Raw genomic sequence first — 72,089 nt, 5'->3', positions numbered from 1 at the left:
TATGTGGATGATATTTTGCTAGCTCATAAGGAAAAACCTGTCTGAGAGCAATGTTAAAATTCCTTACTAAAGCCACTGGAAATATGGGGCTTACATATTGCCATTGATAAAGTACAAATGACAGACACCAAAAACTTCCTGGGATCTATCATAAGTGCAACTATGGTTAAACCCATAAAAATTGCCGTTCGGGTGGACAAACTTAAAACTTTAAATGATTTTCGAAAACTTTTGGGTGATATTAATTGGATTAGACCTTACCTTCATTTACTCACCTCATGTTTGGGCCCCTGTTTGATATTTTTAAAGGTGATTCTGACTCCCTTTCTAAGTGACTTCTTACCCCTAAGCCTCAAACAGCTCTCAAGCTTGTTGAAACAGCTATGGAAAAGGTTCATCTTGATCGTATTGACCTAGCTAATCCTTTATCATTCATTGTCCTGGCCACAAATAAGTTACTCACAGGAGTGTTTTGGCAAAAGGGTCTTATTCTATGGGTTCACATGAATTATGCCCCTAATAAGGTCTTATTCTTATTTACTGTATCTGTGACAGAATTACTCCTTAAGGTGTTAAAAGTATCCCTTTTCACCTTTGGATCACATCTCTCAACAATAACTACTTCTTATACTACTGATCAGATACAATATCTTATTTATAATTCAAATTCATGGGCTATAGTCTTTTCTAGTACTTCTGTGTTTGACAATCATTTGCCATCTGATGTACCTCATTATTCAGAATTTGGAAAACTACAATTCACTCATGTGTCTATTGATACCTTTTCAGGATTTATTTATGGCCTCTGCTCATACTGGAGAAAAAACCAAAGATGTAATAACACACTGTTTATACTCTTTCTCCATCCTGGGGTTCCCAAACAAATTAAAACAGATAATGGTCCTGGATATACGTCCCAGGCCTTTAAACAATTTTGTTCCACCTTTGGTATTCAACATGTCACAGGAATTCCCTATAATCCTACTGGACAAAACATTGTTGAGTGTGCCCATTTAACGCTTAAAAACATGCTTTATAAACAAAAAGTGGCAATAGGGGCATTATAGAGATCCCCAAAAGACAAATTATCTGTTGCCTTGTTCATCTTAAAATTTTAAAATCTTGATTCTGAGGGCTGATCAGCTGCTGACCATCATTCAGAGCCTAAAAAAAAAAACATCTACCTCAAGTGCTCTGGAAGGACATTCTATCGGGACAATGGATCCAGTGTTAATCTGGACCCGAGGATCTGTTTTTATGTTCCCACAGGACACACAATTGCCAATTTGGGTGCCAGAGAGATTGGTCAAGGCCTCAACAGAGACCCCAAAACAGGAAGAAGATGAGGAGGCTTCTCCCGCTGATGGTGTTGGCAATTTCTCACCAAGTTAATGGAGGAGACTCGCGTGAACTATGGGGGATAGGAAAGACGTGGCCCTATTCTGTACCCCTTACCAACTCTTCTATTCTATATCCTTATTTTTACAACAATTGGTCACATTTCTCCAGTCCACTGTTCAATGGGGAAAAGAATGGTTTGGGTTTTTGTTCAGGGGAGGTCTATTGTGTGTTGTATCTGCTCTGTGCATACAGTGTTTATACAAAATGCGTATACATTGGCACAGAGAAACAGCTATTATTCGCCAAGCTCTCATCTCAATTGATGCTGGCTCATCCCCCCCAAGTCTGGTTAAATATACTGGACAGGTAATCTAAGATGGGTAAGATTCATGGGGTGCTCATACCGACCTAAGACAGGAAATGAGGGCTAGAGCCTCATTGTCCAATGATGGGTAAGGATGTTGCTCTGCTGTGGACAACCTAAGACAGGCACGGTCTCTTTTATAAACAGTAAGGGGGAAATGTGGCAGGCGAGACCTGTGGCACAGGGTTACGCCACAAACATCCAAAGATGGCGACTGTCAGACAGCCAAAGGGCATGCTGAATGCAACTTGAGAAATACAGGAAGTGTTTACCATTGACTGTATGATAATTAGTTCAGACACCTAGCATGTGGGCAGTTACATCTTACATGTATGCTTGAGCTCGTGATCGCTTGATCTTTAATAGGATTGGATGGACATAACTGGTTACAATTGCATATGCATGAGACTGCTTATATATTGAGGGTCTCATAGAAATAAAGCGGAAGCTGCTTCATGAACTTCTGAAGAGTACGTGTCATTTTTCTCCCACTGTTTGGCGGCAAGCAGCAACAGCTACTTCCTACACCTCTCTGCATCTTCTTTGTCCTCCATTAGAACCTGCAGACCATATTACAAATCTATTTGTTATACTGAAGATAATAATTGAACTCATTCTGTCTATTATGACAATATTGTTAACGTCTTCATAGGGGTTATTTTGTTTATGTTGCATATTTTCTGATCTGGGCACTGCTATTATTGGTCTCCCCCATAAAGAAAAGATTTTGGAAACCTATAGGGTCAATATAAGCCTATATGGGGGAAACTGCAATACCCCAGATCTGCACTGCTAGAGGGAAAGGTACATGAGTAACATGAAAAAAACAAGGGAAGAAAATGATCCAAAATATCTAGATTCTATATTAATAGAATCCAGTGACAGTATGGTAAAAGAAATGTCAGAAAAGGGCTTCAGATTATACATGATTAAGATGATTTATGAATCAAAGGATGAGATAAGAGAGCAAATGCAGGTAATGAATGATAATAATAATGAGCAGTTAAAAGAGCAACTGCAGGAAGCAATGGATCATTTCAACAAAGAGACAGAGATTCTCAAAAACAACAACAACAACAAAAAACAAACAAACAAAAAAAAAAACAAATGGAAATCCCTGAAATGAAGGAAACAATAAACCAAATAAAAAACTCAATGGAAAGCATTACCAAAAGACTAGACCACTTGGAAGACAGAACCTCAGACAATGAGGAAAAATATTTAATCTTGAAAATAAATTTGCCCAAACAGAGTAGATGCTAACAAATCATGAACAGAATCTCCAAGAACTATGGGACATTATGAAAAGACCAAATTTAGGAATTATTGGGATTGAGGAAGGCACAGAGAAAAAAACCAAAAGAATGAACAACCTATTCAATGAAATAATATAAGAGAATTTCCCAAGCCTTTAGAATGAAATGGAAAATCAAATATAAGAGGCTTACACATCACCAAGTGCACAAAATCACAACAGATTCCCACTAAGACATATTTTAATGAAAATGGCTAACATACAAAACAAATATAGGATTTTGAAGGCTGCAAGAGTAAAGCATCAGATTACGTATAGAGGGTAAACAATATGGATTTTGGCAGATTTCTCAGCAAACAAGATAGAAAAAACACTTAGACACTAACAAAGAGAGGAAGAAAGAAGCCCAAATTACTAAAATTCGTGATCAAAAAGGAAATATCATAACAGACACCACTGAAATACATAACATGATGAGAAGCTACTTTGAAAATGTACATGCCAACAAAATAGAAAATACCGAAGATGTTGACAAATTTCTAGAGACATATGCTCCTCCCACACTGAACCAGGAGGACATACACAATTTAAACAGATCAATATCAAGCAATGAAATAGAAGAAGCCATTAAAAACCTACCATTCAAGAAAAGTCCAGGACCAGATGGATTTACAGTGGAGTTCTACAAGACCTTCAAAGAAGAACTCATTCCAATACTTCTCAAAGTATTCTAGGAAAGAGAAAAAGAGGAAACCCTACCAAACTCATTCTATGAAGCTAATATCATCCTCATACACAAACCAGGCAAAGACACTTGAGAGAAAGAAAATTTTAGACCAATATCCTTGATGAATATAGATGCAATGATTCAAAACAAAATACTGGCAAACCGTATCCAAAAACCATATTAAGAAAATTGTACAACGCAATCAAGTGGGGTTCATCCCATGAGTGCAAGGTTGGTTCAACATCCATAAATCAATAAACATAATCCATCATGTCAATAGACTTAAGGATAAGAATCCTATGGTTCTTTCAATTGATGCAGAAAAATCGTTTGACAAAATACAACACGCCTTCATGCTCAAAACCCTAGAAAAAATAGGGATAGTAGGAACATACTTGAACATTGTAAAGGCTATTTATGCTAAGCCCATGGCCAACATCATTCTTAATGGAGAAAAACTGAAAACATTCCCTTTAAAAATGGGAACAAGGCAGATGCCCTCTGTCACCATTTCTATTCAACATCGTACTTGAAATACTAGCCAGAGCAATTAGACAGACTAAAGAAATTAAAGGGAAACGAATAGGAAAAGAGGAACTTAAGCTGTCACTATTTTCTGATGACATGATTCTCTATTTAGAGGTTCCCACAACCTCCTCCAGAAAACTTCTAGACTTCATCAATGAATTCAGCAAAATAGCAGGCTATAAAATGAACACACATACATCTAAAGCATTTTTATACATAAGTGATGAAAGATCTGGAAGGAAAATGAGGGAAACAACTCCATTTGCAACAACCTCAAAAAAATAAATAAATAAATAAAACACTTGGGAATCAGTCTAACCAAAGAGGTAAAACATCTCTACAATGAAAACTTCAAAACATTGAAGAAATAATTTGAGAAAGACCTTAGAAAATGGATAGATCTCACATGTCTTGGATAGGCCAAATTAATATCATCAAAATGGCCATACTTCCAAATGTGCTATACAAATTCTACAGAATTCTATTTAAAATCCGTATGACATTTCTCACAGAAACAGAAAAACAAATCATGAAATTCATCTCGATGAACAAAAGACCCAGAATAGCCAAAGCAATACTGGGAAGGAAGAGTGATGCAGGAGGTATCACAATACCAGATCTTAAACTCTACTCTAGGGCAATAGTAACAAAAGTGTCATGGTATTGACACCAAAATAGACAGATACTCCACTGGTACAGGATAGAAGACAAAGAGACACATTCACACAAGTACAGTATCCTCATACTAGACAAAGGTGGCAAAATTTACAATGGAGAAAAGATAGCATGTTTAACAAATGGTACTAGGAAAACTGGAAATACATATGCAGTAAAGTGAAATTAAATCCCTATCTCTCACCCTGTACAAAACTCATCTCAAAATGAATCAAGGATTTGGGAATTAGATTGGAGATCCTTCACCAAATAGAAGAAGAAGTAGACTGGAATCTCCATCATGTTGGCTTAGGACCTGACTTCCTTAACAAGACCCCCATAGCACAAGGAATAAAAGCAAGGATCAATAAATGGGATAGATTCAAATGAAAAAGTTTTTTCACAGCACAGGAAACAGTAATGTGAAAAGAGAGTCTACAGACTTGGAGAATATCTTTTCCACAAACATTTTAGACAGAGCACTCATCTCCAAAGTTTATAAAGAACTTAAAAACTTTACACCCCAATACAAAGAACCCAATCAATAAATGGCTAAGGAACTGGGCAGACACTTCACAGAAGAAGATATACAGGTGATCAACAAATACATGAAAAAGTGCTCAGCATCCCTGGTAATTAGAGAAATGTAAATTAAAACTACCCTAAGATTTCATCTAACTCCAGGTAGAATGGCTGTTAACAAGAACACAAGTGATAATAATTATTGGCATGGATGTGGGGAAAAGGGCACACCCATATGTTGCTGGTGGATTTGCAAATTGGTACAGCCACTCTGGAAAGCAGTATGGAGATTCCTCTGAAAGCTAGGAATGGACCCATAATTTGACCCAGCTATCCCACTCCTCCATTTATACCCAAAGGACTTAAAATCAGCATACTACAGTGATGCAGCTCAATTCACAATAGGTAGATTTTGGAACCAACCTAGATGCCCTTCAATTGAAGAAAGGATAAAGAAACCGTAGTATATATACACAATGGAATATTACTCAGTCAAAAAGAAGAGTAAAATTATGGCGTTTGCTGGTAAGTTGATGAAGTTGGAAAATATCATGCTAACTGAAATAGGCCAAGCCCGAAAAACCAAAGGCCAAATGTTTTCTCTAATAAGTGCATGACAATATATAATGATGTGGGGTGGTGGGGGATGAGAAGAATGAAGTAACTTTGGATGGTGTAGAGGAAAAAGGGGTGGGAGGGGGTCAGAATAGAAAAACAGAATGAAACAGACAGTTCTATATATGTATATAGAACTATATTCCATATTGTATATTCTATATTCTAACTATATTCTATATTGTATATGTATGTATGACTACATGAATGGTGTGAATATACATTGTGCACAACCATAGAAATGAAAAGTTGCACACCATTTGTGTACAATGAATCAAAATGTGTCTGTAAAATTAAAAAAATATTTTAATAAAAAATGGAATAAAAAGAACAACAACGAAAAAAGGCATCTGAATGACTCTTGTTGCTTTTCATCTGGGAAGTGCCTTAGTTCCCATGCCTGCTCCTTAGATGCCTGATCCTTTGAGACAAATGTGACCCAGAGGGAAGTGGCTCATGAAAAACACCTTCTATTGTCCTGCACTCTCAGAAAGAGAAACAGCCATTTATTATGCCTCCAGCACTGTTGTGGAAACCATCACGTCCCTCTGAACCCAGAGTCACAGATGTGAATACACACATCATGAGAATGTCCCTCAGCTCTGAAGAAACTGCCCCAATGATTCCCCACAATCTGGGAGGAGTGACAGCTTCCCACTGGGCAGTTTGAGATTGACCCAGGGGAAATGGTAGACTGGTGAATTCTGAGATGGCCATGGGCTTGCTGGGCAGAAACAACAGTCAGCTGTGGGCAAGAGCCCAGGAAAGGGCCTCAGGGTGCTTCTCACCACAGGCTCCCTCCATCCTACCCCAGCCTCAAGTAGTCAACCCTAAGTGCAGAAAGAGGAGGACAGACCCTTGCTGTTCTTGAACCATAAGTGGGAGGACTTGATTAATCATGAATACATTCCTTGATTTCTTTCTCAATCTAGGGATAAAGTTGTTCCAACCAATGACCCACCAAAGCGAGCAGAAGATCCACTCCTAGCACACCACGGCTTCCCTGGCTTATACCTAACCTTCCCAGAGCACCCATGCCAACAAGCTCCTTCACTTTTGCCACTGAGGGGCGACCCTCTCCCTGCCTTCCTCGGAGACTCTGCTAAACATGTGAGGATGGGTACTCCCTTGCAGGGCATTTCAGGCAGTTTGATTTTTGCTGTGATTAAAGTACACAACCAGCACAATTGCAGAGGAGGGTTCATGGTTTCAGGGGCCTTAGTCCACCCAAGGGAAGCCCCATTCCTTGGGGCTTGAGGTGAGGCTGAGCATCATGGAGGAAGAGTGTGACAGAGGGAAACAACTCACATGGTGATCAAACAGCAAGGAGACACTTCACTTGCGAGATGTGAGTATCTACCCAAAGGCACAACCCTGTTGCTCACCTCCTCCAGCCACCTTCCCCACCTCTGTTACCACTCAGTTAATCCCTATCAGGGATCAGTGTGAGGTCAGATGCTGGTAGCCACAAAATGAGTCAGAGCAAAAGCGGCTGAACAAAACTTTATTGGGATCTGCTCTCGGGTGAGATTTGCCAGGCCACCAGAGTGAAGGGCTGGGGAAGTCACATTGTAGCTTACAATGGGGCAGCATTTTGTAGTCTGGGATAGGTGGTGTCGGCTTGAGGATTTCGTGTCCCCCTTGGGTTGGCTGGGGACTCTGTTGATTGATGGGTGGTTGCAATATGCAATTAGGGTTTATCTATCAGCTTCTGATTGGTTGTTCTTTGCCCATGGGCTGCCTTATACCCTGCCCCCATTCAGGTACCTCAGACCACTCTAACATTCTGGACTTTTTGATGATATAGTGAGCTGAAATTCAAGTGGCTGCTTCCTGCTCATTAGGGGGCCTCATGTGGAGATGGCTCCAATGTGAGTTTGGTTGGGAGGCAGCGATAAGGGTGCAAGAGCATTTGGTTGTATGTTACTCTGGCAACCTCGCTCATGTGGTGCCAGATGAACCTGAAAAGACAGGGAGCAATGCTTAGTAGGAATGCTATCACTAATATGTAAGTAAGGATACGGGTCAGTCAGGTGACAAGAGTGCAGTTTAACCATCCTGGCCAAGGGTCATTTGACTGTTGCTGCTTCAGGCTTTCACTCAGGTGTCTGAGAGTTTTGACATTTTTCTTGACAAGCCCAGTTTCACTGATGTAGTAGAAACATTCTTCTTTTAGGAACAGATATGTTCCCCCTCTGTCTGCTGTCAGGAGATCTAGTGTTTGGCAATTTTGTCAGGAGACTTTGGCAATAAATGTTATTTGTCTTTGTAGGGATGCCAGGAGGCAGCAGATGCCTCCATTCCCTCTTGGAGTTGCTGTTCTAGCCTTTGGGTGGCAGTGACCGCATAACCAAGTCCTCCTGCACCCAACCTGGAGGCCATGAGTGAGGAGATTAGGGAGTGTCTGACCACCACCGTAGGAAAATAGCCCATTGTAAAATCATCTGGGGGTGGGTGCTTCTTATGAGAGAGAAACAAAAAGACATGAGTACTGATATGAGATTAATACAGAATAAGTGTTGCAGCATCTTGAACATGGCAATGAAAATCATGAAGATGACAGAAGTCAATGTCTCACCAGGAGGTGGAAGAACTGAGAATTTGTTCCCACAACAAGGCCTAACAAAGGCTGGAGAGAACAAGGCCTTTATTTGGGAACTTAACATAGTCAGAGTTACCAGGAATGTAAACACAAGTGTACATCCTAAGTTACATTTAACTATTGTTTCTTTTTTTAAATACTCAAGAATGGCTATATTTTGGTTTTAATTGTTTGTCTAGGTGTTTAAGATCAAGTTGGTCAAGCTGACCTGTTCCTGTCTCTTGAGAGTCAGTTTACTTCCCACAGGGGTCACTTGTGGGAAACTTGAGAGCAGCTTCCTAGCAACTCTAGTGCCATTCGCTATGTAGGGTCTCCTTGATAAGGTGGCTTCCCTTGGAAGCATCAGGGATGTCTCCCTTTTTCAATGACCATACTCTCCACCAGGTGCACTGATTGGCTTCTCATCCTCTAATGGTCTCAACAGTCTCCCTGATCAGGAGGTCGTGTGGCCCAGAGTGGTAAAGCTCCTTAGAGAAGCTCTCTTGTTCCCTGGATTCAGGCTGACACTGAGGGCAAGAGACAAATACTCTATTTTTCATGGCCCCTTTGTTGTAATCTCAATTTCTAAGTTTGATCTAAAACATTCAGCAAGTCAGTCTCACCACTCATAAAGTAAGAGTACAGGCCTTTAATTTTAATCTTTATGACTTTAGAGTTATTTATCCCCTTTTATTTACTGGGGTGCATGTTATATGTCCTATACGTGAAGACTTACTATGTCTAATTTAGGTTCTTTGTTCATAAAGTAGTACTTATGCAAAATAATAATCAGGCAACATTTAGAGTTTACAGGGAAAATAATGGAATCAACAACAGTAAAACATTTAGTTTGTGTAATAGCTATCTTGAATTTTCGCTGAGCTATTCATTATATCCCCTGTTTGAGATCACAGTAATTTTACAACAAAAAAATTTTTTTCAAATATACCCTGAAAATATGAACACATTTAATATACAAGAAAAGTAATAGCATAATTATCTTGATGTTTCTATCTTAACCAATTTTAACATTTAAAGAAATATTTAGACTCCACAATGTAATACAATACTTTAACTGTTGTTTAGCCATAACTGTATAAACTCCAATTTTCAAAATCCTTGTCATTTTAACATATAGATTAAACTCTGGTTTATATCAGCACATTAATATTTGACCTTAAGGAAAAATATTAAAGAGATTTTAATCGCTGGTCTCACATACATATATAGCCAACCTAATTACATACAAACTTGTGGAAATTTGCTCTTAACTCCCACTCAGACTTTCTTAACACTTACTTAGACCCTCATGCATTTGAGCACTTTCTTAACCAGAAACACATCCTTCTCTTGAATATATTTCCATGCCTAGAACATTTTATTTTCTCTTTCTTATCTGATGATACTTTTTGTTTACATTCTAAAACAACTGTCATGAAATTTTCTTATTTAGATAAATTACTCCTTTTTAATAAGATGAAATGTCTTATGTTTTTTACAGTACTCCAAATGAAACAGAACTGAAATTTTTGGATCCCTCTGTATATAGAATTGCACTTATTAGGACACAATTATTAGCAACATTGTCTTTAGTGGTGCCACAAAGCAATTTTAAACCCTTTTCATTTACCAATATATGAAAACACCAAAGATGTTTCAGTATGTTAACCCATGGAAGCCAAGAGTAATCGATATTCTCCAAGAGCCTGCATTTCAACTCTGCAAATTAATCAGATGTCTCCAAGAAACACACTTGAGTAATCCCACAAGGGTTAAATCCAACTTACTAATTTTACTGGAAATCCAACATAACAGATAAGTCTATTTAACAGTATCTGCCATCTCTATTCTGTCGAAGAAAAGTCCTAGAAACAATTGATTAATATTAGTTAACATTTTTTAATTTGACGCACTGGAGACTGTGAGGTAATTTTAAAGACATTTTACTTTCATTTGTTCACCTAATTTAAATTGAACCTTTTTCAATCATGTGAATTAAAGATATCTGGATCCATTTTTCAATCTTAATTTCTTGAGTGCTCCCTATTTATGTCAATTATGGTATCATGTACATGACTTTTGGACACACAGTAGACAGACAACACGATATACTCATGACACAAAACCAAAGGTCTTTTTATAGGTGAATCTCCTTTGCAATGTAACAGATGTACAAATTGTTGAGTTGAATAAAAATAGAACTGATCTAAAAACATAATTTTATGAGCTCAAAAATTATACAATTTAAGGAAAAAGCAAGAGTCCTGGGAAAATGAAATGGCTGTTAACTATTTTAGTAAAGCACCATACAATGTACTTTTGCTAGAGTTCAATAAAAGACTATTTTTTCACCTGTGGGGAGATTTATGTCCATTAGTCAGACCTGGTCAGCATGATCTTGTGCTGCATGCTGGGTGTGGGCTCATTCATCTGGAGTGAGAGTGGAAGAAAGAATGATATAAACGTCATGTCATGTGAGATCTTAAGCCTGATAAAGATATGTAAATTCCTTATTATAAGTACAGGGGTCAGCAGAGAAAGACCCTAGGCACTTTTTGATCTGGGAAAGATTCTGAAGTGAGAACAGGACATGGAGTCACACAATGCCCTCTGCACTGGATACCTTTTGGAGAGGACAGAGGAGTTCTGGGTTAGACAGTGGAATCCTGATGAGATTGGGTATGGGTGCTAACAGGGGAGGATAGAGTTGAGTGAGTGTAGGGACATCCTGGGGGAGGAGAAGGAGGTGAGAGTGGAGGACTCTGAAGAGGAGGAGGAGCTGTAGGTGTAGAGGAAGGGGCAGAGTTATAACTGTAAGTGGAGAAGAGGATGAGGAGGACAACCTCTGGTGTGAGTAAGGAGGGGCAGGTTGAGAGGGTGGAACTGAAAGCAGCTCCAGCAAACCTGAAAATGTAGAAGAAGAAGTGAGAGAACAGTGGGGGAGAGGTTCGGGACCATCTCTGGGAAGGAAAACTTGGGCAGTAGAACAGGTAGAACAAAGGGAGGGATGAGCACACAATTTCCAAAAAGTTTGACAATAAGGCACTTGCGTCCACTTCTCTATCTGGTGACAGTAATTGCCCAAATCAGTGAGGATTTGAAAATCAAAGGATTTGAACCAAAGATGGCTTCCATTCAGAAGCCATCTTGAGCCATTATCCAAAATGTACTGGAACCAGGCCACAGTCAAGTAAAAGACCAGCTGCTGACTGTGTAAGTCATGGGCGAGTACTAATTTAGTGAAATTAATGTACAGACAGTCCAGAGGAGTCTTGCAGTTTAGGGAGGACCTGGAATTTCCCATGGCCTTTCAGTATTACCTGTGAGTGAACAGGAGCAGAAAATGGTGTCCCATGTCCTGGTCGTGATCACCCAAAAAAGACAGAGGGCACGCCAAAGGTAATAACTTACTCTTAGCCTTTGGGGGCTGGGAAAGAAATGGGGGGCTTGCCAGAGAGTGGAACATATTCACAAACTCACAATGCCCAAACAGAACCAGTGAGGTTCTGTGGGGGGCAACCAGAAGGCCAAGAGAAACATAGGGAAGGAGCTTACCCCACTTCTGTCCACCCCAATGAAGAGAAAAGGATGATACAGGAGTTTTCTGGTCCACCTGAGGGAGAGGGCTGATCTACCAAAGGGGAAGGTCAATAGACTGTTCCCAGATTTCAGCACCAAATATAAGATCGGAACTGGGTAGCCACAGAAGGAGTCAGACCAAAAGCAGTTGAACAAAGCTTTATTGAGATTGACTCTCAGGTGAGATTCACCAGCCTGACAAGGTGAAGGGCTGGGTAAGTTGGGACCCAGCCCTGATGGCGCAGCATTTTGCCATCGAGGATAGGTGGGGAAGGCTTGAGGGTTTAGTGTCCCCCTGGGGTTACCTTGGGACTCTGTTGATTGATGGGTGGTTGTGAGATGCCACTAGGGTTTATCTGTCAGTGTCTGATTGGTCATTCTTTGGCACATGGGCTGCCTGATGCCCCACCCCCATCCAGCCTCCTCACACTGCCCTAACCATTAGTTCACTGATTAGATTAAGGCTCTGAAACCCAATCATTTCTCCCCAAAACATTCTTGCACTCTCTCTCACATGAGCTTTTGGGGGACACCTCACATTCAAAGCATAACACCTGACAAGCTCTGTAGAAATAGCCTCTGCTTGTTTTCCTTTGGGTAGTCTGTTTTCCCACATTCTAAACTGAAGGATTGATGTGATTTTTTTTATTTTTGCTGTGACAAATACCTGAGAAAAACAACTGTAAGGAGGGAATTCTTATTTTGCCCCTTGTCTGCAGTGGTCTCAGTGCATGGTCAGTGGGCTCCATTGCTTTAAAGGTGAGGCAGAAGACCATGGCACAAGGCTGTGGTGGAGGAACTCTTCTCAGTTCAGGGCAGCCAGAAAAGCAGAGAGGAGAAGTAAGGGGACTGGGGACAAGGTGTACCTTTCCAGTGGTTGCCCCCCCCATTGTGACCTTCCTCTTACACTCATGCCTGCCACCTAGTTTAATCCCTGCTAGGTGTCCTTGCAGCTACAGATGGTTCACCCAGGTTGCAGTCAGAGTCCTCATGAGCCAGCATTTCCCCAAGTTCCAACTCTGACCATGATACCCTGGTGATAGAGTGGTCATCACCAGAGCTTGGGGCACCTGACAGGTCCGTGCTCTAGGATGTGAATATTCCCAACTTTAGTCTGTGTGTGGCCTCCTTGCTCATTGAGAATGAAACACCTAAAGACCCATGCAAGGGTGCACAAACCCACAGGCTTACTAACACCAGTGTTGGATCACAGCTGGCTCCTTGCTGGACAGCACCTCACTTACTACAGCTTGTGGATGGAGGTCTTCCTAGGACATGGCAGCAGTCACTTGCCTTCTGGCTCATGGTATCTTCCAAAATAGGCCTCCTGAGTTATTTCCCAGGATCATCAGGAGGGCAAGGTGCAAAATGTGCTCCATTCAGGGCTCAGGTCCATGAGTCCCCTCACAAACAGGCCACACTCCTATGGTCACCCAAAATTGCTAGGGAAGAACCTCCCTTAGAGGTTCTCATTCTAAAGTCCGTTCCCTAGAACACGCTCCCCTAGAATCTCTTCCCCCATGGAGCAGAACCTGGGGGTCCCTACCTAGATTCCCCTGCCCAGGAGGCCCCTCCCCTTGAGGTCCTTACTCTGAGGTCCCTTCCTCAGAGGTCCCTTCCCTAGAGGGCACAGTCTGGAGTTTCCTACATAGAAGCTCCTACCCTCCCATCACTGACCACGTAGGATAAAACTAGATACTCTAGCATGATTGGGAATTTGGGAACACAAAGTGATTCAGAGAAGAAGTCAAAAGCATGTTTCATTGTTGGTTTATATAGAAATAATTAAGGAAAATTGAAGTTGCCAAAGAGTCCCTCCATTCTCACATAGTGGGGATTTTGCTTAAAGAATTATCCCCTAAATTATGCTCAGCAAACTGAAAGCCAGCTTAAGAATTTTTCCTCGTAACATAACAGAGTCAACTAGGTCATGGAGTTGGAATGAGGCCTCAGCAAGCTGCAGCCTCCTGGTTTCCTCTGCCTCACTTTGATTTTGGTGCATGGTTTCCCTTTTCTGTCCACTAATGCTTTCCAGATGAACTGGCAAGCAGGCACCTTCCTGAATCTGCTCTGGTCCTGAGCACTGTGCAATTTGAATGTTTTCTTTACTCACTGAAATTACATTAGTTTACTTTGTCTTAAGTTTTCTTTTAATATTGTCAATTCCAAGTTGACAACTTGCTTTCTAGAATTCATTAAGAAATACCAGAGAGAGAATAAGAAACTTCTAAATGACGAAAATAGGAGGTATTGTTCTGTAAGCAATTAGACGCACCCTACAATCTGCAGATGACAGGGCACATCAGCCCAGACTCAGGAGGATGAGCCAGAGAACCCAGTGTTGGAGCTCAGGAGATCACACCTGTTGTGACACCTGATGTGACAAAAAGGGTCCTTCAGAGACAGAGGGTGGGGCCGAATTTTCAAAGTACTCTTCTAGGTCAGTAAGAACATCACGGTAATTAATGTGACTGTAGGCCCCCATCTGAGTCCATTCGGGTGCTATAACAAAATACCTTAGCTTGAGTAATTTATAAACCACGGGCATTGCTCTCAGGTGTGCAGACCAGGAGGTCCAAGATCAGGGCCTCAACAATACAGTGGGTGGTTGGCATGTTCTCAGCTTCAAATTAGAGAGTTCCTTGTGTCCATAGGTTAAAGAGGAGCAAAAACTTTTGAGGAAATGATCTCACTCACGAGGGTGGTGCCCACAGGACCTGAGCACCAGTTTGATGCAAAGCAGTCACCACAATTTCAGAGTCCTTACTCTACAGCAAAAGAACGTCCATCAGTGTGGTTGACCTTCAGCGCTCTCTGCTGAAGGAAAGGATCCTCACCTAAGAGAGTCCACTCCATCCTTTGATGTAAAGTTCCATGATGGATAAACTAGTCTATTTTGGAAAAATCCATCATGTCTTCTGGAACTGGGCGGAGACTGATGGCCAAGAAAAGAGGGGTTCTAAGCAATGCCAGTGCTCTGTTCATCCTGGTGGGGACACACAGGAGGCCATGCTTGTCTCATTTCCAGGCTCACTTGAATCCTGTGCACTTGATGTGTCTGAGTTTATTTAAAATGAACTGTAAAGAAAAGACAAATTCTATGATGTGTCAAATTATTTCAGAGAGTGTACTGAATAGATTTACACTGAAAGGAATGCAAAGTAAGGTGGGTTTATGGATGTACAGGAAACCTCTCTAGGTAGAGTGTTTACTCATACACAGGAGCAAGCATCCCACAGACTGGCATCTTTTGGACTCAAATACTTCCCAGAAAATAAAGGAGGAATTTTTCTATTTCTCATGGTGGCTAGAGAGATGGTGCTCAGCACCATCTGCATCTCAAGTGACCCCAAGAGGCACAAGAGACACCCTACTATTCTCTTTTTTGTAGCATTTACTGGGTTTTCCTGATTTTTTTTTATAGTATATAAATCCCCAGTATAGAGTTAATCCCCAGTCTATAGAGATTTAAGATTTCCTGTTTTATGTCAGTAGGATACTATCTTGTGGGCTCCACTTAGGCTTTGTCACAGTAAATGACTTTGAGAATCACCCAGTGGTTCCCTGTCTCTGTCTTCCTTGTTTCTATAGTTGCCAAGAATTCTGTGATATGTTGTAGACCATTCTCCTGCTGTGGAGTTTCTGGTTGCTTCTGATCTGAGGGAGTTAAAACAATGCTACTGTCTAAGCATTGTTGTTTTTCCTTCAACATTTTTGCACATGTGTTCTTATTCACAAAGGAAAATATTTTTCTATGCCAGAGAGATTCTCAAAACTCTTGGTGTCAGGACACATTTACACTCTTAATGAGAAATGGAAAGAGGTTTTGTGTTTATATGAAGTATGTCTATCCAGAGTCTTTCCCACTGAAGAATGAAAATCACTACAATTGACTGATATATATTTTAATGTGAAAACATTCAAATTAACAGCAAAATAATGTGAGGTAGCACTTAGTACTGAGCAGTGGAATGCAAACCAACAGCAGGCAGGGTCATGGGTGTCCTCAAGTTAATTTTAGGGAAAATGAATAATCAAATAACTTATGGAAAATAACAGGAGCTTGAACCCTGAGAATAAACAGGGAGGAGAAAACAGAGCCAGATGAAAAAATGTGTCCCAAAGGAAAGATGGAGGCTAACTCCTGACAAGGATCTGACTCCTTTCAGAGTGGAAAGTTGATCACCCCATCTCCCAGCCTGAGTTGTTTGAAACCATCACATCCCAGCAATACCTGAGGGATGGATTGTAACTGAGTCAGAATGATCAGAAAAGAAAGGGAAAATGTGAAATCTTCTTCTTAGAAAATTTCCTCAATTCTTAATCTGATATATATGTTCTCACAAAAAAACAAATGGAGACCACCCTGTGCACATAGAGATGGCCACTACTGGAGAAAACAAACAAAGAAACAAACAAAAATGCGAGGGCCAGTGAGGAAGGTTTCTGGTGTGGCCTCTGTGGAAAGCAATGTGGTAGCTCCTCATAAACCAAGACAGAGCCGACACATGACATCCCATGTCTGGACACCACTGGGACCAACAAAGGTAGGACCTCCAAGAGGCACCACACAGCTATTCAAAGCAGAACCACAGCTGAGGGGAGGGAGAACCCGGTGTCGGCGGAGTGGTGAGTGGATAGAATCTCACACAGAGGAACGTCTATTCATCTTAAAGGAGTGCCATTCTGCAGTACACTGCAACATGGATGGACCTTGAGGACATTGTGCAGAGTGAACTGACCCATCTTGTAGAGAAACACTGTAGGACTTGGCCGAGGGGCACAGGTAGCCTGGGGGCTGGTGAAGGATGCTGGGGCCAGTCAGAATGGGTTCTTGGCACCAAAGATGAGACAGTTTCATACAAGAATGAAACACATCACTTACGTCAAAAACTCATGTCCCTCATGAAAGTATAAAAAGAATAGTGTGACATTGGATAACCTTAGAGAGTTTCAGGAAAAATAATTCTAAGGACTCATTACATAGGTGAAGGTATAAACACTGGTCCCACTTTCCAGCACAGACTGTCTTTCCGGGCAACTGGTGAGCTGATGAGGACTGTTCCCATACATGAGAAAATTTCAGCTCATGTCTTTTGAGTCCATTTGCCTAGAAGATAATTTTGACAGATCTGAGTCCATAGAAAATATATTGTAAAATGATGGATACCAAAAAAATCTAGTACAACTCTTAATGATTATGGAAGATAATATTCCTGCCAGACAGCCTCCAAAGAAAAACAGAGGGATAGTGTGGCTCAGGAGGAGGAAGGTGAAGTTGACCAAACACTAAACCTCTCCCAGTGAATCCTTTCCAAATAACAATGGGTCCTGTAGGGATAAAGCAAATCTTCATCGTTTCCCAGGCTGATCCCCAGCATCTCCACCAAAAGCAAGCATTTACCCCTTCTCAACCCCAGTGCATCTAGAAGGAAGAAGGAAAATACTGAAGGCTGGTTCCTGAACTTTGACATTCCCCCATCACAAATTAAATGGAGGCACAGAAAATATTGAAACTCTGAGAAACAGTGGATCCCAGAGAAAGAAAATCAGTGGGCAAGATTCGAGTACTCGTCCTTCAGTTTCTGGACTGAGTCTCAACCTTTTTACAACTACCTTCCTAATATACAGTTCTAACCTGTACAACAAGCCCCCTAGTGTCCAAACTAGATATCCTCAATCTGCATTGAAACTATAGAAACCCACACTCCTTCTGTAACCTTGGGGTGGCATCTCCATTCCCAGAAAATGAGCCCTCCCATGCCTGATTTTTGGACTTCGCTACAGAATGAAGGAAGTTTCCTGATCTGAGGTTTGCTTCCCATCTTCTGCCTCCATCATTTGTGGCCATGAGCTTACAAACTGAATTGAAGTATTTCATATATAAAATATGTCAACAGAGGAGCTGTCTCATTTAAGTACCAGTTTGGGAAAAGACAGATGTCCCAGCCTGGTGTGTCAGCAAATATTCTAGGAAGAAAAAACACACACATGCTCATGCAGAAGGCTCATCTCTGTGTGAGACAACATCTGCTTGGCTCCATCCTCCCCACTTCCTTGCACTATCTGTACAAAAATAAGAACCAAATATCAAATGGCATTTTTCTAACACAAAATACAAAATTTTTCATAATTATCATGTGTTCTAATGTTTTATTATTGGTCACATAATAAGTATTTTAGATTCTGCCTTCTTCTCTATAAAAACACTAAATGAAATAAATGTTTTAGAGTTCTTTTTGCACCCAATACTTCACTATATTAGACCTCTGTGTAGTGAGCATTGTAGATGTATGCTATAGTCTTATCATTTGGAGTTTTGACATTCACATTTAAATAATGTGAAATGGATTGTAAGAACCTCATTTTTTTCCACATCTTTGAAATGAGAGTGCTTCTGAATAACTATTACTTTGCAATCAGAATTCAAGCTTTTGCATTGCAGTAAATAAATTATGTAGTTAAAATTGAAAAGTGAACCTGGAATCAAGAATTTGGGGAAAAATAAACTGACTTGGAAAAATAAAACCCTGGCTCTGGTGGGCAAGGGAGAGGGTGAGAGCAGGCCTACAGGCAGTTATTCCTTGGCTCTGAGGCCCCTGAGGCAGTGAGTCTCACCAAGGGAAGGGGTGAGGGCCCAGCCAGATGGCCAGTGGATACTGCCTGCTGCAGTACGACCTGGGGTCCACTCCTGGTGCAGTGGCCTTTGCCAGAGAAGAGGTGAGAAGCAGAGCATTGTAGACCTGCATATTTTCCAGTGTACACAGCAGTGCTTGAAATAAAAGAAAGAAGGGAGTCACAGGAGGATATCAGATGACAGATGGATCTGTGAGGCCAACTGAGTGAAGGAAGGAGTCCAGTTGTTTCACAGATGAATCATGAAATGATTTGAGACGATGGGCAGGTCGCTCGACCCACGTGGAGTGAACCTAAGAAGGCCACAGTCTCAGCCTCCATGGGACCCAGAGTCCTGGTTGCGCTGAGTGCTGTGCCCTCTTTCCCTCAAGCACTGAGTTACTTGGAGAGAGTGAAGGGGCAGCCGAGCCTGCTCACAGGGTTAGAGAGGACTTTCCTCCTTGATGCAGTGAATCCTTGGGGAGAGAGGGAAGCATGGTGCTCTCCCTCCAGGATGGCTGTCAGGCAAGGTATGACAGGGAGGCCTGGATCTGGGAGCAGGTGAGTGCTCACTAGCTGAGCTGTGAGTCTGGAGCCACCCAGGGGAGCGTGTGCCCATCCCACCCTTACTCCTGCTGCCACGGAGACTGGGGTCCTTCAGTGGAATTGTAAGCCTTTCTACTGCAGGGTGATCGCACACAGCCAGCTCCCTGGGATGGAGATCCCAGATGACCAAGGCCTTGGTATTGGGAGCAGGCCAGTGTCACCACCCCACACTCCCACAGCTGTGAGAAGTTTGCAGATGAGGCTCCTGTGCAGAGTGCTGGCTGGGAGGAAGGCCAGGCCCCAGAGAGTGTGACACATGCCAGGGCACTTCTCAGCCCAGGCCACGATGCTCCTGCTGCTGGCTTCCACGTTCCACCCTGCATGCAAGACTGTTCATCCACAGAATCCTCTTGAAATCCCAGGAGGAGGCCACTCCTTCCAAAAGCTGATCTTCAATGAAATAATAGCTCCTTCCCACACTGATGTTACTGTATCATGATGGCAGGACACATCCAGGCAGGATGGAGTGTGGTGCCAGTGTGCATGGGGGTGGCTCTTTCTCAGGAATGTACTTGTTGTCTGTCCTCAGAGATGGTGGTCCCTCAGGGGCAGGCACCTACCATGGGCAGGGTTGACCTAAGTGCTGTGGGTACTGGGTCTGAGTGTCTCTCTCTGCCACTTGTACTGTTTCCTGTTTTGCAGAGGATGCCTGGGACACACAAGGGTAAGTAATGAGCTCCAGCTCACTGCACCATGGAAGATGGGGGACTCGTTCACACAGTCTAGCTCAGCAAACTCTGGACCTGCACTCTTCTCCCAGCTGAAAGCTGCTGCATGTACAGAGAACTTGCTCTGTGCAAGAAGTGGACCCTGGGCTCCCACACCTGGGTCACGCCCCAGTATTGCTGCAGGGGAGACTGAGGCACACAAAGGTGAAGTCACTTGAGGCACTAAAGGCAGGTCTGTTAGGACCCAGGAGACCTGAGGCCAGACAGCCTCTGCTCTGTAGGGGCCTCAGAGGGAGTCAGCCTGTGCACAGACCCACCACTCAGCAGTGCTCAAAGGCAGAGGGAGGGAGGACCCTGAGTGAGCAGGCTGATCACCCCAGCCCTGCTGTAGATCTGACTGGCTGGCTCCCTCACTCCTCTTCCCACTCTGCAGTGCCAGTCCACCTCATCCCACGTGCCCTGGACAAGGCAGCCATGGTCACTTTCAGACCCTCTGCTCAAGGCAGGGGTGGGTTCTGCAGGATACCACGGAATGGCTGCCTCCCTTCCCTCCCCTTCCTTCCCAGCATGTGCATCTGTCAGGAAGTGTGGAAAGATCCTCAGCTGAACCTTGGGGATTCTCAGGATGGCAGTGCAGCAGCTGCCTTCTGCTCTCAGCCCCTCTCCTCAGAACCCCAGGGCTCCCATGCCTGTCCCTGGGCTCCACTCAGCCACACTTCCCAGGAGAGGGGAGCACTCCACACTTCCAGCCTGGCCCTCTGGGGAGGCTCAGACTCAGCTACAAGTCTGTCCTGCTTGCTGACAGGAGCAAGTGCTTTTCAGGGATGACCTCAACTCCCTGAGCAGACCCTGTCAGCTCAGATCCTGAGCAGGCTCAGTCTGCTCTCTTGTGGGGTGAGGTGGGAGGATATCAAGACTTCCCCTCAGGTTGTGCCTCCTTCTGACCTGTGGGCCAGCCCTATGTCCTCTGACCATGAACTGCCTGGGAACCAGCACCACACAGGGCAGCTGTCTGTACAGGTGAATTCCTTTCTTGCACATCCACAGAATGCAGATGACTGCAGTGTGTCCCACCGTCTGGGCAAGTCTGCTGTCTTCAGAGGTCTACTCCCTTCCATGGCCCAGGAACAGCAGGGGATGAGCGCACACAGTGGGAGGACCCTTGCTGAGGCTGGGGCAGGCTGTAGGGCACCTGTGGTGAGAGGCTCCCTGAGTCCTTTTCCTGGGCTCTTGCCCACAGTTGACTGTGGTTCCCGCCCAGCAAGCCCCTGACCATCTCAGAATTCGCCAGCTCTCCATTCCCCCCTCCCACGGCAAACTCAGGCTGCTCAGTGGGAAGCTGTCACTTATCCCATAGTGTATGGAATCTCGAGGGCAATATCTACAGAGCTGAGGGACTTTCTCATGATGTGCATATTCACATCTGTGACTCTGGTTTCAGAAGGAGGTGATAGTTTCTGTCTCTACTGGATGCACCAATGACTAGTGAGAGTCTGTTTTCCTGTCTTAGAAGTCAGGAGCAATAGGAGGTGTTTCCCATAATTATGTGCATCAAACACAGAAGGATCAGATACCTGTAGTTCCAATTAAGGAGGCCCTAATGAGGTCTCTCTAATGTCTCCCAGACTTCACCCACATCCCTGCTGTTGCATTTGCACAGAAGAGAAAGCCCATTTCTCCCAGGTCCCTCTGGGCTCACCTGGAGACTGGGTATCTGGCAGAATTGTCCGTTCCATTGTTGGCCTGTCAGTTAGCAAACAGAAGTACAGCATAGATTACATTACCTCCATATGAAACATGCTACTTACAAGGATTCACGTGAGCTCCACTCCGTGCCTGGCATGTTCAGACAGAGGCAATATTGTTGACTATTTTCTGGATATTAATAATTATACTTTATTTCATGACGAATTGGTTAATGGTCTTCTAATGCCATCCAAACACAGAGCATCTACATCATCCAGTATTTCAATATTAAGATAAGTTTGCTCTTTTCTTGCATTTTTAGATTTTATTAACATTTTGTGCACTCATAATATAGGCCTATATGACTTTAAGTTGGGTTAATGGGAAATTAATCAGCAGGAGAGCAGAACAGAAGATAGACTGCAGAGGAAAATGGAAGAGGGATATTTTTGCCACATGCTGGCTGTGACAAGCGTGTGCAGAGTGGAATGTCACCTGCCCTCATTTGCACAGAGGTAACTGTGCTCCGTGAGTTGGACAGCCTGGGCTCCACCAAGTCCTGGCCTTGGACCTTGCAGTGCTAGGACTGGGAAATCTTCAGCATCTGGGGACACAGGGCCGTTCACCTGAAGGAGGTCTCACAAGATGGGACTCTCATTCAGGGTTGCTGTGAGATTACAATCGGGGTTTATCCAAGAAGCACTGGAGGAAGTGCCAGCCCCAGATAAGAGCAGCAGATGGGTCTTTTGCCACGGTGTCCACTAAACCAGCTGTATCCACACAGAAGGGCACACTGGACCAGGAAGCTCCTGTGAAAGACAGGCCTCATGGTGACTGAGAGGCTGTGGATGTTGGGGAGAACAGTGGTTCACACACAGCCAAGAAAACCACCCTGTGAGTGTGTCAGGGGACCTCTGACCCTGGCAGTGAGGGATGCTCCCCAGGAACGTGACAGATGGCTTCTAGAGACTTGGCCGTTGGACTCGTCTTTCTGTTCAAGACTGCAGTGGGCACATCCTGGGCAACTCTACCTTCCTCTGCTGTGCTGTGCTCAGTGACCTCACTGGCAACAGGGTGAAGCCCACAGATCTGATTCTCAGGAACCAGAGAAGTTGGCGTGGGCCAACTTCATGACTCTCCTCTTTAAAGGAGTCCCTCAGACAATGGCGGCCTTCGACCTGGATCATTCCCTAGATGATGTCGCTTCTAAACTTGTCTTCTATTTCCTCAGAGTGGCCAGGGGTGTATCACTTGGCTCCACATGCCTCTTCAGTATCTTTCAGGCCATCACCATCAGCCCCAGTAACTCCAAGTGGGCACAGCTCAAGGTCATAGCCCCCAAGGTCTTCCAGCCCTCCCTGTGCCTGTGCTGGGTCCTGCACATGCTGGTGAACACCCGGATTCCCATCAACGTGATGGACATAAGGGGTGGGAGAAATCTCACTGGGATGAGGGATTTTGGTTATTGTGCTGTCAGAAGTCCCAGGAGACAATTTGCTACATTATATTCAGTCCTGTTGGCCTCTATTGATATCCTGTGTTTGGGACTCATGATGTGGGCCAGTGGCTCCATGGTGGTTGTTCTATCCAGGCACAAGAAGAGGGTCCAGCACATCCACAGGTCCTTGCCTTCCAGGTCTGTCCATGAGAGCAGGGCCACCCACAGCATCCTCGCCTTGGTGAGCAGCTTTGTGCTCTGGTACTTGACCTCTGCCATCTTGAGCACATACATGGCTCTCCTGGATGGAGCCATGAGGTGGTTGGTCCACACCAATGTGGCAATGGCCACATGTTTCCTGGCCTTCTGTACCTTTCTGCTCCTTAGTCACTACACCTCGGTTTCCATGCTCTACTCTGGATGCTGCTGTCAGTTGACAAGCTGCCCAGGCACAGTCAGAGAGCTCTAAGGGTTATGCTTCCTGACCTCCTTCGATTTCCTGTTTCTTCTGGTTGCTGGATGGTGTCATATTCCCAGCAAGAGCTCCTCAGGACATGTGCCCATTGCAGAAGGTCCCATCCATCACTGGTTGTGAAGGAGTCTGGGATCCTGGCAGTGCCTGAGTCACAATGCAGACACTGATGCAATTTCTCTCCATTGTCTCCTTGGAGAATGAACATCACAGTGTTAGAGATCCAAGCTCTGGAGCTACATGAATGGTAGCAGTTGTGGTGAGATTCCATCGGCTGGGGTGTCCACAAAGCTCTCCTCTTTAGACACAGGTTAACTAGCATGGACCTGCAACTAGATCAGTTTTCTAGAGGTGGGACGGACTGCCAGGTCCCACAGGAAACAGGAAGAAGGGGGATTGGAGAGTGCGTGGAAGGGTCAGAGTGGCCTGGAGAGCCTGAAGCCATGCCAGCATTGGATACTGCAGGGGTTTACTGTCAGATGAGAGACTGCATTCCTCCATACCAGAAATGAGGCAGACCTCAGTCAGAAGGAAACCATGTCAGGATGGAGTGACATTGCTGAGTCATCCTTAGGACAACTGTGAGCTAACAATGGTCAGAGTTGAAGGGGAGAAAGTAGTCAGTCAGGAAGTTCTGGGACTCTTCAGACCCAATCCTGGGGAAGAGGGGTTCAGGCGAGGCTGGCTGTGAAGTGGAGCAGCCACAGAGAGTTGTGGGTCCTGGACAGTGTCCAGCATGAGGTCAGATATGAATCAAATTGTGGCCTCCAGTGAAGGGAGTATCTGGTGGCCAGAACTTTTTGCTGGGGCTGAGCTGAGGTTGAAGCTGGGACTGGGGCTGGGCTGAGGCTGGCCTGGGATGGTGCTGGACTTGATCTGGGACTCTGTTGGAGCTGGGGATGGGTTAGGCTAGGGTTGGGCTGGGACCAGGGCTGGGCTGTGGATAGAGTAGGGGTTGGGATTGAAGTTGGTTCTGGGGCTGGGCTGGGTTGTGACTGGGGAAGTTGTTGCCTCCAAATAAAACATGTCTTCTCTCCTGACTGGTCCTCACATCTTCCTCCAACTGCCAGGAACCCAAATCTGTTTCCCAGGGTCTGAGCCTCAACCTGACAGCTGGGCAGATGAGAAGGGACCTGGTGAGTCCCTGCTGAACCAGAGCTAGAGAGAGTGTGGTGATTCCTACCCACCTTGCTCCATACCCTCCCTGGCCTGGAAGACTTCCAGTGACCTGCTGTGCATGTCCACACCATGACATCTATCTAAATCTCTCTTTCTGTAAGTAGGGCCTGCTTCAGTTCTCTCAGAAAGAAAAGGAAGCAGAATTTAAAGACAAATGACTTCCAATGTGGCTGATTTTCCAGCACAGGCATGTCCAGGGATTCATCCTCACATTCAAACCTCTGCATCTCTCTCAAACTTCCCTAAAACCTGCACATTTACACTGTACACCCTGAGTAAATGCTTCCCCACCTCAGTTCCTGATTTATAATAAGTCCTTGATTAGCATCTGTCAGTCCTCTGCACAATGTGCTTTTTGTGATGCCCTCAATTTCACATGCAGATGGTAGCCCTGCAGTTACCAGTTATCCTGCAGCCATATTCCTGGAAAGGACAGGGCACTCTGGTGTCACAGAACCCACACAGCTTCTGATGGTCCTTGGCAGGCTCAGAGCTGTGACACTCTCAGCTGCTCTCATGAGTGTTTTTCCAATTAGGATGCAATAGTTGGCAGCAGCGTGAGATGATTGTCTTTTGAGACAAAGACAGAAATGCAAAACATTCAAGTGTGGGGGCAACATGAAGGTAGTGATCAGAAGGATGTTTGAATCTGCAGCAGCCCAAGTAAAAATGAGTACAGAAGTCAAGTTAACCTGCTGTCAGTCCACCTTAGGGAGCTAGAAAAAGAAGAGCTGGCTGAACCTGAGGCTGAATTAGAAGTAAAGAGAAAAGACACAGGAAATGTGGAAGGAAAATCAACATAGATTGTCAGCAGGAGGGAATGTCAGATGTTTGGAAGGATCCAGAAAATGGACAAAACTCTAAACTCATCAAAGGAAAAACAAAACTCGAGTTACTAAGATCAGAAGGGAGCAGGAAGGTCACTAAGGATGCACAGAAATGCAAACACAATCCTGACGGTCACAGGATAGAGATCAGGTAGCTCAGGTGAGAGACTCAAAGGCCTAAAGCAGCAGAACCTTGGAGATTGACCCGAGCAGATGCATTGAATTTGGATATCTGTGCCAGGAAAAAGATTGGCTCTGCAGGGAAGAAGAATGCGAGCCCAGGATTGGCACTGTCACCCTGGGTTCCCCCAGACACACAGAGAGACCAGAACCAGTTCTTCTCAAGGCCACCCAGCCGAGGAATCATGTGGTCACCACTTACGAGAAGCAGCACTAACTGCCCTAGCGCTGGGGCCTTCTTGCCCTACTGACCACCTGGTCACCACTGCCACCTAGCCTGCCTAGCAGGTGACCTGGCACATCCCAGACTCCCTTGGATGAACAAAGGTGTTCAGGCCATTGGCCACCATGCTGTGCCACTCCATGGTGCCCAGGCACTGGTTTCCAAGAGACATGACCCGGGTGGAGCACCTGGATCTGTGCAAGAGTCCTGCTCTCCTTCCTTGCTGAGTCAGTCTCATGTCCCCTCCTTTCCCACGGTCAGGAGTTTGCACCTGGGTCTGCTGCCCTCCTGGTCCTCAGCTATCCACAAAAATACTGGGTTAGAAAATGACCCTAGGATGAGAGTTTGGAACTTACTGTGCCTTTTGCTGACTAGTGGCAGTTTTTAAATGTCTGTGATGAAAAGCACACGTTTGTTTCTAATTAATACACTTTAATCACAGTGAATAATGGGTTTCATGCCACACACTGGTGCATATGCGGACCATATACACCCCCATTACCCTTCATGACATTTCCCTTCCCAGACTCGGATACCCGGCCTTTTCTCTAATATTCTCTCTGTTATGTTCATGTTACCTTTCCCCCTCTCTAGACTCCCCATGAGGGAAAATGTGGGAAGCATGTCCTTGTGAGTTTCACTTGTTTTACTTAATGTGATGATCTTCAATTCCACAATCGTGCTGAAAATAACTTGATTTTGTTATTATTTATGACAGAATAATACTCCATTGTGTATTTGTTCCAAAATTTCTTAATCCACTCATGTGCTGATGGGACCTTGGACTGAGTTCATGACACGGCTACTGTGAATTGTGACACACTGGGCACAGGTGTGCCCGTGTCTCCATGGCATGCTGACTCTAGTCCTTCGGGTACATGCCCAGCAGTGCTTAGCTGATCATATGGTAGTTCTGCTTAGTATTTGAGGAACCTCCACACTGATTTCAGTATGGGTGCATTCATTTACATTTCCACAAACTCCTCATCTCACCAGAAATTATTGTTCTCTGTAATCCTGATAGCTGCCATTCCAACTGGGGTGGGATGGAATCTCAATATAGTTTTAATTTCCATTTTCCTGTTGGCTAAATATATTGAATATTTCTCATGTGATTATTGCCTTTGATATGTCTTTTGTGAAATGCTTTCAGGTTGTTTACCCATTGGTTGATTTAAATTTCATTGGTGATGTGTTTTTATTTCTTTATGTGTTGAGTATATTATCCTGTGTTGGAGGAAGAGGTGACTAAAAGTTTCTGCCCTTCTTTAGTAGAGGACAGAAAGACCATGCATGGTCATACGCACAATCAATACTGTTAAAATGATTGTGCGCCCAAAACAGTACATGGATTCAATGTAATCTCTATCAAAATACCAAGGAAATTCTTCAGCGAACTGAAAAGAAAATCCTAACAGTCAAATGAAGCATAATGACTCAAATAGCTAAAACACTCTAGAACTAAAAGAGCAATGATGGAGGCACCACAATACCCGATGTCACAATACAGATTCACGGAACAAAACTAGCACTAGCGTCCTAGAAACAGACTGGGAGCTGGGAGTAGTGGTGCCCATCTGAGATCCTCACTCTGTAGGCTGAGGAAGGATTACCAGTTAGAATCGAGACTCTGCAACTTAGTGAGACCCTGTCTCAAATTAAAAAATAAAAATGTGTAGGGAGGGAGCTCAGTGGGAGAGTACCCCACAGTTCAGTCCCTAGTACCAATGAAATAGAAAATAATTCCTCTTTTAGGATCAATTCTGCCATTGAAATAAAATTAAAATTAAACATTGTGAATATTTTATCAATATCTTAACTGAATACTGATGCCTTTGTTCTTTCAGACCTACATGATAGTAGCTTTTACTTGGGCTAATTCATACATGGAGTATGACTTGCTCTAATCAGGATTCCATTCATGGTTTGCACTTGATGTGAAGTTTCACTGGTGTATTTATGAGCTATGGCTTTAATCTGGTGAGGTGACTGGTGTTTGGTTCAGCAGGAGTCAGGGAGGAGGGGTAGATTACACAGAGGGCAACCTGGAGGACAGAGGGAGATGCTGAGTGGCAGGAGGGGACAGGGGTTCTCCAGCCACTGAGCAGTATGTGCTGCTCCAGCCCCCAAAATAGAAATGCTTTGCAGAGAAGAGTTCCTTCTGGATTTTCTGGGTGCAAATCACTGGTGAGAAGGTCACTAACTTGAAAGCAGAGCAGCTCACCCAGTGGGCACTTGCTGGCAGGACAGCAGGCAGAGGCTGGCCAGCAGAGTCTGCCCAGCAAGCGAGCCTCAGGATAAAGCATGGTTTCTGTGTCCTCTCCCCCTTGCTGGAAGTGACTGTCACTTCAACCGTAACTGCAGTGGCACTCTGCACGAGGACAGAGCTCATCTGTGACAACAGAGGAATGGAGTGCAGTCCTAAGCTCTGTAAAAATCAAAGAGCAAAGGCTGCCAGCAGATGTAAGAAGACAGGTGCAGAAGCCAAGGCCCAGGGATGTGGGGGATGTTTAGAAAGGCTCTCACAGAAGGCGAGCAGAGGACTATGAACACACATGTGCACACAGGGACGTGGGGGTTACCGGAGGCCTGGGATGGGTCCACAAACTGCAGGCTTTCAAAATCCAGAACTGTAAGCAAAGATGGGAGTTGGTTCAGAGGCACGAGCAGCACTGCAGGGGTCAGATGAGGTCAGCGGACTTGTCCACCACTGGAAGGGCAGTCAGGCGACCGTGTGTGGTGTGGGTTTGAGCCTGTGACCTCCAGCTGAAGGCAGGTGCTCTGCTCCTCTCCAGCACAGAGCAGGCAGCGAGCTCCTGTGGAGCTGATCCTGGGACAGGGTCAGGAGCCTGTAGCTGGCCTGACAGGCTCACCAGGTGCTGGATTGAGGTGCAGGTCAGCATGTGCCACCACATGCCACCAACTTGGTGCCCCTACTGCATGATTCAGGTCAGGAGGTGGCAGGTTTGAAGAGCTCCTGGCTCACTCTGACAGTGTTTGACACACCACCCGTGTGACCTCATGCCTCTGATCCAATTTGATGAGTTCTAAATGAACTTGTACTAGAATGAGCAGGCTTGTTCTCTGCTGTCAACTGGACTGTCCCCATCCCTTCCCAGTTACAGAAAAAAAATAAGCAAATTTATTCGATGACTGACCTTAGAGATCCTCAGTGGCATGATCTGGATTTCATTTAATGTGCAGTCACACCTTGCGTGACAACGAATCGGTCCAACTCCTGTGCCCTCAGGCAATTTGGTCATAAGGCCTGTGGTGTCAGTAGGTGACATAGCTTGTAGACCACTGTCCTCTGTGGTCTGTGGTTAGCCAGATCATCACGGTGCAGTGTGTGGCCATGCTGGAAGTGAGAAATACCTCCTAAGGTGGATCCTGCATGAGATCCTCAGTACTCCAAGGCAAAGTTGGCCAACTCCATCAAGTCATCAAACAGATGAAATCAAACCACAACCGCAGTTAAAGTACTTTGGCTACCACTGCCAGTTAAACACTTCATTGGTAAATGGGAGAATTTGTGCATCCAAGGCAGGTGCAACACTGGCTTTTCAACCCCAACTCAGTGCCTGGAGAGACCCTCCTGCATCTGCTCTTCCCTGAAATTCAGAGGAAACCACCTGCTAATGAACTGCCAGGATCATAGGCCCCAGAACCCTTGAGATGTGTTACTTCCATTTTGACTCATTTTTACAGTCCTTGCTCTTCTGGTCATCTGCCTTTGATCCATGAAGCCTGTGCCCCAGCTCCTCCCTTCTGCCTCCCTACAGAAATAGTTTCCATATGACTTCCTGAGGGCATTTCTCCTTGTGTTCATGCACAGACGTGTTTGGGTCTCCTGTGTGCTCTGGCAGGCACTCACTGGTCTGTATTTGCCCACGCTCACTCCACTGTGGGGCTCCTGGAAGACTCTCTTAGGAGTCAGAGATTCTGTCCATGGTCAGTTGACTCCAAAGTTCTGGGCCCAAGTGAGGCAGGGCATCATGGTGGAAGGGTGTGGCAGAGAGAAGCAGCTCAGGACATGACACCAGGAAGCAGAGCTGTTGCACTCTTCTCTTTATGGACAATGCCGCAGGTTGATCAGACAATTCTTGGATGTGTTGGGGGAGAAGGGATCCCTTCAGATATTAAGTATGATCACATATTTCAGAAGGGCATCTTATGAACTTCACAGGCTTTTTTCTCCACTAAAATTGAATTTTACAAGGAAAAATGCAATATAGAGGGGGGTGGCGAGCTTGGCCTGTTTGGTCAAGCAGGGACTCTCTAAGAAGTAGCATTACAGAAGGCAGGGCATACTCCCAGGACCCTGCTTAGCAGCTGAACATGTAGGTGAAAAAGCTACAGAGGCAGACAGTGAGATGTGTGCTAGGTGTATGTCCCAGGGCAATGTTGAGATCTCAGAGCTCAGTCGAGCACAGGCCCATAAAATATGGCAGAAATGGGAAGAAGGGAGGGAGAGAGAATGCAGGCCTCCATTGGAAATGAAGAGTGAGGCCATCCAGTTCTCTACTTTCTGGTCAAGACATAACCTGTGCAGAAGAGGATGCAGAGCTATGGCTGGGAAGAGATTCTGGATGAAGCTTTCCACATCTTTATTCTTTTTTTAAAATATGTTTTTTAGTTGTTCATTTTTATGTGGTGCTGAGAATTAAACCCAGTGACACACACATGCTAGGTAAGCACTCTGCCACTGAGCTACAGCCACAGACCCTCCACTTGTGTATTCTTAAACTAATCCCTAATTCAAGACAATAAATGTTTTTAATTGTAAGCCAATTAAAAACAACAGGATGGTTGAGAAGTCCTAGGAAAGAAGGTCATGCCAGGGGCAGAGGACATCTGAGCAACAAGGAGCTTATCTGAAAAGACCAGGGTGGGGGAAGTCTCAGAACCCTGCCTCCGTAAAGATATAAATCTTCTAAAAATATCTAGAAGAGAAAATGTGCTGTTCCATGGAGCTTCTCCACACTAGCATCCCAGGGACAAACTACTGGCCAGATGCACCTGGTCTCCTCCCTCTCATAGGCAGACACTGGAAACCATGAATGCAGGTGACCAAGTCCAAAGAACAGAGAAAGACTGTTACTTCAGGTGGTTTCAAGGCCAGAAAAACAGGGAGAAAAAGGCAGGACAGGTGCAGGAGCGCCATGGAGCCCTGCTTCTTCCTAAAGAGAACAGTGATGACTGCTTTCCTTAGCTCAGGATTGATCCTGGTCACTGATATAGCCAATCGACACCAGTAGGTGTGTTCCAGCTCTGTGATCCCCGGGCTCTGTCCAGGGTTTGTTTGGACAGTTTCTGTCCTGCAGCCCAACTCCCTTAAGACTCCACCGAGGAACATGAAGAGTGACACATTGCCATCCTCCAAGGAGGTGTGTCCACATGCTCCTCAAGGCACACAGGTACAGCATCTTCCCTTTTCTTTTGGGTTCTGGTGGCAACATACTCCTCATTAAGTGTTTAGATATGATTTCAATGATGTCAGTACCTACAAAGCAACCTAGCTTCACAGGGCTCCCTCCAATGTTTCTCTAAAATCTGCCTTAACCACGTTCAACAGGCACGTGTCAGTGACCCCTGAGCCTTCTTCTCTGTAGACACTGACAGCATCCCCTTCCTCCTCCTTGAGGCTCTGGCCACTGGTGATGGCCACTGTTGAGGAAAACATCTTCCGTAGTTGGCCTCATGCTACACACCATGGCAATAGCAATCCCTGGCCACAACACTGGACTCTGGAGAAGAGAGTGTCCCATGAATCCTGAGCCTGTGACACTGAATCCAAGGTGCCTGCAGGGCTGTAAGTCAAGGCAAGATGCCCACAAGTGCAGCATCACCGGCAGCACCTTAGACCCACACCTCTGGAATGGCTGGCCTACCCTGGTCTCAGTTTCTTGCCCATTGCCCTGGTTTGTGGGAGGTTAAACCTGTCTCAGGACACCTTCTCTAGCTTTGAAGTTCCCTGAGATTAGCTGGGTGAAGAGCAATGAGAATTTGGGGTTGCTAACCTCATACGTGACAGAGCTTGGTAGAAGATTGCTACTTCCCACCCCCAGATAGCAGTTCACTAGTCAAAAGGGACCCAAGCAACAACAGACTTGCCCAATTCCAGGCAGGTATTCTAGTTTTGAATGCATCCAGTCAAAAAGTAGACCCATATTCTTTATTATAAACTGATGGGACATCATCTAAAATACCCCCAGTAAGAAAAAGGACTGTGGGAGTCTCTTCCTCATATACACAAAAATACCCATGGAAACACAAGTGTGTACATCTGCAGAGACTACACGACCAGAACTCCCCAGGACTCTCATCCTTGGCAGTTGTGGAAAAAAATTCTGATAATTGAGCACACATCTCAACTTTCCAAAAGGTCCCAAACAGCCTGTTCATCCAACGTATATCATGGTCTCCTCAAACAAGTCCTTTCAAAATTCCAACCTGACCCAGGAGTGGGGGTCCACACCTGTAGCCCCATTGGCTTGGGAGCCTCAGGCAGGAGGACTGCTGTATTCAAAACCAGCCTCAGCAACTCAGCAAAATGCTCTCTAAAGTAAAAAATATAAAAGTACAGGGAACGTGGCATAGTGGTATGATGCCCTGGTTTCAATCCCCAATACCTCGTTTCCAAATATCTGACCTGATAATGCCTCTCCAAATGAGTCTCTTCTTTCTACAGCTTTCAACTTAATACATTTTCTATCATGCCCCCACCTCCTAAGGGCTGGAGAGGGAGGAACTCTGGAGTCCTTTAATCAACTAAGGTGGACATCCTATGGACCAAATATCTACTCATCTGACACATGACTGGTTTGAGCCTAAACTTCCAGATGAAAGTTAAAAATACCACACAGGTCAAGTTCAGCTGCACACGTTCTGGGCCCAGTAGTCCTGTCATGTTGACTGGGGAGTTTTTATTGGCTTCTAATAGAGGTCCAAACCTCTGGATAAGCCATCTTCCAGGTGAGTCCTGAGACCCAAATACCCAGTGTCCCAGGCCCACCACGTGGATGTATGTCCACATTGGAGATATGTTCCAAGTCCAGTACCCAGAGGAGAGCTCCCCAGTGCAGGATTTTCCCACAGCAGATGACCCTACTTCAGGTAAAACCCACCATACCCCTCTGTGTTCCTGATGTACTGAATGAGGCTCTGACATTCTTCCTTTGAGACTGAGGAGATATTGGTTTTAGGTCTCATCTGTTTATCCCAAGATCCTGATGGGCTCCCTGCCGAGGCTTACTCCCACTCTCCCAGGATGAAGGCAAGTGCATTAGAGGTACAACTCTGTGCTTCCAGAAATGCCTGCTCATGGTGCCAGCCTCTCAGTCCCCAGGGAGTGACCACTCACTCCCTGGTGGTTTTCAGGTGTCCATCAAAAACTGTTCACTTGCATCTCTCACCAGGACCTCTGCATCCTCTTGGTTACACACAAATACCGTGAATCATTGTGGAGTCTGGACACAATCATCAGTTTGTGCACCTCCAAAACACATGTGTGGACCTGTGCCTTGACCCAAGAAACCAGCAATCACTGCAAAATCACACTTCTGTCTCCATCATTGGTCAACTCATCAACTCTTCTATTTCGATCTGTAGATATTAACTGTCTACAGACTCTTTCTTTCTTCTTTTTCTCCATCTTCTTATTTTTTTTTTGTACAGGAGATTGAGCTCAGGGATGTTCTACCAATGAGCTACATCCCTAGCATCCCTGGCACATTTATTTTTTAGTTTTGAGGCAGATTCTAAATGGTAAGGTGTCAGGCATATCTTGAAATTGGACCTGCTCAGCCTCCTGAGTGGCTGGGATCACAGCATGGCCACCTCAACCCATACTTTAGAACTTTGTAGTTCGGCCATGCTCCACTGTTGCAGGTCCCCACTTTTCACCTCTATTTTCCTGGCTAATGCTCTATGATTTCAAAAGTTATTTGAAGGATGGATACCAAGGACTCCGTCTATTTCTTTTGTGTTTCTCCCTGGCCCTGAGAAGCAAATTATTCTCTCTGCTGTTGGGAAATTTTGTCCTGCTCTTTAAAATCTCCACAGTCATCACCTCAAAAATTCCCCCATATGATGCCAAATAACCATGACACAAGTAGTTTCCTGTGTGCTGTTTTTAGAGTCTGCTGTTGTTGACAATTAACCATGGGGAACAACCACAGTTGATGATTTCCTCGTCTCCTGCAGGTGAACACCCAAGGAGCTCCCTATCAGATTCCAACTGGGGATCCATGTCCTGCCTCCGTACATCCAATATGGTTCTGCTCTGACTCAGCACACTGTCAGATAACCAGAGACAGCCTCCAACCCCAGAGACCAGGAAACCACACCAGCAGATTCCAACCCTTACTCTGCCTCTCCTGAGGAATCCCCACTAAAGGGTGTGGCCTGGCATCCCCTTCCCACTCTGACCACATGGTGCATCAGATATGGAGGGGTGTGGAAGGTTCAGGAGGTCAGGGACTACAGCAAGGCTGCAATGCTCCCCTTGGAGTGCCAACAAAATATTGCAGGAATGGGAAAATCAAGTGCTGAGGACCGAATGGGGCTACCAGGCTCACTGACCCCATGTTGGTAGTGGCACATGTGTAAGGAAGGGCATGAAGCCTGAAAATTTCCAGGGAGGACATAAACGCACCCAGAGGAAGTAACAGTGTCCTGGGGGTTGTGGGATTCCTGAAGCAATTTTTAAAATGCTTTTCAAGATGTATGCACTGAACTGAAGGTGGAAAAGGGTTTTGTTGTACGTGCAGACAGAATCCCTTCTGAAGGATCAACACAGTGTTCAGGAATGCTGAATTAGAAAGGAAATGAGCAACACAAACAGACCAGGCAATAGGAGTCTCCCCTCAGATGAACACTCAGTGTTGTGGCTACTGGGTGACAGGGCAATGTCCCATTGTTCCAGGAGAGGGACACCAGGTGTGGAGAAGCAGGAAAGCAGGGTACTGGCCATACATGCTGCAGGGTGCAGTGGACAGACCAGAGTGTTCCCCAGACACTCCTGAGCCCCGGCTGGGTGAGCTTGGTGCAGAGGGGCTTAGACAGAGTGAGGGGTGATGGAAGACACTGGACTTTCCCATAGTGCTGATTGTGCATGGCCAAAGCTCCTTCCAGGTTTTTAGATACCCGTGATAGGTGTGGAGTCTTAGGAATGGGCTTTCCCTTAGTTTCCCTGGTCAGACCTGGGATGTCAGAACTGTTTCACAGGTGCTTTCTGTTTACACTGGGAAGTGATACCAGCAAGGGAGCAGCATGGAAGGGAGGTCCTGTGCCCTGTGTTGGGGAGTCTCAGGCGAGGTTTGCTGGTGTGTCCTTGTTCAATGCAGATCCTTGTCTGCACTTCAGAAATGTGAGATGCAAAGCAATAAACTATTCCGAGTTCAAATCTGGTAAAATAGGGTAACAAGAATGACAATTTCCCTTGTACACTGTTACTTTAGAGTAAACAAGAAATAGTCATAGAATATGTGTTTTTATATAAAAAACTAATGATGTATAAAAATAGGTGTTATGATGTTGTAAGATACAAAAGTTCATAATTCTGATATTAACTAAATAAAAACTCTTGGCACTTCAATAACTATATTTACAGATGTTTGTTCATAAATTTAAAGGTATAAAATATTAAATATGGGATCTTTTTCTTTTATTTTCTTTATATTTTTAAGAGAGAGGAGAGTGCTCTTCTTCATATAGACCTTTAAACAGCAGCTTTTATTCTATGTAATTTTGTGCATGAGTATTCTCATGTGGGTGAAAATAGGCAAGAGACATTTTGTAAGAGTTTAGAGACTCGATGTTATGTATTAGAAACTGATCATGCTTTTAAGGACTAAGTAACACACGATGCACTTGAATAAAACCAGCCTTGAAGAATTTCAGTGTTATTAGCAGAAACAATTGAAACAAGTGAAACTATTTAAATTATATATATATGACAAGAGGGCTCTACCACTGAGCTGCTCCCCCAGCTCTTTAAATTTTCATTTGGATACAGGGTCTGACTGAGTTTCCCAGTCTGGCTTGAACCTGGCACTCTGGCGACTGGTCAGGATGCCAGGATTGCAGACCTCCCCAACACACACAGCATAGTGAGCACTGCTCAGTGAGGAGGTCTGGGATTTCCATCACCCTGATTGGATACCTGCACTGTCTGTCAATTAAACAGCCACTCAGATTTTCTCAGCTATCCTAGGTGAAGGCCCAGAACCTTCACTGGCCCTACTCCCTGCTCACTACATCTGTCTGCATTCCAATCCCATGAGAATCAGCCCACACAGTGAGCTGCACTTGACTTCCTCACACCAATCATGCAGTTCATTTCCCTCTGCCAAAAATGTTGGCTCAAAACTTCTTTGGAAAACTATTTATCACCATAGTTAATAAAAATGGAATGTGTATTTCAAGATTTTTGAAACAAAAGATTTTTAACATCCTCACAAGAAATGAATGATGCTATTGAGATGTTGGGCATGTAGGTGATTGACTCTTTATATAAAGTGTACAGAGATCAGAACATCAAATTGTATCTCTGAAATATACATAATTATTTGCCAAGGAAAAATAATTAATTCAAAAAGAAATGATACTGAATCACTAGCCTCAAAATGGCAAAAGTCTTCAGTGAGTTTTCATAGGACTTTAAAGAAAGAATTTCTTTATCTGTAATCTCAACAATTTCTTCTAATACACATTTTAAAATATCTCAAACTTCCCCAATTGGAAACAGGGTCAGATCCCTGTTTATTATGTGCATGATGTCTGTGCTTAGTCTGGCCGAGGGCTAAGGCTAGAGGAGATATTGCCACATCTGTGCCCATAGGGTCAGTCAGTCTGAACTGAGGGCTCTTCAATATGAGCAGATTCTGACATGAACATTCAAGTACCTCAAGGAGAACAGACCCCTTGCCAGGTGAGTGGATTAGGAGACACAATTTGTCCTCACTCGGCAGTGAGAGAGGAACTGAGAGACCCGGGTGTCATTGATGAGGAGCACAAAGGGGCTGAGTGCTGAGAAACATGAGGCCACCAGCACGGAGCTGCTCATGACCCACTGGCCTCTGTTTGCAGCTAGGGTCATCCACATGGTCAGTACAGTGTAGACGGAGTAAAAGGAAACAAAGGAGCTCGTCAGGATCAGGATGGTGTGTGTGGCCCTGGCCTCATGGGAAGGTCTGGGGCTGCAGACATGGCTGTGCATGTGCTGGACTCGCTGCTTGTGCCTGTGCAGGAGAAAGACCATGGAGCCACTGGCCCAAGCCATGAGGACCAGATTCATCAAATCAGGGGAAAAGTATAAGATTGAATGTAAGGTGCTGTGACTTCCTCCTATTGACCAGGAACAGTAGCCATGACTCCCATCTGCACTGAGATTTTCCTTATTCCATGGGACATTCACTAATAAAGGCAGAAATGAATTTATGAGGAGATGCAGGGTCCAACAGAGGAGACAGCAGGAGCCTATGCACTGTAGGGATCTGATCTGGAGCAAGATCCACCTAGAGATTCCAGGGTTGAGCTTAATGGCCTGGAAGCCATTGAACAGGCATAAGGTGCTGAAGGACACACCAGTGCTCACTCTGTAACAATAGAAGACAAGCTTACATCTCCTATCATCCAGGAAATGTTTCCATCCCAAACTTGCCAGAGTCTGAGGTACTCCTTTAGAGAGAAGAACAATGGAATTGACCAGCACCAGCCGATTGAGAATCAAATCTCTGGGTCTGAAGTGACGTCCGGTGATCAAGGTGAAGTTATAGAGGCAAAGGAGGGAGAAATTTCCCAGGAATCCTACTCCTGTGTGAGTGAAAAAATAAACCCCATATCCATGCTGAGCGGATCACATCAGCAACTGGAGTGTGGGTAGAACCTAAAGTCAGGAGATAAACAAATGAGAGTAAATGTGTCGCCATCAGGACAAGCCACAACGTAATACTTACCTAAACTAAATACTCTCACATGAAAGAGACGATGACTTTCTGCCCACCTGCTCAAACAAAACATAATAAAAACCTGAGCTTCACAAACCTCAGTCTCCAACTCCCAGGTGAAGGTGAGAGTGATGGAGAGCACTTTGCATTGACATGGGTCCCTCCTCAGGGTGGAGGGTGCCCAGCAGGTGTCTCTGCAGGGAGAGGAGGGGGAGGACTGTGAAGGGACATGGGTGCCTTCATCGTGGAGGGTGCCCAGCAGGTGTCTCTGCAGGGAGAGTATGGAGAGCCCTGCACAGGGTCATGGGTGCCTTCAGTGTGGAGGGTGCCCAGCAGGTGTCTCTGCAGGGAGAGCAGGGGAGGCCTGTGAAGGGACATGTGTGCCTTCAGGGTGGAGGGTGTCCAGCAGGTGTCTCTGCAGGGAGAGGGGGGGAGGCCTGTGCAGGGACATGGGTGCCTTCATTGTGGAGGGTACCCAGCAGGTGTCTCTGCAAAGAGAGGAGGGGAGGCCTGTGCAGGGACATGGGTGCCTTCAGGGTGGAGGGTGTCCAGCAGGTGTCTCTGCAGGGAGAGTATGGAGAGTCCTGTGCAGGGACATTGGTGCCCTCAGGGTGGAGGGTGCCCAGCAGGTGTGTGTACAGGGAGAGTAGGCAGAGCCTTGTGGGCTTTAGTGGGTTGTTCTCAATCATATATTCCATAGGTAGAGACAAGACCCAGACATGTGCAGGATATATTTTGTAAAATATTTAAGGACAGACATAATGGGCCAGAGACTGGGCATGGTGGAAGGGTAGAAAGGTTGGTTTTTTAACATGATCTGATCTGTTTTTAATAGTACAAACGTATTTTCCCATGATTCTTTAAAAATAGTATATACAACCATATCAAAATCAAAAATTTTCAAAGTTAAATGAAGAAATCACTTCATTATCACTATATTGTTCTATTTGTACTTACCTGAAATAGTGCAAATAGTAACTTTTTTCCTTTTTCTGGGGACAGCAGGGTCCATGGGGACAACAGGAACCCATCCATCACCAATTTAATATTTTACTGGAGACAGTGTCTGGGTAAGTTTCCCAGGTTGGCCTCAAACTTGTGATCCTCCTGCCTCAGTTTCTCAAAAAGCCAGGATTATGGGCTGGTACCACCATGCCAGGCTTCAGATAAATAAAACACAGAAACATATATGAAAATTACACCCCTGGAAGAGGAGGGTTAGACTGTGGTCCACAATCATGTTTACAAATGTGTTGTCATTATTCATTTGAAATATATAAAAGTATATTTACAGAACTGACAACCAACCCTTTCAGTATAATTCAAGAATATGTGAATACAAATTTAAGTAACTCAAAACCATAAAACATTGCAGGAGTTAAAGCAGGCAGTGCATAAGTTTTGAACACATCTGCATTTCCTATTTCTCTTCACTGAGACATCTAGACATTGTAACCCACTAATCCAACACGCTTGCTTTATCCATTTTTATCTTGGTAGATGTTTAAGCGTAATGGTATGTTTTAATGAATATTTAATATACAATATTTGAGAAAACATTTTTCCCTTCATACTCACGTGTGAACACTGAACAAATGCATTGGAGTCTTGGGTAAGGGCTGCTCAGTGTAGAATGGAAGTTGGAGGTGGGCAGAGGAGACCCAACTTGTGTCTGGCCCTATTCCCTGAACAGCAGCTCCCCGAAGGGCAGCTGGTTGCTTTCAAAAGGGCAGCGGGGAATAAATTATGTTGCTTACTTGGTCAGGCAGGGGTTAGTCAGGAGACACCTTTCTGCAGGTTCCAGATGGAGGAAAAGGTGTCTGGAAGGAGCCTCACCAGAGACGCTGGCCTTGGGAACGCTGGGGTGGGAGGTGCAGTCGGAAAATACACTCAAGTCAACCGTGGGCTTCGGGTTTGTGCAGAGTGTCACAACTGATCGCATTTCAGCATCTGCAACACAGAAGGCAGTTTAAACTCGTCAGTGAACTACAGCCCCATGATAGGGCTGAAACTGTGAGGCAGAGTAAGCACAGCAGAAGGGAGAGCATAGGGATGGCTGAGAGACCAGGCCTGCAGTGCATCCGAGGGAGCAGGGGGTCAGGCTGCAGCAGGAGTCTTCAGGCTGGCATGAAGTCAGGTCCCTAACAGGAACCTGGGCCCGTGGGGCTGTGGTGTGTTTTCAAATTCTGACTGATAAACAGGTGCTAAAATGCACAGGGCAAGGAAAGTTCAAAGTTTCCAACAATGCTAGGGATGTGTGGATACACGGGATCAAAATAGATGCCTTGAGTTCTCAGGGAAGGGCACCCACCTGCCCATTCAAAGCATCCATGGTGAGAATGCGTGTTCTTTCCTGTTTCATAAAAAAATGTGTGTGGGGTTATTCAGAATAACAGATTCAATCTGTGATGAAAAAGCAGCACAGCACTTCCCAATCTGTCTACAGGCTGGGGTACCAAGTGGCATTACAGTCAGACTCAGGCACTCAGGGTCCCTGGCTGGCCATCCCTTCCTCTGTCCCCATCACAGTTCACACACATTTACCCAATCGCCTTTTCATCCTCGACACAGGAAACAACTGTTTTAACTTTTCTCTAACCAACTGTTTGTTGTTCCTCTACTGCAGAGAGTAGTTTTAGATTTGGCATTATGATCTCCCTGGGCTCTGCCTCCTCTCCCTGGGTTCAGAAGGAAGGAAAACAAGAGTCCATGCCCATAACCACACCTTCACCTGGATGCCAGTGTCCACTGGGGACTCACCTTCCTTAAGGTCACCTGGGTATGCAGAGCAAAGCTGCAGAATGAGCAGAGAGTGTTAGTCAGGGACCAGCGAGGACATCTCAGAGGGAGGTCAGAGCAAGAAGGAGAGATGAAGTGTTTCCTGAAAGAGCTGCTGTGAATGTGTGTGTGAGGTGGAGAGTGAGATTGGGAGAGGAGAGAGAGAGGGAGAGGAAGGGCGAGAGGGATGGTAGAAGGAAGGGGGAGAGGGAGAGGGAGAGGGAGAGGGAGAGAGCACTGTCATAGTTTCATGTCCAATCCCCTCTGGATCCATGCTTCTGTGTCTGATACTGCATTTGGGGAAGACTCCTTCTCAGAATCTGGGAGTGATATGAAGGCATGGACACTTAGCTGAATGATGATGTCTGTCAGTGTTCCCAGGCAGCATTGTGCAGGTGTGGGCAGGGAAGGTGATATAGGTCAGGTACTCCATGACCTCACCACTTTGCTGGGAAGTGTCTGTCCTTTCACCTGCAGGTGCAGTGACAGCACCTGCATGGGGACTGGAGGTCATCTGGGGAACATGTTTTGAGCACTGTGCATTTCTCTGCAAACCCTTCCCCATGAGAAGCCCCTCAAGGGCAGAAGTAGGTGGGACAGGCTTCACATTGGCATAAGCAGAGGTCCCAGGGGAGGCTGATCAGAGCACACAGGGACCTGCCTACTGAGAGGGGACATGGAGCACAAAGCTCAGGCTGGATTTCAGCCTCGTGGAAAACTTGGGCTTCAAAGTATGATTGCTCAAATCCCTGGGGACTTCTAGGATGCCCAAATTGAACAGTGGACAGCATGTGAATTTAGTGGAAAGAGAAACCAGAGTGGTTCAAGTGGGCAGAGTGACACAAGGACAAATCCTTTTACTGCTCCAAGAGTGCTTCAAGGTCCCCTCCCTCTCCCAGCAGGTGAGGCACTCTTCTGTGCAGCTGGGATTCAGGAGACATAACAAGAATGTTTCCCATGGAAAGTGATTCCTGTTGAGGAAAACAGACCAAAGATACAAAAGCAAGGTACCAAATGGTACACATCTTGTTCAAGCAGGACATGCACACAGTCAGGTGAAGACAGAAGAAGGGGCATTCTGCAAGTTCTGGTTTTAAGAACGAGCATTCTGCCAGGTGTGGGCCAGGGAGGAGCATTCTCATTTGCAGGACAGGGAGGAGCATTCTTGCACATGAGGGCACAGGGAGGAGAATTCTGCCACATGCAGCATAGGGAGGAGCATGCATCCAGGTGCAGCACAGTGTGGAGCTTTTGCCAGTTCGAGTACAGAGGAGAATTCTGCAAGTTGCAGCACATTGAGGAGCATGCAGCTAGGTGCAGCACAGAAAGGGGAATTCTGCCAGGTGCAGGGAAAGGGAAGAGCATTCTAAAAGATGCGGGTGAAAGGAGGAACATTCTGCCAGGTGCAACACAGGAGAAGAATTCTTCCAGGTGTGGGCAAAGGGATGAGCATTCTGTCAGGTGCAGCACAGTGAGGAGATTTCTGCAAGGTGTGGGTACAGGGAGAAACATCGTGCCAGGTGTAGATACAGGGATGAAAATTCTCCCAGTCGAAGCACAGCAGGGCCATTCTGCAAGGTGTGGGCACAGGGAGAAGCATTCTGCCAGGTGTGGGCAATGGATGGAGCATGCTTCCTGGTGTGGCAAAGGGAGGAGCATTCGGCAATGTGAGGGTACGTGGAGTAGTATTCTGCCATGTGGAGCACAGGGAGAATGTTTCTACCATGTTCAGCACTGAAAGCAGCATTCTGCCTGGTGTGGCCACAGGCAGGGTCATCCTGTCATGTAGAGCAAAGGGAGGAGCATTCTGCGAGGTGCAGCACAGGGAGGAGAATTCTCCCACTTATGGGCACATGGAGGAACATTTGGCCATGTGCAGTCACAGGGAGGAGCTCTCTGCCAGTTGTGGTCACTGGGAGAAGAATTATGCCAGGTGCAGGACAAGGAGGAGCATTCTGTGAGGTCCTGGCACACGGAGGAGCATTGTGCCATGTGAGGGTACACGGAGGATAATTTGGCCATGTGCAGCAGAGGGTGGAGCAGTCTGCCAGGTGCAGCACAGGGAGGAACATCCTTCCAGGTGCGGACTCCCAGGGGAGTATTCTGTCAGGTTCAGAACAGGGAGCATTCTGCCATTTGCAGCACAGTGAGAAGCATTCTGCCAGGTGCGGAGCTTAGGGAAGAGCTTTCAGGCAGGTGTGGGCACAGGGAAAAGCTTAGTGACATGTGCAGCATAGAAAGGAGCAATTTTCCTTGTACAGAGCAGAGAGGATTGTTCTACCAGGTTCAGCAATATTCTGTCAGGTGTGGTCACAAGGAGGAGCATTCTGCCAGGTTGGGGAACAGGGAGGAACATTCTGCCAGGAGCAGGTATAGGGAAGAACATTCTACCAGGTGCATCACAGGGAGCACCATTCTCCAGGTATCAGGAGAGAGAGAAGCATGCATACTGGTGCAACACAGGCAGGAGCATTCTGCCAGGTGCAGCACAGGGAGGAATGTGCATACATTTGCAGAAGATAAAGGAGAATCCTGTCTTGTGCAGCACAAGGAGGAGCATTCTCCAGGTGAGGGCAAAGGGAGGAGTATTCTTCCAGGTGAGGCACAGGGAGGAGCATTCTATAGGTACAGCACAGGGAGGAGAATTCTGCCTGATTCAGGAGAGGGAGAAGCATTCTGACAGGTGTGGTCCCAGGGTGGACCGTTCTGCAATGTGGGGACACAGGGTGGAGCATTCATGTAGGTGCAGCATAGGGAGGAGCATTCTGCCAGGTGCAGCACATGGAAGAGCATTCTGCCAGGTGTGGACAGAGGCAGGTACATTCTGCCAGGTGTGGGCACAGGGAAGAGGATTTTGCAATGTGCTGGACTGGAAGGATCATTCTGCCAGGTGTAGCACAGGGAAGAGTATTCTGCCAGGAGTGGGGCAGAGGAGCATTCTGCCAGGTGCAGCACAGACGGAAGCATTCTGCCAGGTGTGGGCACAGGCAGGAGCATTCTACCAGGTTCAGGAACATGGAGGAGCATTCTACCAGGTCCCGCACGGGGAAGAGCTTTCTGCCAGGTGTAAGAACAGGGAGAATTTTGCCAGATGCTGCATGGCAGTAGTATTCTGCCATACGTGGGCACATGGAGGAACATTGTGGTACTATCAGATGAGGGAGAATCATTCTGCGACATGTAGCACAAGGAAGAGCACTCAGCCATGTTCAGGCACAGGGAAGAGCATTCTGTCATGTTCGGGCACAGGGAGGTGCATTCTGGCAGGTGTGGGCACAGGGAGGAGCATTCTGACAGATGTGAGCACAGGGAGGAGCATGTTTCCAGGTGCAGAACAGTTAGGAGCATTCACTCAGGTGCAGCACAGGGAGGAGACCGCTACCCTGTGTGGGTATAGGGAGGAGAATTGGCCAGGTGGAGAAAAGGGAGTGTCATTCTGCCATCTAAGTTCACAGGGAGGAGCATCTTGAAATGTGCAGTACAAGGAGGAGCATCTGTCAGGTGCAGCACATGGAGGAGTATTCTGTCCAGGTGTAGAGAGAGGAGCATTCTTCCAGGTGTGGTCACAGAACAGGCCTTTGTGCTAGGTCCAGGAACAGGGAGGAGCATTTTGCCAGGTGCAGCACAGGGAGGAGCATTCTGACTGGTGTAGAAGAGGGGGGAGACTTCTGCCACATGCGGGCACAGAAAGGAGCATTTTGCCAGGTGTAGGCATAGGGAGGAAGAGGAACATTCTCCCAGGTGTGGGCACAGGAAATCCTTCTGCCAGGTGTGGGCATATAAAGGAACATTTGCCCAGGAATGGGCAGAGAGAGGAGCATTCTGACCAGAGTGGACACAGGGAGGAACATTCTGCCATGTGCTGGATCAGGGAGAAGCATTCTGCCAGGTGCAACACAGGTAGGAGAATTCTGGCAGAGGATCACAGGCAGGAGAATTCTACCAGGTGCATCACAGGGAGAAGCATTCTGCCATGTTGTTGCCGCCTGCAGCAACGAGACTGCAGGAAAGAATCGGAGGAAGACTGGGAATGAACAACTTCTTTATTTTTCTCAGGGGTGCTTCCTTGCTTGCTTCCTTGCTTACATCTCTCCCCAAGTAGATGCCTTGGTGCCAACACCAGCTGTGCCTGACACCGTGGAAAGAGAGAAAACAGCAAGACGCCACTGGTAGGACTGGAAGCAAGGCGAGAACGGCACACGTAGAGTGGCGCCTCCAGGTGCCTTTCATTCCGGTGTGCTACATCAGACACATCATGCGCGAGGTTGCTGGGGTTGGGGCGTAAGCGCAGCCAGGAGACCGAGCGCATGTGTAAGTCGGGGGAGGAGGCATCCAGAACCAGAAGGTAGGCGTGTCCTCCTGCACTGCATTCTCTTCCACAACCAGCTATAAGCATGTCTCTACATCTCCCCCTTTTTGATTTAAAAGGTGAAGAAAACTTTAATGGATGCCTGATACCTATCACAACATCTGGATCGACTGTGCCTGTGTTAGGCATCCACATGTCTCACTGACATTCTTACCTGTCATCGGGTAACCAAGAAGCTTGATATTATTGTCTTGGCTCCTGTCTTAAGTTGATATGTTAGTCACATGAGACTTTCCCGTCTTTGACTACCAGTCATCCATTGGAGACAGCAAAACCTGAGAAGAAGTTCCGGCTTCTAAGGTGGCAAGTGCATTTTTTACAATGATCTTATCCCTTTGTTGGCTTACGTGCATCTTACACAAGGAATGAAATGCTAAAACAATGAAAAACAGAAGTATTAAACAGAACCCCATAATGTCTGCCCATATTTGACCCCATATACAATATCATTAAAAAACGTAATTACATCAGCAACAGAGGGCACCTTGACTTTAGTAGAAGTTACTAAGATTGTTTGGGCTTGTAGTGATCTGGTGAGATTATCAAACTGACAGTTCCAAGATCCATTAAGCATAGCACTAAGTTGTCTTGATAAATTGGCAGTCCTGCTATAATTATGGTATTGAACCCCTGTAAGACATAGTCCTGAATAATGTCCAAGACATCCTGATGCAGCAAGGTCCATCAAAATATCCACTTGTTCTTGGAGAAGATCAACACGTTGTTTGAGTATGACTATACCAGAATGAAGATGTTGATTTATGGTTTCCTGTGTTTGAAGAACCATGGCCACACTACCAGTGAGGTTGTTCAATGCCTGTTCCGTGGGAATACTTGTAGCTAGGGCACCCCCAGCAGCAGTAACTGCAGTTGCCGATGCAGCGACAGCCACAGACATGGGTAGAGATATTCCACAATCCCTCTTATGTTGAGACAACTCCACATGCAGGTCTTCCACATTGGCTAAAACTGGCATTGGGAGGTACCTAGGATCTCAAGCAACAATCATTAAAGGAAAACTAGTACTATTCCAACATTGAGTTAAAAAAACATGAAGAGGGAGTGCACTCTAAAGTATGATTAATGGAGGAGGCTTTAGAGACTATAAGGATGAACGGTGATGTGACACATATAGGGGTAGGCTTAAATGTAATCAGGGAGGAGGATCTAGAAATATTAGCACCTGTTTCAAACACTGTAGAGGTGTTATAATCATATAACCCATTGATAAATTGACCTCCTTGAAGCATACACAGAGCACTAATGTCTGTGCAGACTCTTTCTCTGCAAAATGACCAGGAATCAAAAGAATTGGCTGTATCTACCATTAAAGGATTTTGAAAAGAAAAATTATATCCAGAAAAGTAACTATCAGAGTAGATACTAATCTAGGAGCAAAGGTAAAAGTTTTGGCTCCACCTACAAAGACAGCTCTAGAGGAACCTTGACATCCAGACCACAAAGAAGGCCACATGGGGGAATACTCCCAGCAACTTGGGCCCCATTTGGGTACCAAGAGTTTCCCTGCCAAGTATGACACAGGGAAGGGTAGAATCATTATTATAAGAAATGGAGAAACATAAACAACCAGAGAGTTGAAAAAAGTAATTAAGAAATGGCATAATATCCGAATCCACATGTATAGCAGGTAAACCCATGGTACTATAAGTAGTAAAAAATGGGGGATAAACAGAGGAGGTGTTAGTTAAAGGGAGAGGTCAAGGCCATCCTGTAACTACAGTCCAGAGTTGTAAAGTGTTTCCATCAATCAGTGGAATCATCAGGAGGAGAATTATCATGTTCATGTTCACTGTTTTCATGATGTTTATCTGTCGCTCTCGCCAGCAAGAACGACCCGGAGACGTGATGGGTGGCAAGCTTCTTTATTAACAGCAGATTCTTCTTCCCCTTTTGGGGGAAGCTACACCTCACTATATGCCTCCAAGCGACCAATCATCATACAGAGCACGAGGGGAGAGCGTGGACAGATACAGGCAGCATATACAGGCATGCAGTGTCCATGAGGGGGCCTCAACCAATCACTGAAACTTCCTCAAGCGACATCAGTTGTCTGCGCACAAGCTAGCTACACTCAACCACACTGGCATCCTGCCAGGCGCCATCTTGGCCTTGCCACACCTATGGCCAGGGGTCCGGCCGAAACCCCGACAGTTCCCCCTTTTCCCTTTTAAAAGGAAAAGGAAAGCTCGGGACCGTGCCTGTCTTAGGCGGAGTGGTCAACCACCGTCCTTACCCGTCATCGGATAACTGTAGAGCATGCTACAGCTCCTGTCTTAGGTTGGTACGGTGTCACCTCCTTCCTTACCCGTCTGGTCAGCGGTCCAGCATCGTGAGCCATACTTGTGGGGAACTGCCGGCCTCTAGGGCAGCCATGGCCTGATGGAAGATGATACGATCTCTAGCTTGATCTCGGTGCATGCGCATGATAAAGCGTGTGAGGAAGATAACAGTAATAACCATGAGCGTACACAGAGCTCCCATTCCTGCCCATTGCTTTACAAAGCTGAAAGAGGAGGATAACCAATTTAGCACTTCAGACATTGGAGCTACATCAACTCTAGTAGCATTAAGGCTAACAATTTGAGATCTAAGAATAGCAGTAAGATTATCAAATTCGTAAGACCAGTTGGTACGTAGCTGAACAGACAAGATTCTAGACAAGTTTGCTGCATAGCTGAAGTTATGGTAAGCTACAGGTGTAACGCACAGTCCCGCCAGATGATAAATACATCCCACGTTTAACAGTTCCTGTAAAATGTCCATTTGTTCTTGAAGTAAGTCCACTCGCTGGTTTACTAAAAGAATCCCTGCTTTTAAGTGTTGATCCACTGTCTGCTGAGTAGATAAGGCAGTAGCAGTCTGTTGAACCACCTTATTGATTGTGGCTGCAGATTGTACAGACGTAGTTAAGGCTACAGCTGCCGCAGTGGCTGCTGCCGCTGATGCAACTATGGCGGTAATGACTGCTGCGGTGATTCCAAAGTCCCTCTTATTTCTGGAAAGCAATACTGGCAATTCATCATCTGTAACAGAGACTGGCATAGGCAAGAAGGTAGGAATACGCATAATGACAGCTCGGTAATATTTGGTTGCGTTCCAACACTGAGAAAGATAGCAGTTAGTTCCAGAGCAGTTGAGAGTCGTGCCATTAAAAACATTAGTTAATAGGAACATAAAAGGAGGGTAGACACACACAGGAGTGGAATACAATGTTATAGTATTGTTACAAGCTATCTTACTGGCCTGGGAAGGGCCTGTGCCAGTATAATCTGAAGTGCGATACCAATAACAGGTCTTAAATGAACCCCCTTTCAGAGCAAACAAAGGTTGAAGATTAGTATATCCTGCTTGGGAGGTAAATAGGAACCAATTATCAAAAGGATTTATACGTAGAGAACTAAGGCGAAAGCCAGAGTAGACAAGGTTTTTGATAAAATCATTCACAGATTGTTGGTATGTAAAGTTTGGGGTGAAATAAAATCCATGTTGAATAGGAGCTGCTTTTTTAGCATGTTGACAACCTGTCCAAATGGGAGGACTAGAAAATTTGGGATCACAAGGAGGGAAAATGCGAGGTGTACGAAATCCAGTAGATGGCAGTTTCAGTCGCTTTGGAATTAATCCTTCAAGAAAGACAACTTGCCCTGAAATAGTAATCTTACTTGTCCCTGTAACTTTACCCTGGGTTATAGTCATACTTTCTTGGAAATCAATCCCTTTAGTAGACTGTCTTAAAAATAACCCTTGCACTTCACGCTGTAATTGAATGCAAGGCCTAAGAGAAGTGTCATTAACAAATTTGTTATTGGTAGAGATATCAAAGCAAAGGGTGCCTGGCAGAGAAAGGGTAGAAAAATTATAAGGTTCTTCCTTGGGATCCATGATGACAGTTGGCAATCCAGTCCTAGGTTCTGTAGAAAACAAAGGTGGGAGGGTAGAGGAGGTGTTAGTTAGCGGTAAAGGATATGGCCAAGCTTTAACTATTGCCCACAGGTCTCGAGTCTTCACCGGTGTCAATGTCATCATTAATAGGGCGCTTATCAGCACGATGTTCTTCATCGTTGTTTTGATGCACCAGTCTAGTCAACCTTTCAGGTATCCAGATCGGTGTTTGCTGATCCTGCAGGAAAACACAAAGAGACCCTCGGACCCACCGAAGAACTGGATCTGGGCCTTTCCATGTTCCTGTGAGAATATCTTTCCATTTTACCCACACTTGAGTACTTGTGGGATTAGCATGCCTTTCTGCAGCCGTATGTCCATTCTTATCCACATTTAAAAAATTTAAAATAAAAAGTACTAGATTTAGTTTATCTTTAGGTGCTCTAAAGTCAGCACCTATTCCCCCTTTTTGTTTTATTAAACAATTTTTTAACGTTAAATGAGTGCGTTCCACTATACCTTGTCCTTGAGGATTATAAGGAATTCCTGTGATGAGTTGTATATTAAAAGTTTGTGTAAATTGTAAGAACCTTTTGGATGTGTAAGCCGGCCCATTATCAGTTTTAATGATTTTTGGGACGCCCCAGGCTGCAAATGCTTGTAAGCAATGTTGTACAACATCTTTAACTTTTTCCCCAGTGTGAGCAGAGGCCATGATCACCCCTGAAGCGGTGTCTACTGAAACATGAATATACTTAAGGTTTCCAAATTCTGAAAAATGAGTAACATCCATTTGCCAAATATGATTAGGTAATAGTCCCTTTGGATTTACTCCAACAGACTGTACTGGCAATAGAGGAGCACAATGTTGACATGTTTTAACAATTTGTCTAGCAATATCTTTAGAAATATTGAATTTTCTTTTAAGGGTGGTGGAATTAACATGAAATTGGGTATGGAACATTTTAGCCTGTTCTAACATAGTAAAAGCAAAAACAGTTTTTGTTGCCCTATCAGCTTCAGCATTAGCTCTGGCAAGTGGACCAGGCAGTCCAGAATGAGCTCTAATATGTCCTACATAAAAGGGATACTTGCGGTCCAAGATTAAGGCACGTAAAGTACGAAAATAAGGAGCAACAGCGGACCCATCAGGGATATAAGGAACAGTCTCCAAACAAGGCACTGATTGTACTATATAATGACTGTCAGATAATAGATTGAAAGGCTGTTCTATCATAATGTTAAAAGCTAAAACTACTGCAGCAAGTTCTACTACTTGGGCAGATGAAGGAGGAAGAATTATAGTTTCTGTTTTATTTCCAATTATTACAGCTCCAACTCCATTTTTTGAACCATTAGTAAAGACCGTTTGGCAATTTGGCAAAGGCTGTGTTCTGGTAATTTTAGGGAATATAACAGGAGTGTTTTTACAAAATTGTATCCAAGGATGTTTAGGATAATGATTATCAAAAGTTGCTGTAGTTGAACAGTGTAAAACAGCCCAATCGTCATCATGTTGAACTAACCACTGTATTTGAAATTTGGTATAGGGGACAATAACAATCTTAGGGTGGCTTCCAAATATTGTAACACAGGCTTCTAACCCCTTATATATCAACTGAGCTGTGGCTTTTGGAAATGTCTGTAACTGTTTTGTAGGCGATGCTGGGAGATTAATACTTTGTAAAGGTCCTCCTTGCCATATAATTCCATATGGACTATGTTGTTCTGGAATAATGATTAACATTAGAGGATGGGATGGATCACATCTTTCTGTATGATCTGACTGTAATCTTTGTTCCACCAATGTAAGAGCTCTTAGTCCTTCTGGAGTAAGGATCCTCGGAGAACAAAGATCAGGATCTCCCTTAAGTATATCAAATAAAGGTTTTAATTCTCCTGTGGTAATTTTCAAATATGGCCTAATCCAATTTATATCTCCAAGAAGTTTTTGAAAGTCATTTAAAGTTTTAAGTTCACTAGTTCTAATAGTTAATTTTAGTGGCTTTACCATAGTAGCCGTAAGTTTAGTGCCCAGATATTCTTGAGTTTCTCCCATTTGTAACTTTTCTGGAGAGATGTTTAAACCATATTGTTGTAGAGTAGATATTAAGAATTGCAAAGCCTTTTCTAGTAATCGTCTATTTTTATGGCAGATAAGGATATCATCCATATAATGATAAATTAATAAATCTGGAAAAGTGTCCCTTGTAGGTTTTAAGGCTCTGTCTACATATATCTGACATAAAGTGGGACTATTAGTCATGCCTTGAGGCAGTACAGTCCATTCAAATCTTTGATCAGGCTGTGCATGATTGAGAGAAGGTAAAGTAAAAGCAAATCGCCAACAATCCTTTGCATGTAATGGAATTGAGAAAAAACAATCTTTTAAGTCTAAAATAATGGTGGGCCAATTTTTAGGTAAGGCTGTGATTAATGGCAATCTCCGTTGTAGAGGACCCATAGGAAACATCTGTGCATTGATAGCCCTTAAGTCATGTAATAATCTCCATTTTCCAGACTTTTTTTAATGACAAAGATGGGTGTATTCCAGGGGGAAGTAGAAAGTTGTAAATGACCTTCTTGTTCTTGTTCTTGTACTAATTTATGAGCCGCTTGTAATTTTTCTGTAGTTAAGGGCCACTGTGGAATCCATTGCGGCTTATCATCTTTCCAAACTATTGGAATAGGTGTAATAACAGTGGCCCCTACATAAAACCCAGCCCTTTGAAATCCTTTTTTGGAGGAGGAAGGGGGATGGGCTGTGAAGACCCTTGTTGTTCCTTCCCTAATCCTAGACCTTCTGTATACTTCATTTTTCTCATCATACGTGTTGCAGGTTTAGAATTAATGTTTGTTGTCAACTTAGCATTCATCTGAGTTAAGACATCCCTTCCCCATAAAGAAATAGGTATTTTACAAATATATGGTTGGAAAACCCCTGAATGACCCTCATTATCCCTCCAAGACAGTGAAGCAGCACTCTGGTTAGGTGATTGAGCCACTCCCAACCCTTGTAAATTTTGATTAGCTGTAACTATAGGCCAACCTTTGGGCCAAACTGCCTCACTTATTATACTTTTATCAGCTCCTGTGTCCAGTAATCCTATAAAAGGTTTATGCCCTACTGTTAATTGCATAATGGGTCTATCTTGGAGGTCCATAGTAAAATTAGCCCAGGGTCCGCCTGTAGACCCGAATCCTTTATCTCCTCTTGTTGTCTCCTTACTAGGCCATAAGGAATGCTGGCTAGGCAAAATTAACATTTGTGCTATTCTGTCTCCTGGAGAAATGACTGTAATCCCTTTGGGTGAAGAAACCATAGCCCTAACTTGTCCTTGAAAGTCTGGATCAATTATTCCTGGGTGGACTATAAGACCTCTTAGAGTAGAAGAACTTCTGCCTAGGAGCAATCCTACTGAGTCTGTAGGAATATTGCCATCCCAGTCTGTGTCTAACATCTGTACACCCATCTCGGACGTTAGTACGAGTCTGGAGGTGGCACAGATGTCCAGTCCTGCGCTCCCTGAGGTGGCCCTTCTGGGACCTGCCTGGACTGTACCTTCTGATCTGATGGCAGATAAGTCCACCTGGGTTTGGTTGGTAAAGACATTGCCACCCCGTACATTTGGTTTGGGCCCCGAGGTGCTGGGCCCGGTCTCCCGTTTTTTGAATTCCCCCAATTATTAGGTGGTAGTGGAATCCCATCAATGTCAGCAACAGATCTACAATCACTTGCCCAATGATTTCCCTTTCTACATCGAGGGCATAATTGAGGCTTGGGTCCTCCTATAGTCCCTGTGGAAGATGTAGCTGTTATTCTACCAGACACTCTTTGAGGACATTGTTTTTTAACATGTCCCTCTTGTCCACATTGAAAACATCCTTTGGGACGAGCCCCCTTTTGGTTTTGCATTACTTGTGTAAGTGCTGCGGCCATAACTTGTCCCTGGATCACAGGTTCTGTAATTTCCCTGCAAATTTTTATGTAAGCAGATAAATCTTTATTCTTCCATGGCCTAATAGCTTCTCTACAGAATCTATTTGCATTTTCAAAAGCCAATTGTTTTATTAATGGCATAGCCTGGTCTGCATCTCCAAACATCCTACCTGCGACCTGCATAAGCCTGTCTACAAAATCTGCATAAGGCTCATTAGGCCCTTGTACTATTTTTGATAGCTGTCCTTGGAGCTCACCAGTGCCACGTAATGTCTTCCAGGCCCTAGTGGCTGCTACAGCTATCTGTTGAAAGACTCCAGGAGGATATTGAATCTGTGCCTGTGGTCCAATGTATGGTCCAGTACCTGTTAACATCTCTAGATTCCATTGTGGATTACCTGCAGCGGCATTCCTGCGCACAGTTTCCTGGCAAAAATCTTGATTTTGAACCTTCCATTCTATATATTGCCCTCCACTCAAAACTGCTCTTGCCAAATTGCTCCAATCATCAGGAGTAAGAAAGAGGGTAGACATAGATTCTACAATAGATACTGTAAATGCTGCTTGTGGTCCATAAGTACTAACTGCTTCTTTAAGCTGCTTTACCAACTTAAAGTCTAAAGGCTGGTGAAACCTTTGTTGATTTTGATCTTCCATAACAGGGTAAAACCCTCTTTCAATCCCATAGATTTCTTTCCATTTTTTTGTTTTACACTCTGAACAGGAGCACTCTTTAGTGCAACCTGGATAAAAAGGAGGAGGCCACTCATAAGGTGGCGCTGAAGGAGTACAAGTCACTTTCTGAGTTACTTCCTCATTTATTTTAAAGTGCGCCACAGGCTTTACTTCCTCTTTGTGTCCTGTCTGTGGTTTCGTTAGTACTTCCTCCTTCTTTTTCCACTGCGCCACTGCATATTTTTGTAAGCTCAACTCTTGTAAAGCCTCTTGTAATGCCTTTTCTTTGTCTTCTAGCTGTTGCCCTATGCCCTCCAATTCCCTTAATGCCTGTTGACTAATTGAACCAGCTTGAGAACATTTTGTTTCCTCACTTATTTTGTGTAATTCTGTATCAGAAAGTCCTTCTTCACTCTCCTCAGAGTCCGACTGAGCACTAACAGATCCTTTTTGTGACTCCTCTTTTACCTTTTCCAATACTTCCTCTCCCTGTGTAACTGCCTTTTGTAAAGCCTCCCGAGGGGAACATAAACAAGTTCTGACCAAGGACCAAACCGCTAACATCCCTGGTAGCGTTACCGGACAGCGCTTTAGATCCTCTCCTAGATGTTCCCACTGAGTTATGTTTAACAGTCCCTCCTCCAAAAACCAAGGTGAAATCTCCTCTACCTGCTTTAAAAATGCCCGAGCAGTTTTTGTCTTTAAGGGAGTGCTGTTAGCTTTAAGAATTTCTTTCAAGGGACCTTCCATTCTACATCTAGCAACCTCGTTCCCCATTCTGAGGAAACTTTAACTTCTCGTTCCTAGGAACTTTATCACAATCACAATATTCTCATCTCTAGGAAACTTCCCTGTCCACAGATCTAGGTGCACACTTTCACAGATCATTACTCACCTCACTCACCTCTCCGCGGCACGTAAGATTCCCGGGTTTCGGCACCACTTGTCGCTCTTGCCAGCAAGAACGACCCGGAGACGTGATGGGTGGCAAGCTTCTTTATTAACAGCAGATTCTTCTTCCCCTTTTGGGGGAAGCTACACCTCACTATATGCCTCCAAGTATGACCAATCATCATACAGAGCACGAGGGGAGAGCGTGGACAGATACAGGCAGCATATACAGGCATGCAGTGTCCATGAGGGGGCCTCAACCAATCACTGAAACTTCCTCAAGCGACATCAGTTGTCTGCGCACAAGCTAGCTACACTCAACCACACTGGCATCCTGCCAGGCGCCATCTTGGCCTTGCCACACCTATGGCCAGGGGTCTGGCCGAAACCCCGACATTTATCAACTGCTGAACGACTGGTAACTTGTCTGATGAGTCTTGATGGCACCCACACCGGAGAGATTGCATCCTGTGGAAAGATACAAACAGATCCTTGCCCCCATATTAACACTGGGTCCGGACCCTTCCATGTCCCTGTAAGGACATCTTTCCAGCAGGCTAGCGGTTTGTGTTGCTGATGAGGATTCCAATGTCTGTCTCCAGGAGAATAACCCTCTGAATCCATAGTTAAAAAATGTAAAGTAAAAAGAGCTATAGCCAGTCTATCTCTGGGGTAACCCAATCTCCCCCTTTTTGTTTTAAAAGCATGAGCTTGAGCATTTGATTAGCACTCTCCACTATGCCTTGGCCTTGAGGATTATAAGGAATTCCAGTTTTATGAGTAATTTGAAACATAAGACAAAACTGAGTAAAAGATGAAGAAGTATAAGCAGGGCCATTGTCTGTCTTAAGCATTTTAGGAATTCCCATAGCTGAAAAAACTTGTAAGCAATGAGAGATAACATCTTTAACTTTTTCCCCAGAATGGAGAGAAGCAAAAATCAATCCTGAACATGTGTCAATAGACACGTGAATAAATTTTAGTCTACCAAAGCTGGGATCATGAGTAACATCGATTTGCCACAAATGGTTGGGTAAAAGCCCTCTGGGATTGATGCCTACATGTGGAACTGGAGAATGAATAGCACAAGGTTGGCATCCCTTAACAATAGTTCTAGCTTGTTCTTTAGTTATTTTAAATCTACATTGTAATGTCGTACTCTTAATGTGAAATTGAGCATGAAATTCAGCGGTCTGTTCTACTGAAGAAAATATGAAAATAGTTTGAGTTGGAAGATCAGTTTTATGATTACCCTCATGTAGAGGACCAGGCAAATTGGTATGAGCTCTTATATGTTCCCAAAACATAGGTTCTTTACGTTCCCATAAGAGCTTCTGTATTTGAAGAAATAGCCTAAAAGCTGGAGTATGAGGAGCTATAGTTCAAGCCAATTCTAATTTAGGAATTGCTTGAGCAATATAAGTTACTGTCTGTAAAAATATTTCTGGGTTGTTCCTTGAATTCTATAAGGGCTATGACCACAGTTTCCATTTCTACCAATTGAGCAGACTTAGGAGAAGTAATATAAGTGATGGTATTTTGGTAAGTGACCAGTGCAGCAGTACCATTAGAGGATCCATCAGTAAAAACATTTAATGCTCTGGGAATAGGTTGTTTTTTAACTACTTGGGGGAATATAACAGGATGATTAAGACAAAAAGACAATAAAGTTAACCTTGGAGGGTAGTTATCAAATTTTGCAGAAGTAGAGCATTTAGCAATAACCCAGTTATTATCATTAGCACATAAAATTTCAACTTGTGCAGAATAAGGAGTTATAATGGCGGTAGGATGTATACCAAACACTCTAACTGCAGTTTTTATCCCTTGAAGAATAAGCTGTGCCACCAAAGAGTTATAAAGTTCAATTATACTTTTAAGAGAGGTGGATAAATGTATCCACATTAAAGGTCCATGTTGCCAGAAAATACCCGTGGGCATATATTGAGAAGGAATTACTACAAACAGAAGTGGTTTTAAGAAATTAATTCTATCACAGTGGGCACACTCAATAGCCCTTTCTACTCTACTTAAAGCTTCTCTAGCTTCATTAGTTAAAGATCTTGGAGAAGATGGATCAGGATCCCCATGGATTGTGTCAAATAAAGGCTTTAATTCTCCTGTGGAGAAGCCCAAAGTTGGTCGAAGCCAATTAACATCCTCCAGTAGTTTTTGGAAATCATTTAAAGTGGTTAACTGATCTTTACTGAGCTGGATTTTATGAGGTTTAGTGAATGTGTCCACAATTTGAAATCCTAGACACAAGAAAAGGTGTTTAGTTCATACATATTGTTTTAGGCTGATAGCCATATCCCCAAATATCTCAAGGAGGTTCTGATAATCAGGATGTGCTAATAGAATGTCATCCATGTAATGGAGATAGATGAGTTTTGGATACTGTTTTCTTATGGGTTGTAAACTTGGTTTACAAAAATCTGACACATACTTGGACTATTTGCCATGCCTTGATTTCCGCTGCATATATCCGCGCATACACTCCAGGATCATATTGATTTGGGGTATCTATTGGAGCGTATTGGCTTCCTGCTAACATATCAACATTTCTACCAGGAAACCCTGCTGCTGTGTTTCTGTGAGCAGTTTCAACAGATATTTCTTGCCACTAAGTTCTCCAAAATCAGATATTGTCCTCCAGATAACACTGCTCTGCACAACTGTTTCCAATCAGTAGGAGTCAAATTTAAATTACTCAAAGACTCAAACAGACTTATGGTAAATGGTGCCTGAGGTCCATATGTCATAACTGCCTCTTTAAAGTTTTTAATGGTTTTAAAGTCTAATGTTTGATGGTATCTCTGTCTATTTTGGTCCTCAAATATGGGCAGGTCCCATGAATTTGGGGCTTCTTTGTATTCAAGGGCGTCTAAGTGCTTAGAAAGGTCCTGAATGGTCTTGGCCAGAGGATATTCCCATGGTGGTGCAGAAGGCTGAATAGGATTTAGCTTTCCCCTACATTTTCTCCTTGTTTTTCTTAAATTATCTGAGTAAATCCTTTCTAAGTCACTTCCACTCAATTCTTTCTCACCTTGTTCACATGTTTAAGAGATTCTCGCTCTTGTACTTCTCCTAAGGCTTCATAGGAAACGTTCCTTTAGGAAGATGAATCCCCTGTTTTTCCTTCGCTATTAGATCCTGTTTCCTTCACTGACATGCCATTACTTTTTAATACATCTTTTTATGACCTTAGTCATTTGGGTCTTTAAAATTTACGACCCCATTTCTTACTTTCCCTTGCCCTAAACCGCTCTGGTAAGAGATTCTCACAAGGTTCCACAGTACTTACCCACTGTGCCAAACGCACCATACAGGCCACCACTTGTTGCCACCTGCAGCAAGGAGACCATGGGAAAGAATAGGAGGTGGACTGGGCATGAACAACTTCTTTATTTTTCTCAGGGGTGCTAACTTGCTTGCTTCCTTGTTTCACTCTCTCCCCAAGTAGATGCCTTGGTGCCAACACCAGCTCCACCTGACACCATGAGAAGAGAGAAAACAGCAAGGCACCACCGCTAGGAGTGGAAGTGAGGCGAGGCTGGCACGTGTCGAGCGGCGCCCCCAGGTGCCTATCGTTCCCGTGTGCTCCCTCATCTGGGGCCTCACGTGCGAGGTTGCTGGGGCCACGGTGCAAGCACAGCCTGGGGACCATGCGGGTGTAAGGCTGGGAGAGGAGGAATCACACACCAGCAGATGGGCATGCCCTCACACACGTGTGTGTGCACGGTCTCTTCCTCAAAGAGTTGTAAGCATGTCTCTACATCATGTGAAGCACAGGGAAGAGCATTCGGCCATATGTGTGTATAGGGAGAAATATTCAGCCAGGTGGGAGCACAGGGGGGAGTATGCAGCCAGTTGCTGCCCAGGCAGAAGTATTCTGTCAGGTGCAGCACAGGGAGGAGCATTCTGCCAGGTGTGGGAACATGGAAGTGTCCCTCATGTTTGCTATGTTCAGGGCAGTGGATTCTGGTGCTGCTGCAATTAAGTGCTCCAGTGATCTGAGGACAGGGTCTGACCCTTCCCACGCACACACAGGATGTTTTTCTATATACTTAGCATTAGTACTTGGAGATGGTGTGGAAGGACACACAGTCATGACCCACCTTTCACCCCTGAATGGAGGTGAGACAAATGGTGCTTAAGTATGTTTTTGTGTTCCTTTTCACATTTTGCTCGATACCTTTTAGAAGTTTAAGGAAGATCACCTATAATTCTGGTTTCTTTTTATACTATGTAGAATGGGTGATAATATATCAATTTTTTAAAGAGATCATGTGATTTATTGAAGACTTGAAACCAAATCTCCAGATTCTAATTACTGGGATCATTTTTCTGCTTTCTACTTTTAAAAAAATTATTTAGTTTGATTCACTTTAAACAAATGAGGTAAAACTTATTCCTCGGGTTGTACATGAAGTAGAGTCATAATATTTGTGTAATAATACATGTACATAGAGTAAAGATGTTTGTCCCAGCCTGATATTTTTCCCACTACCCACCCTCCCACTCTTTTCTTTATAAAATCCATCCTTCCACCATTCTTTCTTCCCTATCACAATGCATTATGTAACATCATCCACTTATCAGAGAGATCATTTGGCCTTTGGACTTTTGGGATTGCCATATTTCACTTAGCTTGATATTCTACGACTTCATCCATTTGCCTGGAAATGCCATAATTTTATTATTCTTTATGGCTGAGTAATATTCCATTGTGTATATATACCACAGTTTCTTAATCCATTCATCAATTGAAGGGCATCTAGATTTGTTCCACAATCTAGCTATTGTGAATTGAGCAGCTATGAACATTGATGTGGCTTCATCACTGTAGTAGGCTGATTTTAAGTGGTTTGGATATAAATGAAGAAGTGGGATAGCTGTGTCAAATGGTGGGTCTACTCCACGTTTTCTAAAGAATCTCCACATTGCTTTCCAGAGTGGCTGCACTAATATGCAACCCCACCAGCAATATATGAGTTTGCCTTTTTCCCCACATCCTCGCCAACACTTATTATTGCTTGTGTTCTTGATAATCGCCATTCTAATTGGGCTGAGATGAAATCTTAAGGTGGTTTTCATTTGCATTTCTCTTATTACTAGAGATGTTGAACTTTTTTTCATATATCTGTTCATTCTTTGTAGATCTTCTCCTGTGACATGTGTGCTCATTTACTTAGCCCATTTGTTGATTGGGTTATTTGTATTCTTGGTGTAGAGTGTTTTGAGTTCTTTATATATTCTGGAGATTAGTACTCTATCTGAAGTAGGAGTGGCAGAGATTTTCTCCCACTGTGTATGCTCTCCTTCATATTGGTGATAGTTTCCTTTGCTGAGAAAAAGCTTTTTAGTTTGATTCTATCCCAATTATTGATTCCTGCTTTTATTTCTTGTGCTTTGGGGGTCATGTTGAGGAAGTCTGAACCTAAGGTGACATGAGGAAGATTTGGACCTACTTTTTCTTCAATAAAGGTGCAGGGTCTGTGGTCTGAATCCAAGGTCCTTGATCCATTGTGAGATGAGTTTTGTAGAGGTTGAGAGATAGGGGTATAGTTTCATTGTGCTGAATATGGATTTCCAGTTTTCCCAGCACCATTTGTTGAGCAGGTCATATTTTCTCCATTGTATGTTTTTCGAACCTTTGTCTAGTATGTGAAAACTGTATTTATTTGGGTTTGTCTCTGTGTTCTTTGTTCTCTGCCATTGATTTACCTGTCCGTTTTGGTGCAAATACCATGCTGTTTTTGTTACTATTGCTCTGTAGTATAGTTGGAATTCTGGTATTGCAATACCCCCTGCTTCATTCTTCCTGCTAAGGATTGCTTTAACTATTCTTTCTCTATTATTTTTACAAACGAATTTTATGATAGATTTCTCTATTTATATGAGGTAGGTCATTGGGATTTTAATTGGAATTGCATTGAATTTGTATAGCACTTTGAATAGTATGGCGATTTTGACAATATTAATTCTGCCTATCCAAGAACATGGGAGATTTTTCCATCTTCTAAGATTGTCTTTAATTTCTTTCTTTAGTGTTCTGTAGTTCTCATTTTAGACTTCTTACACCTCTATTGTTAGATCAATTCCCTAGTATTTTATGTTTTTTGAAGCTATTGTGATTGGGGTAGTTTTCCTAAATTCTCTTTCAGAGGATTAATCACTTATGAATAAAAATGCTTTACATTTATGAGCATTGATTTTATATCCTGCTACATTACTGAATTGATTTATGAGTTCTAGAAGTTTTCTGTTGGAATTTTTTGGTTCCTCTAAATATAGAATGAAGTCATCAGGAAATAGGGATAATTTGAGTTCATCTTTTCCTATTCATATCCCTTTAAATTCTTTGGTCTAATTGCTGTGACTAGAATTTCAAGAACAATGTTGAATAGAGGTGGCGAAAGAGGGCATCCCTGCCTTGTTCCAGAGTTTTGGGGTAATACTTTCAGTTTTTTGACTGTAGGCATGGCATAGATAGACTCTACACTGTTGAGGAATGTTCCTACTATCCCCTAATTGTTTTTACTAATTTAAATGACCATGTGATATGTCTCATTTTTCTAATAAGCAGTGAAATGTATCAACTAATTCTTGTATTTTAGTTCCTTGATGTCATTTTAATTTTACAGAAAATTTGCAAAATAGAAAAGGATATACATGCAAACCCTCAAATTTAGCAATTCTTTAACTTTTGCTTTATTCCCTTACTTATTCTTACCGTTTCCCTTCCATCTCTACACAGGTATTATATACATGTATGTGTGAGCATCTGTGTGCACACAATCAGCAGTTTGTATATACATAAAATATTTTGCTGAATCATTTGAGTATAACATGGGAGTATACCCGTAAGTACCTCAGTGCACAATTCCAAAGGATGTATGTTCTTATATAATGACAGTATTATCATAAACCAGAAATTTTTATATGGGTGGGAATCTTTATGTAAACCATGCGTGATGCCTGGAAACCACTCCTCCCAATTTATCCTTGGCATTTTCACTGCGCAGGACCAAAGACAACCTTGCATTTAGTTTCCATGTCTCTGTGGATTTCTCTGATAAACAGTTCCTCAGCCTTCCATTGGGTACCTTGGTCTTGTCTTCTTATTCTCTTTTTTTTTGAAGTGTTAGAGATCATATATTTTATTACAATGTATTTTAAAAATTTGGGCAGTTACAATTGAGACAGAACACCAGTTTTATACCAAAAATACACTTTCAATTACTTTATCAAGCAAATAAAAACAATCTTCATTTATTTGATCTTTTCAGAAGGACAAGAAGGAAATAATACAATAGAAATCCAATATTATATGAGAGACATGTAATTAAGCATACATACAAAATGAACATGTATTGAATTTTCAGAAACAAAAGTAAAAATAAATAGTAATGATAAAAATTTGGAAAAAATAATGCCTATCTTAGTTGTTGAAAATATGTTTTTTAATTATGTAAACATAGATATACACTTAATAAAAAGCCATCTCTTTAAGATTGCACAAAACATGGAACCAATAAAGCATATTTTATGGCATGTAATACTATAATCCTAGGGCAGTTTGTCCTTAACTCCAGGATACAAATCACTTAGATTTGTAATATAATAAAAGGTCTGCAGAATTGCCAAGAAAGATTGTCTTCCTCAACTCATATTAACCTGCAATAATCTTACAAAAGGCTGTATAGGAAATTTCATAAAAAGAAATGTTAAATAATTATTGTGCCCACTCCACACTGACTAAACAGCTAAAAATGGACTTCAAAAGTAAACTTGGTGGTTATTTAATATTTTCAATACTTTATACTAAAGGTTGTTTTTTGTTCTATGAAAACACTTTGTGTTTAATCATGATTGGCAATCTCAACACAAGAAAAACCCTGACAAATGGAGTCAATTTTTGCTTATCACATTTTCATAAGTAATGTGTCAGGAGATAGGAATTTATAGAAAAGAAACACTAATACTCATTCCCTTGTAACCAGATTGTAATCAGGAGTGCTTTTACATTATTTAAAAATTATTTAAACTCCTTTATAAGAAAATCAAAGGTAGTAGCATTTTCATTTATACAATGGTACAGCCCTCAATTCCAAGAAAAATACACCTTTGTCAACCAGAAAAAATTGCACAAAGCTTGGGGGCAACCTGAAAATCTCTTGGTGAAAATCACAGATTTTAGGAGAATAAAAAAATATGTATGGGCCTAATATTTACATTCAAATATTTACATTCAACACAAAGTCATAAGTTAGCTATTCAGCTGCTCAATACCAATAATTCACAGGTATTTCAAAAGATGGAACTGTGCCCCCAATATCTGTGGCCACACAGATATTGTGTGCATAGAATTAAATATTGAATATTGAATGCATAGAATACAGTAAAATAATGGTTCTTCAGTCTGTTACCTATTGAAATTATAGAATGAAACTGTTTATATTTTGAAAGCCATACAATCCAAAGAACTGAGCAAGTATTTTATTAATTCATGATACATACTTTAAGTACTACTGATTTCACTCATTTGTTCAACAACTTGCCCTAAAATCTCATCAACTACATCAACGTCATAATTCACTTCCTGAAGATCAAGATCAGCTACAATCATGACCAGCAGCTGTCCCACATTAACTCAAGGCAATGGAAGTTTGAGGCTTTCCCCATTTGTGCAATTTACAGAATCCTCAATATTACTTGAAGTTGAAACATCTGTTCCTCTCACAGGACTTGCAGATTTTAACTGTTCCATTTCAGTTTTGAGTTCTTCACACTGAGAACGAATCTGTGATTTTTCCATTTCTAATAATTCAACCTCACTTTTGTACTGGTCCCTCTCAACACAGCATTTGTCCAGTAGTCTAAACACACTGTCAAGCTGCACAGCCATTTCATCCATTTCACTTTTACTCTCACTATTAGAACACTGACTACATTCAGCCTTTACATGTTGCAAAGCGCTACACTGTTTTTTCAGCCTTTCTATTTCTTCCAAAGCTTGCTGATACTGAGATATCACATGGTCTGGACTTTCAGAGGTGCCATTAATTTTCTCAAGTAAAAATACATTACCAGTTTCAGTAGACTGATGGCAAGTTTCCTTCTTCACGTATTTGTCATTCATTTCTAATATTCTCTGTTGTAATACTTTGATTTGGTCAGTAAACATATGACACTGTCTCTTATAATTGTCTTTTTCTTGAGTGACTAAAAGTAGTTCATTTCTCAGCTTTTGTAACTGGCAGCCAACATCATCTGCAGTCTTAGCAAATTTTCCTGGGCTTACTGTATCTTTCCTTCAGCATCTACGCAGGAGGGCAGTATTGCTATATCATTTCTTACATCTATCTCATGTTTGATCATTTCTTCCTTTTTAACAACTACATTTGCTGCTTCTGTCTGGGTGGCTGCAGTAGTGCCCTGATCACACCTGGGTGACGCAGTGCTTGTTGAACTAGTGTGGCCACAAGATTTAGCACTGCCCACAACCTCAACGTGAACACCACTTTGTTCAGTGTGACTCTGTTCTGGTTTAACTTCAATATCATGATCTACTGCAGGTTTGGGAGTACTGTTTTCTTCCAAGATGATCACATCTTCATCATCATCATCTTTATGAGTTGAGTTTTCAAATGCTTGATCACTTAATCTCTCATTCTTTGCATTCAAATTTGAGGAATGAGTAGAAAGTCTTCGTTTTAGGCTATTGCTCTCAGGTTCAGACTGGGGTGAAACCCGATGATTATTTATAGGTCTTGTTGGATAGGAATTTGTCACTTCTGAATGATGTCCTCTTGGAATGCTTTCCCTCATAGGAGAAAAGCTCTGACTTGAAATAGAGGTTGTCCAAAAGAGTTCAGTATTAATCCGTGGGATCACTTCTGGTTGTTTGATTCTGAATTTTTCTTTGTTGTTCTTCATGTAGGTTTTTTCATAAGTGGGATGTACCAAATCTTCATCCTTGGGTTCTTCTGGAACTTCACAGTTTCTGAACTGTGGGTCAGGTTATTGGAGCAATACCATTTTTCTGGAAGTTGATCTATCCCATCTGGTAATTTTTGGCACTTTAGACAGGAATCACATTGAACCCATGTTTGATCAGGACGTTTCTGTATATCTTCAACTGGCAAATTTAGAGGAAACTTCTTCAGTTTCATTTCATTCCAGTAATCATTCAGCTTTTCTTCTAGCGCTGTTATTGTAAGTCTGTACTCACTAGTGTAGTCAAAATCTTGCTTATTTTGAGTTGGATTAAGGAAATTACATTCTATAATTCCAACTACTCCAACATCCATGTTGATTGCCCTTAGGTGACATCTGACTTTTTCATAAGCTTTAATGAGTCTATTTCTGTGATACATCATTACGCCATAATGATCTTTATTTCTACAGTTGAATCCAAAAGTAATTCTCACTGTTTTAGTTAAAAATTTAGGTCGATAAACATCACATTCGATGTAGGCAAGACTCTTCAAAACTAGCTGTGTCTTCATTTTCTGTCCACGTAAGATGATCTGCATTCTTGGCTTTAGATATAATATACTGCAGTAAGCCCTCAAGGAATAGTCACTCTCAGAGGCAATTTGGTCCATTCTTTCTTGCTTCCTGTACCCTTTCTTTCCCGTTGCCTCATCTAAATCCTCAGGAATTCTGATATCATTTTTATCCTTTTCAAAATCAAATTCTGTTGCATTTTTGTAGCTTCTAAGATTCCAAATGATGATCCTTGTCCCCTTCTTAACCATAATGGCATCAAGTTCTGCCAGTAATTTCTGTTCCGTAGAAAACAGAAAATGTTCCAGAATTGCAGCTAAGGTGGCTTTTGATTCTGCCAAATTAATCATCTGACGTGGTGCTTGTTGAATGCCACTATTGGAACAACAACATGTTCTGCTTTTATGACTTCCATGTAGGTCTGAGACAAGAATCCCACACTCATGGTTTCTCCATTTTTGGTAAAAATGATGGCATCTTTACCCAAATGCATAGAACCTGACTTGAAACCATTCCCATACAATCCAACTGGGACATGACCATTCATGGTGACTTTGTCACTGAAGCCAAAGCCTTCCTGGCTGTATCATCTTCAGTAAATTACTTTAAATCTATCTTGATGTGTTTTCCCATCTCTTGGCACTTTGTGTAACATATCTGATGTCATACCATTCCCATTATCAGTGAATGTCAAGCATATACAGTCATTTATCACTGTTTTGTCAATCCATATCTGTTTAGCATTCACATCAGGATCATAAGCATTATCTATTAATTCAGCAATTGCACTGAATGGCCAAGTATGACTAGTAGAATTTGTATGTAAAAACTTTGGTCCAAGCATGCTGAGGCAGATCCCGCTGGGTGGCTGCGCTGCCATCTTGAGCGAGCTACAAAGCCAGTACCGGCCTCCACCAAGACCCGACTCCGGTGAGAGTTTACACCCACTCCCGGGGCGGGAGCAGCCCAGCTCCCGTCTTCTTATTTTTTTAAGATGAGAAGCCAGTTATTTTAAAAATCTTCCTCTGTAGTGCTAATGTTTCCAGAAGATTGAAGTTCTAAGTCTTTTACTGGGAAACCACAGATGTGGACTGTTATGCCCTTATAGTGTACTGGGATGCACGTGGTAGCTGTCATCACAGCGACACTTCCCACTAATTCTTTCACAGTTCTTTACTGTAATCTTACCATTTTCTCCTTCAGTAAGCATTCTGGATATGTTTGACCCATGTATCCTGATGCACATCCGTCTTCCACCTGTGTTTTGGCCACCACTGTTGACCTAGCTCTCAGGCTCCTTCTCCATTGACCTCCCACCTGGGGGGATACCATTTCTCCTTATTCACTCCTTTTCTACACCATTTATCATGTATGCAAGATTTCATGGCTTTCACTGGGCCATAATCTGGAGTGGTCTTTATTTTCTCTGATGCTCTAGTTTTCACATACTGGTCTGTGACAATTTCTCCAAATGGATTTCTTTGTCCTTTGATCATGGCATCCTTACTCCTTGGTCACTCATCCTTCTAGTGAGACAACACATTCCAGACTTCTTTTGTAACTTACCAGCCCTGGGAAGAGCCACCTTTTCTCTTAGCAGTTTTGCTTCCTTCTATTCTAGGAAGGTGTCACCAAGTCAGGTTCAGGCCTTAGAGGGTTTGAAACTATTGGTGAGCTGTATCTTCAAAGCACCTCAAAATATGAGGAACCCAGGTTCACAAAGGCCTACCTGCCAAGGTATAGCAAAACTACTTCTGGAGTTCAGCCCCTCACTGTAATGACAGTTGTATCAAGGAAGATGTGCAGACTGTAGCTCCCATTAGCAGTCTAACAAGGGTGCTTCTGCACATGACCTGCAGCCTGTGTTTAGACTTCAGGCCAAAGTGACTCCCTTTTGAAAGTCAGTACCTGCCCACCCAGGAATTTTCTTCCTGGTAAACCCACTCACAAGGAGTCCCAATAACCAGAATCACCCCAAAGACATCAAGTAAGAGTTACAGTGCCAGACTGGTTATTTTTAACTACTCCATTGTACATGACTATATAGTTTAGAATTTTTTTCTGCAGGCTACTTCTCCTCACAGAGGGACAGCCTGGCAGACTGTCTCTGTCAATTAACCATTGCTTGATCTCTGAGCTGTGTCTGCAATGGATTTCTGTGCAAACTACCCTAATATTCTGGTACTGAAACACAGGAGAAAATCCAAAATCATTGCCTGCTGGTTCTTCTTTCACAGGGATTTGAGCCATCTTGACAGTGTCCTCTCTTCCCTGGCCAATATCCACAATAGTGGGTTCATGAATCGATGTTGCCAACCTTCTCGCCCACCACGGAATTTGACTCTAGTCATTCTTTCCTCTACTGTCAGTGTGTCCTCAGAACTCTTCTATGGAGGCCCTGAGCGCTCTCTCCTTCTCTACAGAAATCCCAGCACTGGGACAGATTCTCCCTTGGCTTTGGCTGCAGACCTGTCAGGGATGATGACACCCCTCACTGGTGGTCTGCTTCTATGTGGGAAGTCAGAGAGGTCATGGGGACACCCCTTTCTCTCCTGTTTCCCTTCTCTGGGCTCCTGAGAACTCTTAGCCAAGGACTTTGCCCAATCTAAAATTCTCTGTGGCCCCACCCCCTTGTTTGTCTCCTCAAAACAGCCTCTACATTTGACTCCAGATCTCAAACCTCAAAAGCTCAAATTCTGTTGCTACATAGTTTGGTGCCAATATAAATTAGATAATGACTCCTCAGTCCAAAGAATGGGACTTTCATTCCCATTATACAGGATTTATACAACTTCTGTCACAGCAGCAAGTAGACCAGCATTCCCTATGTTCAAGCCTTCTCTTTTCTTCACTCTCACCCCTCTTTTAGTCAGTCCTGCCTCCCCACCCAGGTCCTTCCTGCTCACTCTCCCTTAACACTTTCACCTCCCAATCTTAATGATTTTACCTCTTTTTACCTAAAGATCACTCTTCACCTTCTCTACCTCCACCCTGTGCTTCTTTCCTTGATCAGTCACAACTTCATCCCCTCACTCAAACACACCTTCACTGAATAGGGCAAATCTTCCAGGTCTGGTCCAGTCCTTCACCCCTACACAATATGAGAATGATTCAGTCATTTATCTAAATCAAATGCTTCATTAAGGTCAGCACTCAAATATGGCCACAGTGCAAATGAGATAAGCTGCACCAATGACCCAAATTGGGAATCTTTGATCAAGAAATTGTGCAAAAAGTTAAAAAGTCATTTATTGCAAAATGGCAAATGAGGTGAGTTCTCAGCCCAAAATCATGTAAAAATCCTTATTTCAAGCACGTACCCTCGTCTTAACCTATGGAGCAAAAATTTAACCTGCATGGCACTGAGAGAGATAAAAATAACACTAACCAGCTTTGGAATGTAAACTGTAATACACAGCAGGCCCAGGGAGTGACCAACCTATGACTGAAGAAAATTGTATCCATTTTAAAGTTCTTGTGGGCTGCAATACAGAAAAATGGTTTTCAGAGTCTCTCTCTCTGTGTCTCTCTCCCTCCCTCTCCCCTCCCTCTCTGTGCCTTCTCTCTCTTTCTTGCTCTCTCATGCTATTTAATTTTCTTCAACATGGAAGAGGTAAATGCTGTCCAATACACTTGTCTGATACCTTAATTCTTATAGTTAATCAGTAAATTGAATTTGGCATATATGGAATTAATTTTCATAAATGTGTTTAGTAAAAGCATCTGATTAATGTACAAAGTTAAAATGCTGTTAGATACAACAAAATACTCTTAAATTCCTGAATACCATGGGTGGTGTACTTGAACATTGTGTTTTCATTAATTGGTGACATGAGGGTCTAAATGAATGCTAAGAATGCCTGTGTGTAAGTAAAGGACAATTTTCAACAAGCTTCTGTGTAACTAAGTTCATTATATGTATGTGAGACAACAGTGAAAGACATTTAAGTTTCTTGCCAAAGTAAAATACTTAATATAGTGATAAGAAACAAGACTTAATTCATATGTTAAACTAACAAGGAGTTCTTAAGTACAATAATTACTCTTAATTTTGTGTATTAAGTTTTATTGTTTTTTTGTAGTTAGTTGTGATTTTTATTTTATTTATTTATTTTTATTGTAAACAATGGGATACATGTTGTTTCTCTGTTTGTACATGGAGTAAAGGCATACCACTTGTGTAATCACAAATTTACATAGGGAAATGTTGTTTGATTCATTCTGGTATTTTTTCCATTCCCCCACCACTCCTCCCACCCCTGTTTTCCCTCTATACAGTCCTTCCTTCCTCCATTCTTGCCTTTCTCCAACCCTAACCCTAACACTAACACTAACAGTAACCCCTCCCAACCCCCATTATGTGTCATTATTCGCTTATCAGCAACATCATTCATCCTTTGGTTTTTTGAGATTGGGTTATCTCACCTGGCATGATATTTTCCAATTTCATCCATTTGCCTGCAAATGCCATAATTTTCTCATTCTTTATGGCTCAGTAATATTCCATTATATATACATTATATATATATATATATATATATATATATATATATACTATAGTTTCTTTATCCATTCAGCAATTGAAGGACATCTAGGTTCATTCCACAATCTGGCTATTGTGAATTGAGCAGCTATGAACACTGATGTGTCTGTATCTCTGTAGTATGCTGATTTTAAATCCCTTGGGTATAGGCCAAGGAGTGGGATAGCTGGGTCAAATGGTGGTACCATTCCAAGGTTTCTGAGGAATCTCCACACTGCTTTCCATAGAGGCTGCACTAATTTGCAACCCCACCAGCAATGTATGAGTGCACCTTTTTCCCCACATCCTCGCCAACACCTATTTTTGCTTATGTTCTTGATAATCGCCATTCTAATTGGGGTGAGATGAAATCTTAAGGTAGTTTTGATTTGCATTTCACTTATTACTAGAATCTTGGACACTTTTTCATATATCTGTTGATTGCTTGTAGATCTTCTGTGAAGTTTCTGTTCATTTCCTGAAAACATTTGTTCACTAGGTCATTTGTATTCTTGGTGTGGAGTTGTTTGAGTCCTTTATATATTCTGGAAATTAGTGCTCTATCTGAAGTATGAGTGGCAAAAATTTTCTCCCACTCTGTGGGCTCTATCTTTACATTACTGATCGCTTCCTTTTCTGGAGAAAGCTACTTAGTGTGAATCTATCCCAGTTATTGATTCTTGCTTTTATTTCCTGTGCTATGGGAGTCCTATTAAGAAAGTCTGATCCTAAGATGACATGTTGAAGAATTGGAGCTACTTTTTCTTCTATAAGACACAAGGTCTCTGGTCTGATTTCGAGTTCCTTGATCCATTTTGAGTTGAGTATTTTGGAGGGTGAGAGATAGGGGTTTAGTTTCATTCTGTCCCATATGGATTTCTAGTTTTCCCAGCAACATTTGTTGAAGAGGCTATCTTTTCTCCATTGCGTGTTTTTGGCACCTTTGTCTTGTATGAGGAAATCCTCTATCACTCTATCACACATCAAACTGTCTATTTTGATACCAATCCCATGCCGTTTTTGTTACTATTGCCTGTAGTAGAGTTGAATATCTGGTATTGTGATACCACCTGCTTAACTCTTTTTGCTAAGGATTGCTTTAGCTATTCTGGGTTTCTTATTCTTCCAGATGAATTTTATAATTGCGTGCTCTATTTCTGTAAGGTACATCAGTGGGATTTTAATCGGAATTGCATTGAATCTGTATAGCACTTTTGGTAGTATGGCCATTTTGACAATATTAATTCGGCTTATGCAAGAACATGGGAGATTTTTCCTTCTTCTAAGATTTTCTTTAATTTCCTTCTTTAGTGTTCTGTAGTTCTCATTGTACTGGTCTTTCACCTCTTTTGTTCGACTGATTCCCAAGTATTTTACTTTTTTCAAGGGTATTGTGAATGGGGTAGTTTTCCTAATTTATTTCGTGGAGCGCATTTAACAAAAGAAGTAAAACTCAACAAATAAATGACCTAACAGGACAGCTCAAAGCCCTAGAAATAGAAGAACAGACCAACACCAAAAGTAGTAGAAGACAGGAAATATTTAACATCAGAGCTGAAATCAATGAAATTGAAACAAAAGAAACAATACAAAAAATTGACAAAATAAATAGTTGGTTCTTTGAAGAAATAAACAAAATTGATAAACCTTCAGCCACACTAACAAAGACAAGATGAGAGAAAACCCAAATCACTAAAATTTGGAATGAACAAGGAAATATCACAACAGACATGATTTAAATACAAAACATAATTAGAAAGTATTCTGAAAATCTATACTCCAACAAAATAGAAAATTTTGAAGACATCAACAGGTTTTTAGAGACATATGAATTGCCTAAACTGAATGAGGAGGACATACACAATTTAAATAGACCAATTTCAAGTAATGAAATAGAAGAAGTCATCAAAAGCCTACCAACAAAGAAAAGTCCAGGAACACATGGGTTCTCAGCCGAGTTCTACAAAACCTTTAAAGAAGAGCTCATTCCAGTACTTTTCAAAGCATTCCATAAAATAGAAGAGGACGGAACCCTCCCAAACTCATTCTATGAAGCCAATATCATCCTGATACCTAAACCAGACAGAGACACATCGAGGAACGAAAATTTCAGAACAATATCCTTAATGAACATCGATGCAAAAATTCTCAACAAAATTTTAGCAAATCGCATAGAAAAATATATTAAAAAGATAGTGCACCACGATCAAGTGGGTTTTATCCCAGGGATGCAAGGTTGGCTTAATGTTTGAAATCAATAAATATCATTCACCATACAAACAGACTTAAAGTTAAGAAACACGTGATTATTTTGGTAGATGCAGAAAAAGCATTCAATAAAAACAGCATCCCTTCATGCTCTAAACACTAGAAAAAATAGGGATAGTGGGAACATTCCTTAACATTGTAATCACCATCTACAATAAGCCCATGGCCGATATCATGATAAATGGTAAAAATGTGAAAGCAGAGCCCTAAAATCCGG

The 72,089-nt window shown here is 43.3% G+C and overlaps 2 protein-coding genes across 2 annotated transcripts; both read right to left on the bottom strand.

Moving 5' to 3' along the window:
- Positions 1-37,002: 37,002 nt before the first annotated feature.
- Positions 37,003-45,185, bottom strand: LOC124966268 (vomeronasal type-1 receptor 1-like). Its single transcript, XM_047527295.1, has 3 exons — positions 44,876-45,185; positions 39,848-39,961; positions 37,003-37,877 (listed from the first exon to the last, which is right to left on the bottom strand). Exons 1-3 carry the CDS (start codon positions 45,183-45,185, stop codon positions 37,003-37,005), a joined length of 1,299 nt encoding a protein of 432 aa, XP_047383251.1.
- Positions 45,186-63,091: 17,906 nt separating this feature from the next.
- LOC124967468 (MORC family CW-type zinc finger protein 3-like) lies at positions 63,092-65,962 on the bottom strand. The gene is given in 5 exon segments (XM_047529788.1): positions 63,092-63,855; positions 63,858-64,595; positions 64,598-65,438; positions 65,441-65,659; positions 65,726-65,962. Coding segments are annotated over 5 exon segments (2,799 nt in total).
- Between the last annotated feature and the right edge of the window lie 6,127 nt (positions 65,963-72,089).

This window comes from Sciurus carolinensis, chromosome 16, assembly GCF_902686445.1.
Source record: "Sciurus carolinensis chromosome 16, mSciCar1.2, whole genome shotgun sequence".
In the NCBI taxonomy this organism is placed as follows: domain Eukaryota; kingdom Metazoa; phylum Chordata; class Mammalia; order Rodentia; family Sciuridae; genus Sciurus; species Sciurus carolinensis.
This window is presented reverse-complemented; position numbering and strand designations above follow the sequence as displayed.

What these genes read in the sequence shown, in the direction of transcription:
- LOC124966268 (XM_047527295.1), bottom strand. Translation starts at nt 45,185, where the DNA reads ATGCTTATAGCTGGTTGTGGAAGAGAATGCAGTGCAGGAGGACACGCC. An exon ending in GCATCTACTTGGGGAGAGAT is followed by an intron (nt 39,962 to 44,875) that starts GTAAGCAAGGAA and finishes TCTGTGTTGCAG; the next exon opens with ATGCTGAAATGCGATCAGTT. An exon ending in TCCCAAGGCCAGCGTCTCTG is followed by an intron (nt 37,878 to 39,847) that starts GTGAGGCTCCTT and finishes TCACTCACACAG; the next exon opens with GAGTAGGATTCCTGGGAAAT.